This window comes from Sarcophilus harrisii, chromosome 3 (assembly GCF_902635505.1).
Source record: "Sarcophilus harrisii chromosome 3, mSarHar1.11, whole genome shotgun sequence".
NCBI lineage: Eukaryota > Metazoa > Chordata > Mammalia > Dasyuromorphia > Dasyuridae > Sarcophilus > Sarcophilus harrisii.
Window position 1 is genome coordinate 63,298,335 of NC_045428.1, and position 70,918 is coordinate 63,369,252.

Genomic DNA, 70,918 nt, shown 5'->3' on the forward strand with positions numbered 1-70,918 from the left:
TCCTGCCTGGAGAGAGCTAGGGGGTGCCCAGGGAGGGGCCCCCGGGAGGTGTGTATATGGGGGAGGGGGTGTTGCAAGCCCTGCAGCGAGGCTGTGATTACAGGGACCTGTCCCTCCCGCCCCCAGCTCCCACTCTCATTAAGTCATTTTTTCCCCTGTTGGAAAATCCCTGTGCCCAGAGCTCAGGGGCTGGGGCGACCGCAGGCAGCTGCCGGCAACCACATGAGAAAAGGGGTGAGGGGGGGACAGAGCTGGGGAGGCTGGGGGCGGGGGAGGGGGGTATCCTGGACCAGCTCCAGACATGAAAGGCTCTGGCCCCCCTTGGGGGCTCAGCTGTGGGGTGATTAAGTTGGGGGGGACAAAGAAAGGGGGGTGGTGACTCCTCCTTCTCCTTAATGGCAGTTGCCTCCCTTCTCCAGCCCTGGCATCCTACTGACTCTCTCTTCTCCTGACTCCTTCCCTAAACTTCATTCAAGATATTTCTCTGACCTCTGCCCTTCTGCTCCTGGCTCTACTTCATCTTCTCCTCCCAGGTCTAAGAGTGGTGTGGGAAGCTTTTTTCTTTTCCATTCCAGGTTCTCTGTCCCAGAGCCTTATCCCTCTTTTTTTTTTTTTTTTTTTTTTAATTCCAATTCCATGCCTCCACTTTAGCTTCAGTTTGATGTGTATCTCATCATATTTAGAGCTAGGAAGGACATTAGACATCATCTAATCCAATCAACCTCCTCAATTTACTGATGAGCAAACTGAGGGTCAGAGAGGTTAAATGTTTTTCCTAAAGTCAAAGAGATCTTCAGTCAATCCAAGATTCCACCACTAAGCCACACTGCCTCATCTGCCGCTTCTTAACTTGCCCTCTCATTTTCTTCTATTCTCCAGTTCATTCCATGATCTGACTGGACTTTCAAAGATCTTCCTGTGCATTCCTTGCTGCCTGGGAGGATGAGCATAGCTTCTCAGTCAGATGAGGGGTATGGAAACACAGGAAGCTAACAGATCCTGAGCAACAGTCTACCACTTCACCAGATTAATTTCCTTTTATTCCCCCTATCCCCACCACTTAATTCATAAATTTGTGCTGGCACCTAGTCTCTTCTCTCTCCTCTCCTGGATCACTTTTCTAATAACCTTCAGACCCTGTTCATTCAGTCTCTCATTAGCCTTCCTTCTTTAGGCTACATAAGCCTAACTTCTCCTAGTCTTGCCCCTCGCCATCACCATGAGACCCTTCTAGTTGCTTTCTACCTTTTCCATATCACTTTTTCCATTGTGGGATTTAGCCCAGGCCTCAGGACCCTGGCCAGTACCTGAATTCAGATTGAGGATGGGTGAGACACATCACTTACTTCCCTAACCCCATCACTGGAAAACTTCCTCTCTCCCCCTCATTTTTTCAAGTAAGGATTCCTAATTTACTTCAAGATAGTTGAACCAATAGCTTTGTAGCCCACTGTGACCTATTGTATCATGCTCAGCATAATAATACTGGTACTTTCCCATATTATATCTCTAACTATATCTGTCTCCACTCTCCTGTGAATCTCTGCCTTGACTTTTCCTTATTCCAGCTGCTCTGTACTAGCTCAATGTCCTCTTTGAGTCTGGGGTCAGGGCTTGGCCCATCGAGGAGATGGAGTGAGGCACAGAGGTAATGGACAGCTCTGGAGTATAATAATGTAAAATCCTGCTAAAATGGTAATAGCCTACCTAATCCTCACTCTATCCTTCCCATATCTTCTCTTCCCCCACCTCTTAAACCAATGAGGCAGAGGAGGGATTGGGAGTGGGGGGGGGGGGGGAGCCCAGCCCCATAGCTTCCTCCTAAATGAGCAAGAGGAATGGAATGAACCAGGTGTGTCTGACTGCTCCTACCCCCCTCCCCACCCACCTCCCCCTTTCCACCTCTCTTCCCAGGGGCCCCACAGTTTTCTGTCTTCCTGGACTTTCTCCTGGAGGATGAAATTTTGGAGATTTGTCCTTTTTAAGTCTTATCCAGCAGATCTGGAAAATTAAGTATTAATGAAGTCTAGATATGCTAAGTGAATCTACTCCTTAAAAGCTGCAAAAATTTAGGACTGAGAAAAATGTGTGGGCTTCTGAGTAGTCCAATGAGGGCTCCTCTCTTAGCTGGCTGGGCAAGGTTGGGTTTGAAAGGGTTAGCAGAGTTCGGACATAGTCAAAATGAACAAAAGTCATCCAAACTCTGCTTTCATTTTCACCCAAAGGAGGTGGCCTAAGTCAATGTGAGGACATGGATCACCCCATCCGAATTGGAGATTAATCTTTGGAGGTGGATCTAGAGGACCCCACTTTTTGTCCCAGATTTTGAGGGTGGAGAAGATAAAATGAAACTAGCAATAGGGTTGCCACTGTGGATAACCTGGGATTTAAAGTGGAATTGGCTAAGACTCCTGGATTCTGGCCCTATCAATCAATAGTTTCTTCCTCTGTTTTTTTCTACCTTATCCAGGTGTTAGTTTACTCCTGGGATCAGATAATCATAATTTAGCTCCCTTTAAGACTGGGAGAAAGTAATGGGGGGGAAGGTTAAGGAGAAGAAAACTTTTTGCTCAATTATCTAGGCATATATGTGGATGGATGGGTATAAACATCTGTACATACACACAAACATGCATGTACAAGGTTATGGAGAGGGAAGTACTGAGATGAGCTGGCTGAATAAGGAAAACCTGGGGAAGAATAAGAGAAATAATAGAGAACTGGGGGCCTTTGCTGAGCACTTCAGTCTCCTCCCTGGCTCTGCGATCTCTACCATACTCAGTTCTAGTCCTGGGAGTGGAGAATCTAGACAGTAACATTCCAGACAGTGAGTCTCCCTAGCCCTCCCCTTGGCCCCACCTCTTGGCCCCACCTGCTCCCTGGGGCTCTGGGCTTGGCTATGCCAAGCCGTGCCCAGGGATTACCAACGACCCGCCTTCTTGGGGCCATTCCTCACATGGGTGCCTCCTGACTGCTCTGTTAGGCTATTGGGTACCTCCCCCCACCCCAACCAAACACATACAAATAATTTCTGCCTTGGGGGTATAGAGAAGGGAACTGAGGCCCGAGTGCAATTCCTGGGGCTGAAATTGGTGTATGAACTCAAGTAGTCAGGTTCCCAGACTGGAGCCCTAAGATAACAATACCAGGAGAAGGGAGAGGAGGCAAGGAAGGAAGTGCTGCCCGCTTCATAGAATCTCTGTTGCCCAATTGTCTCTATGTCTTTTCTTTAATAAACCTCTTCATTCCACTCAACAGAATCAGTGTTTTCTAGGGAGGGGATTTTTTGAGGGAAAGAGAGTAGGGAGAACTGATTGATTTCTGCACATATCTCACACAGCTCCCGAGTCCCTTTTTTCGGAGCCCTTTATCAGACTGGCAGAGGGTAAGAGTCCAGGTGACAAGGCGGGGGTGTGGGGGTGTGGGAACAGCTGCCGCTGTCTTCCAAGAGGAGTCCCCAAAAGCACAGGCTGGAAGACACTTTAGAGATCGCGCTGTAGCCCAGGCTCTTCTTTTTGGGAAACTGAAGCACGAGGAAGTAAGTGACTCGGCTAAGACTGCACAGAGGATTGTGGCGGGGCCCCCAAGTGTCTCCATCGCCCCTCCGAGTCTGCCAGATGCCCCCGGAGCCCGGCCGTGGAGGTCACTTGCAGACACTGACCCACTCGGTGATTCGGCACTCTTCGCAGACCACAAAGCAGCACCAGTGGAAGCGACAGTGGCACCGCTCGCTGCGCGTCTGCCGCAGGATGTTGTGCCCTCTCCCGCAGCACAGGCTCCCGCAGCTGTCCGGCCCCGTGCTGCTTTTGTTGCACAGCCTCCCGGCCGTGCCCGCCGAGTCCAGCCGGGGCTCCCGCTCGCAGAAATCCGGGGACTTTTCGAAGTAGACCAGGTCTGTGGGACTGGCTCGCCGGCGGGCGGGGGGCGACCCCGGGGAGGGGAGGGGTCCCCCAGCTGCGCCCAGCTCCAGTTGGCCGCCGTTGCGGTTGTGGGGCCGGATCAGAGTGGCACGCTGGAAGCGGGCTCGGAGGAGGGAGCCCACCGCTCGGAACTCGGGGGTCACCTGCCAGCAAGTCTTCAGCTGACAGCTGCCCGATGTGCCGTGGCATTTACACTTCCGGCGCATATTCTCCATGACTGCCTAGGGAAAGGAGGGGAAGGAGACAGGAGTGGATGACTTGGGTACTAGACCCTCCTCTGCCTCCCAACAGCCTCCTGAAGCAAGTACCCCTACTCCTTTGCATCAGCCTGATCCAGCTCCGCTCCATCCCCCAGCCCTCAACAGGAAGTCCTCTTTGAATCCCCTGAAAAGGGTAGGAGCATCCTGAGCATCCAGGGTCTGTGGACCACACCCATACAGGAAACAAGCTTTGATGTCTCCCAAATCATCAGAAACAGAAGAGGATGGTATTACCCACCGTGGGACTCAGGCTCATTCTTGAGGCCCTTTTCTCTTCACTATATACACACATACTTTGCCTTTTCCAAACCCTCTAGTCCTGTAGTCTGCTGATCCCTAATTCTGTTCCCACAAGACCAGAACCCAGGGGAATCCCCGGCTTCCTGCCCCCTCCAGTTCCCCACTATCTCTAATGGAATGAGGAGCCCCTGCTCTCCTCCCCTTCCCACCACTGCTCCCCCCTCAACAGCAGCTGCAAGGGACCGTTGGGGCTGGGGGGGTCTTTCCCCCACACTTCAGCCTGCTTTTACTTCCTGAGGGGGGATCCCCAATCCCCAGGGAAATCCCCAAGCCTTCCTTTCCTAGGTGGGGGGCAAGAACTGGAGAAGTTGGGGGTGTGGGCCCCGCCATGTCCCAGCCCGTAGATCTGATGGCCTGGCCTAGCTCCAGGATGTGAATGAAGGCTGTGGTGAGATACAGAAAGTCCCACTGCTTTCTTGAGGCCTTAGAGTCCATTTGGGGGATACCATGAGGAGGAACAAAAGATATTTCCTCCTCTTGGAATGGCCAGGTGAATTTGACTTTATTAAACCTCCAGTGACATCTGCCACACTCTCATCCTCAGTTTACCCCTTTCTAAAGTGATGTTTGAATGAACCACCACCAGAAAAAAAAAAATTTCCTCCAACTCAAAAACCAAGGATACAGAAGGGAAATGAATCTGAACAGCCTAGTTCCTACTCCACTCCCCAACTCATTCCAAAATGGAAAGTGAAGTAAGATAGGAGGTGAGGGCACCAATTCGTCTCAACTCCAACTGAAACTGGGAGAATAAGACAAACAATGGGATAAACCAAAAATAACCACCAGCTGTGCAATCATAGCCCTTGAGTTCTGGTTCCCATCTCTGCTACTGACTACCTGTGAAATTCTGAGTCACTCAACATCTCAGAATGTAAGATGGAGGCTTTAGAGAAGATGTTCCTTCTATCTCTAAATTCAAATAGCCTCCCAGACAGCCCTGCAGTTAGCTTCAGCATCTTAGACCACTTAGTAGAATCACAGCATACTTTGCATCCCACTCTGGAATATTATCCCAGATCAGAATAGCCATGAACGATGGCAAGGGTATGAGGACAAAGTCCAACCCTCCCGTCTGGGTCGTCCACCTTTGCTGTATCTAAGGTGAACCTCATATCCCCAGGGTTAGGAAGGTGTTAACCCTAGTGGACCTCTTGAAATGTTTGTAGCTGAAGCAGGCAGCATTAGGGTTCTAGGGCTGGGCTATGCCCAGGAATTCCCTGTTTTGAGGCCACATTAGAACAGCTTTGATGCCTCCCAAGTCCAGCAATTCCAAAACTGCTTCCCACCAGCAGCAGCTATTAATTAACCAGTTTAACAAGAAGTTGAAGCCATTGGTTTGGGGGATGGGAGGGCAAAGGTGCTAAAGCTAGGAGGAAGATCTGCCTGGGTGGAGTAGGGCTGGGAGGAGTTTGAAACTTCGGGTGCAACCCCCCCCCCCCCGCTTCCCACTGTGCCTCAGTTAACTCTCTCAATGTCTGGAAAGGAGCTTCCAATGATCTGACTCGAATGGAAGTGACACTAAACAGGACAAGGGAAGACAACTAGATGAGAGGAAATCAGGGAAATGGAGGGGTCAGGGGTCGCCACAATGGTGAGAAGGAGGGGAGGAAAAAAGGAGATTGTGGGGAGAAGAGACTGAATTGGAAAATGAATTTGGACTTCCCCAAAAGTCAGTGATGTCTGGTGGCCTGCAGTATACCTTGTACCTTGAGGAGAAAAGGATGAAATAGAGCAATGGTACATAATGGAAAGTAAACTGGCTTTGGAACAAAAGACAGAAAGTCTCTGAGTCTTTACAGTCCTTCAGAGACAATCTCATCCAATTTAATCCAAGAATCATCCAAACACCAACCCATGTCACTCAGCTTTTACCAGGGAAGGCTACGCCGGTCCTTCTTAAGATAGTCCACTCCATTCTGCAATAGCTCCATTCGTTAAATTTTTTTTCTTTCCTTTATCAGCACTGAATTTGTCTCCTTGTCACATCCTCCTATGCTTCTAATTCTGTTTATACTTTGGAGCTAAGCAGAACAAGTCTAATCCAACTCCCATGTTTTAACCCTTGGGGTACTTGCAGCCAGATATCACAACTTCCTCCCAAGCCTTCTCTTTCCAGGATAATTACCCCCAGTTCATTAAGCAGAGATTTATATGGCATGATCTCAAGGCCCTTCACAGTCTCAATTTTCCTCTTCTCAATATACTTTAGCTTCTCAAAATCTACCTTAATTATGTGGTGGCCAGAACTAAACACAACCCTGTGAGCATTGGATCAAGGTGGAGTCCAGGAGAACAAAGATCTGGCTTTGAACACTGACTTTACCCTTCGGCACACAAGTCTCTAACTACACTTCTGTAGGACTCCATAAAGTAAGGGAGTTTGTACAAACTCGGCAACCAAAATTCCATGATCCTCAAAGGACTTTCTGACCCTGGTAACTTGATCTATTGGACTAGCATTATGGGAACCACTAAACCTGCTCAAGGATGGTAGGAGTCTTACATCCTTAAAGAGGAATGCAGTAAAAACCATATTGTGTGTTTTGGGAAGCGGAGTGGGAGATATCAGAGATCATCTAATCTAAGCTCCTCATTTTACAGACAAGAAAATAGAAGAGAGACAAATTGATTTGGCCCTTATCACACATTGACAAAGAAGGGATAAAAATCAAATCTCCTGACTTCCAGGCCAGTGTTGGAAGCTTTCCCACGTACTAGGTAGGGGAATCAAGATAACAGAGAAAAAGGGAACAGCAGGAAGAAGAGAGCAGGAAGAAGGGGAGAGCCAGTCTAGGAGTATAGTAAGGCTTGAGGGAATGAGATAGGGTTCCAAGGAGCAATAAGAATTTATCTAGGATGAGCTCCAGGATTTTGGAGCCGGGCTTCTCACCTGCCTCCCAACGCGGTTATTATGGAGCCGCATTCTGGCATGAATATCCCTGTGTGGTTCCCTGGAATCCAAGAAGTCCCTGGAAAATCTCTCTCCAAAGCTGACATCTGGGCTGCAGCCCCCCCATTCCCAGGCATCCTGAAGTCCAGAGGCAGCAGGGGGTAAAGCCGGATGCTCCGGGACCCCATGGCTCATGCCCTTGCCCCTCTGTAAAGCATCCAGCTGGAGTTGGTGCAGCTTCTGCCTGAAGGCCTCCTCATCCCCCCGACGAGCCTCATCGCAGCCACAGGCCCTCAGCTTCCCCAGGGCACAGGCATTGGACACGGCATGGACCACACCAGCTGCTGCAATGGCATAGGCAAAGGCACTCTCTCTGAAGCCTGCATACAGAATGGGAAGAAGGGCACTGTCATCACCACCCAGTCAGGGTCTTGGTAAAATGGGGAAAAAGAAGTTGGTTTTCATCACTGCAAAGAAATGTTCTCCATCATCCTCAGAATGAATTCAAAGATTCTTTATCTTTTTTGTGGTACGGATCATTTTGGCAATCTGGCAAAGCCTATGAATCGCTTCTCAGGATTATAAGTAAAATAAAATATTTAAGATTACAAAAAAACATTATATTGACATATAGTTATCAAAATGTTTTAAAAACAAATCCATAATCTTCTGAAATCTATCCCCAGACCCCATCCCAAGTTAAGAATGCCTTTATTCTCCAAACAACCATACCCTTCAGGTGGTCGTCCTTCTGTTTTAACTGCCATCCTTCTCTTCTGGCCTCCCTCTAAGATAGAGGTATTTAATCTGTGATCCACAGATTCCCATGGGAACCATAGTTAGATTTCAGGTGAACCATGAACTTGAATGGAAAAAAAATTCCCCAACTTTTAGCTGAAATTTAGCATTTCTTTCAATCATGAATGTAGACATTAAACATTATTATGCAAAGGGGTCCATCATATTTATATATAGAGAGAGATTAAGATCTCTGGTCTAGGATATCCTTATTCCCTTGACTTCTCCTCACAGATAAAAAACAAAAGACCTTTTCTACCTTTAACACAGCTGAGATAGAATAAGGTTAAAAGAACACTAAAACATAACCTGCAAAGGAAGATATAAGGCTTATGAACAATCACCATTTGCAAATGCATAAAATTGTTTGATTTCATGAAAATCAGAGGCATTGTGGTACAAGGGAATGCTCTCTGGCTCTGAAGTCAGAATTTAGGTTCAAATTTCCACTGTCATTTTTTGCCCTTGTGATATGAGGTGAGTTACTTGACCTCCTGTCCATTAGTTTCCTCACCAATAAAATAAATGTCAAGTCACTAACATGCTCTAAATATGGGATCATGCTTGATAAGTCTAGATTTCAGCTGTGAATCTATCCTTCTTATCAAAAATCCTTTCCCTACTGATCAGTGTATCCAAAGGAACCAGTAGCAAAAATGACTGGATTCCTGGAAAGTGACCAAGAGAAAAGACCTGATGGATGAAAAAGGGGGAATAACCATTAAGAGCAACCAGGCTGCCCACAAAGACCACAGGATGAGCAAAACCTAGATGGTCCAGGTGTACTAGGACAGAAGTGTGCATATTGAAAACTGCATGGTACAATAGACAAGGAGGATCAGAGAAAGTTAAACACAAGAATAGCTTTCTATGAATTGTAAACTTGACCAATAGAACTTTGTCTCTTCTTTTTGTTTTTGATGTGTTTTTTTCCTAGCAACATTTTGTGATCTTTCTTTAAATTCTACCAAGTCTCAGTGGGATTAAGTAAGGAAAGGCAAGATTATTTTTATTTTTGTTTTTATTCATTTCCTATCGCTGGAGAGCTGGGAGGAATCTGAGTATCCAGAGGATCAAGGGAGGTTCTAGTGGCACTGGAATTTGGAGAGGTTACCCCCACAGATCTAGGATCAGCTTATTAGAGAGTAAGGAAAACACATAGAGAAAATTAGGGGTAAGTTTATATGTTCTACACCTTATCTAGCTCATTTTTTGTTAGCAAAGAAGGTTTGCATGTCTGTACATTTTAAATACTATGTAGGGAGTCCAGCCAGACTGAACTGATTTGATGTGACTTTGTCCTTGACTTCCTATGATACCCACCCCGATGAGATTTTGTTCAGAATGTCCTCTCCTTAACAAAGTGTGAAATTCCTATCACAAGGTAAGCTCCTTTGTGAATTGTCCATTCCTTACCTTGTCTTGAGTTAACCAATTAATAACACATCAGGGTGATTAGTTAATTCACAACCTATTCATACATCTGGGCTCCAAGAAAGAGTGGCAAGTATTCCTCAAAGAACTTTCCCCCCAAGAAAAGGGGGGAGAAGAAAAAGGACTTTCTAATACAGGAGTATTTATAGCCACTCTTTCTGTGATGATAAAAAATTGGAAACTCTGGGGGTGTCCAGTAACTGTATTTTGAAATGGCTAAACAAACTATAGCACATGAATGTGATAGAATCCTATTGTGCCATAAGAAATGATAAATGAGGGTTTTTCAGAGAAACCTGAGAAAATTTGTATGAATAACACAGAGTGAAGTGAGCAAACCTCACTTTTATATTTTATTTGTATAATAAATTTATATTTATATATAACAATTTATATATTGTTTTTTATATAAAAACGCTGGCTTTTTATATATAAGAGAACAATTTATATAATAACAGCAATTAGTAAAAACAAACATTTTTGAGAGACATAAGAACTCATCCTAGCACAATGACTAACCAAGATTTCAGAAGGAATGACGAAATATACTGAAAGAGAAACGATAGAACCAAGATGCAGAATGGGACAAATATTTTTGGACACTACCAATGCAGAGACACATCTTGCTTATTTGTTCAAAAGATTTTCTCTCCTCTCCAAAAAAAAGAAAAATATGGGGAGAGAAAAAGAGAAAGGAAGAAGAAACAGATTTGTGTTAGTTCACAGTTAATAATTTTTAAGGGAGTGTAAGAAGCAAAAGAGAAGAGAGAAGCTAGACAGATATAAACTTATTTCCATAGAGAAAAACATGGGAAAAGAGGGCCACTTCATGAAACTCTACATTCTGAGAAACCATACTAGCAGTGTTCTTCAACTAGAGTGCCTGGACCGAATGGGATTTGGGGCTTAAGATCAACAAGGAAGAGCTCCATAATGTGAAGGAATAAACCCAACCCTTGCCTTCAATTTGAATTATGAAGACTATGCAGTTCAACTCTTTAGTGACCCCAAATTCTTTCCTTTTGTGGAGGAGCTTCAAGCAAAGGGTGGAGCAGCTGTGTAGGTCTCTGGGAGAGGTAAAGCTCATCAGAGGGGGAAGCTTGTTGAAGTCTCGAAACTCCCTTTGGGAGGGGAGTGTTCAACCCCAGAAGAGTACTACAAGTCAAAAAAACTATATAGCCCTTTGGGGAATATGAAAATTACTCACGAACTGCAAGAGAGATGTCTTGACTGTTTATAGGCATGGGTGTAAGCAGTGGGCTTGTGTGTGTGTGTGTATGTGTGTGTGTCAAATGAAATAAAGTTTATGTTGTAGCCAACATTTCCTTAGCCTGAGTGCTGGTATGAGCATTAAGGGGTCTTTACTTTTTATTATGGGTATCCCTAGGAGAAATCCTCAATGGGGCATAAGCCAAAGAGAAAATCAAGGTGGAATCACCAAGACTGAACCAGTCTATGTAGATGCAGAGTTTTAGTTCCTCTACATTGCATCAACAAATATTAAGCAACTATTGTATACAAGCCATACTTGATAGTTACTGAGGGAGGAATAAATTTTAAATATGTCCCCCTGACCCCAAGGATCTTCATGCAATGGGAAGATATGACATAAGTACAGGTAGCTATAAAACATAATATCACACAATAGGTATATTAGCAAGGCACCACATACTATATAGGCCTCCTCTTCCTCCATTTTCTCTCTTTTCAATACCCCAAAATCTAATGCTCATAGTAGGTTCTGCGATAGGTGGTGAACAACTGAAGAAGTCCCGCATCTTAAGATTAAGAAAGGACTAACTCCACCTAGGGTAATAGGATAATACATTTAAAAGTGTGTGAGTGATCCTTTCTTTGAAAGTCTGGGGTACTGCAGACGTGGGATATTATATACATCATAAGATTCAGGATATGTGCTTTTTAGTTTGGAACTTTTTTATTTTTAAAAATTCTTTTAAAAAAAATTCTTTATTATAATGGATAACCAGGTAGCTCTAGATCTGGAATCAGGAAAATCTGAGTTCAAATTCAGTCTCAGACACTAGCCATGTGATGCTGGATAAGTTACTTAACCTCTGTTTACCTATCCTTCCTTATCTCTAAAATGCAGATAATAATAGCAACTACCTCCCAAGGTTGTTGTGAGAATCAAATGAGATAATATTTGTGAGATTCTTTGCAAATCTTAAAGTGTTATGTATAAATACTAGTTATTCTAGCAATAATTTTTAAATTAAAGAAAAAAATAAATGAGTGAAGCAAAGAGAAGGCAGTGATTAACCTAAAGAATAAATAACTAATGGTGGAATTTTAGGCATCTATAAAAAAAGAGATTTTTGAGCAGAGAGGCCTTCTTGAATTTCCTGCAGAATGATTTATCATGACCCCACTTCTAAGGCTGACCCTTTCCTAATTAATTTTATACATCCTTCTTGTCAATTTTTCACCCACCCACCAAAATATCTCTTTGAAGGTCAGTCTTAAGAGAGCAAAGAGAGAGGGACTACAAAGTTCTCTTTGCTTTTATTACTAAGCTTGCAGAGAAAAATATTCCCCTCATTTTCTGTAACTACCTAAATCCCTACCCTACATTCAGACTGGCAACATGAAAAGGGCACATTAAAGAGAAACTGGTTGTAGTCCCCAAAAGTGATCCTACTCCTAAGTATTTATACACTGTTTTTTCAAACTACCTTGAATTTTTTATTTTGTATTTTATATATATATATATATAATGTATGTCTATATATTGCCTCCCTTAATAGACTATTAATTCCTTAGGAGTAGAAATTGTTTGGTATTCTTTTTGTAGGATTTCTTCTGCATTGATGTCCCCACTGAAAACCTCTTGAGTTTTTTTTACTTCGATTTATCCAGCTCTAGGAAGAGAGTGGAGAGAGATTGTTCCTTGCTCATCAATCTGATACTTTGGGATCAGGTAAATCTGGAAGCCTAGAAGGGAGAGAGGCAGAGTGGAAAGGGGGGAAGCAAATCCCAAATCCAAGTTTAAAAAAAATTGAGTTCATTATAGGCTCTGAAGCTTCACCAATTGACCAATATTTCTAGAACCACTGGGATCAAGTTAGTTCAAAATGGAAAAAACAATATATAAAGTAGGCTAGATGTTTGAGGGAAGGTACTGGAGAATGGGTCAGCTGAAATAGCCCAAAAGTTGGGGGAAACTGGAAGGATGCTAGTGAAAAGAGGAATGTGAAAGCACAAAAATTGACAGAAACACACTTCAGTTCATTCATTTTTCCATTCACTGAGTACAGACTATGACTATTCCCTTAGGACCGAAATGAGGCTCCCTGTCTTACATTCTCTCACAGTTCTGAGATAACATCGTGGAAACAAGAAAGTGATTCCCACAGAGACACCAAAGTTAGCTGGAAGTCAGAGAAGGCACAGGCCTAACCATACCCACACCTCCACTTTGGTCATAATCTGATCTCTATTGTTATTTCCTAGAATAATTTTTTTAACCCTGTCCTATGTTCAAATCTCCCAGATCATCACAGGATTTGAGCCCTAGAATTATAGACTATCTCCTAGGATGATGGGAGGGTCACCCCATTCATCCCCTGACCTCCAGACAGGATGGCCCCTCACAGCTGGAGACAATCCCAAAATGATTCCACATTGTACTTCTGTTACTTATTAGACCCCTAATACTTTACTGGGGATGTCCCTGATATCTGACCTCATTCTTTCCTGCTGCAGTTTTAACCTATTTAACTTATTTCCCTTCATTCCGGAGCAACTCTGTCTCCTCTGAACAGTAAATCCTGTATAATAATAAATATTTGGAGCCTTTATTCAGTTATTCCTTGCTCTTTTTTTCCCCCTTCAGACTAAAAAAAACTCAGCCCAGTTCCTTTTTCCTTTTCTTATGAGAAGGCAAGAACAACCAACAGGGGTGGGGAGGAAAGGATTGTCAGAGAGCCTTCATGCAGAGGCTACTTGGGAAACTGCCCCTAAGGTGCTGGGGCTGGAGGAGTCTAGCTCCCAGAGGAATACACCTAGTATTTTTCCCATGCTTTCATCTGTCAGTCTCAAAGAACCTTCCTGGATGCTGGCGGGCATTGTAAGCCTGCTTGACAGGCAGAGAATCACAGAACATAAACTTTGAGATCTGGATGGAACCTTAGAGCTAATCTCATCCACCCCTCCCTCGTTTTGCAGATGAGAGAAATAAGATCAGAGAGATAAAGTGTCTGTCCAAAATCAAACATCTACTTAGTGGCAAAAGCATATAGGGAGGGAACTCAGGTGTCCCCGGGATGTGGGAGTACTCAGTTTCCTCCATATGCTTTTTGCTGCATTTCTATTTTTCAGTGAGACTTCTGAAGCTAAGTGTCATTAAATAGACTAGGTTTCCGCTTTAGTGATAGTTCACACAATACCGAGGAGTATGGAAAGCCGGTAATTGGGAATCCCAGGCTGTGCCTTTGGATGTCACAGAGGTTCTTCTTAGAAGGAGGGCAGAAGACAGGGAACAGCCTTAGTTGAAGGGGGCTTGGGAATATGACACAGGGGAGAAGATCACTTTCAACCTTGTTTTATATGATCCTTAGGGTGAGACATGATGAAACTTGAAAAATATGGGAGGCGGTGGAATAAAAGCAGAGAGGGGGGAATTTCATCCGTAGGTGGCTGGAGACTGCCCTCTCCCACTCCCTGTAAGCTAAGCAGCCTGAGAATGAGAAAGAAATATGGGGACTGTCATAAAGAATGAGACACTGTGAGGTATAAACAGAGATAAAAGAGACAGAGAGAGGAAAAGAAAGATAGGGAGTAAGAAGTTTCCCCGAGACCAGAGAGGCCTCAAACTGCAGGGGGAGACTTCCTCGCCAAGATCCTTCCTCCCTAACGCATCCCTTCTGGCCTCGGGGATTTAACTCCGTCCCGAGGACTCTGTCTTGCTCACTCTATCATTTTGAGATGTGCTTAGTCTCACTTAGACTGTATTCAGGTGTCAATTTGTGTGAGGGAAGCATTGTCTGCGGATGAGTGTGTGAGGTCTCCGCTCCTGGTCTCTCACAGGAGAGTCTGATGTTGTAGCCTGGCTAGTCTGCCCTAGCTCCGGTCCCTGGGCCCCAGTCCTGGGCCCGGACTGTCTGGGGCAGATACAGGCAGAGGGCCAGCAGGCCAGCTGGTGGGGGAGAGGGGTGGGGCAGGGTGGCCAGCTGGGCTGCCTGGAGGGAGAGGGGGAGAGCTCGTTAAGACGCACAATTAGCTGTCCTGCCTTTGATCTGAGACAGGGACTGCCAGGGTCTAAGTAAAGTCAGCTGCAGCTTCTAGCCCCAGCCAATAGCCAGGAGGAAGGGGGGAGGAAGACAAGCCAGGAAGGAGAGATGAGGGGACCGGGAATGAACAGCTGGGGAGAGGGGGTCAGGGAAAAAGAGACCCTGAGCTCACTTTACTGCTCCAGACCCAGGTCAGAAGGAGCTGGAGATATCAGGTGGCCATTCCTTGGTAGGGACACTTGGCATGTGTGTACGTCCCTGTGTGTCTGTACGTCCAACACGTGGGGATACTTAGGCAGAGACTGTTCATGTAGGTGGATGCACGCACATATGTGTGCATGTATGAATGTGTGCGACCATGTGAGTCAATGGTGCCTTCAGATCTGATTCTTCTCTTGCATATCTTAACAGGTCTAATAATACTTGACATTTCTATAGCGCCTACTCTATGACTTGCTCTAGACTAAGCATTTTACAAAACTGAACACAATGCAAGGGACACCGCAATGTTCTTTTCTGTTGAGAAAAGGGAATAAGCATAATAAGCACTTGTATAGCATCTATAGTACGTCAGGCACTGCCCCCTAAGCATCCGATCCTCACAACAACAACCCTTCAAAGCTAAGTGTGTTACTTATTATTATTGTCATCTCTGTTTTACAGTTGAGGAAACAGAGGTTAGCTGAGTTGTTCATGGTCAAAGAGCTAGTCATGAGTGTCTAAAGTCAAGGCTGAACTCAGATTTTCCAGATCCAGCCCTCTGTACACTGTGGTGGCCCCTAGCTGCCTCTGTCACTCTGAGGCAGAGAGGACCGTGCAATGAGCGCTAAACATGGAGGGAGAAGACCCGAGTTCAGATTCCTACTCTGACACTTAATATTTGTTATGACATTGGGTATTTCACTTAAACTTCACTTTTCTCATCTTTAAAAAGAAAGGATGAGTTTAGATGGCTTTCAAGATCCCTTCCAGTTCTACATCTCTGATCTGTAAAATGAAGGGATTGGACTAGATAGTCTTTCAGTCCTTTGCCCTTTCCACCTATGATCCTCTATAGCCATCCCAACACCAGGATGCCTGGGACTGGTCCTTACTTCAAGTCCTGGATAATCCTCCCCGTACTTTAATCCCCCTTTCCAAGAAGGTCCCTTCAGCCTTTCCTAAGAGCAGGGAGATCCAACAGAGTTCTATTCTAAGAATAGATGCTACAAGAAAAAAGAATCAAGAGCTTTATGAAACCTAAGCTCCCTGTCTTTCCTGTCCTGAGATCAATGAGCTTCAGAATCTAACCTCTTGGAATAACGTGTCAGTTTTTTCACCTTCTCCTGCCTCTTCTTCCTTACAGCTCCTCCCTCTGCCCCATTTTCTCCAACCTGAAAGGCATTAGGATTTGGGAGAGGGTAATCCTTGTGCCAAAGAAAGACCTCACACATGGAGTGAACTAGATATATGATGCGGCCTTAAGCAGGAAATCTAATAGTAAATGGCTCCCTATAATAGTTTGGGACACTTTAATGTATATACAATGGAAGGATTGCTATCAGGAAGTATTTACTGCTAGGGAAGGGCTTTCAAAGGGGGAATAATAATCGCTCCTATTCCACTTCTATCCAGGGCCACAACCCATGTTAGGTAAATGACACAGGTAACTTGTGATTTCATTAGTGTAGTGAACCCCAAATGCGGGACTGCAATTGATAGTTTTAAAGAGTTGTCTGCCAAGTCACATAGCCAGGATGTGTCAGAGGTACCACTCGAACCCTTGTCTCCCTGATAGGAATAGCTAAGTATGATGGTTAGAACATTGTATCAGGGATAATCAAGGATACAATGTTCTAACCATCACACCAGGCTATGAAAGTAGAACAAATGAAATTTATATTTTATAGATGAGAAGATTTGGGTCCCATTTCTTTAAATGATTTGAAAAATTAAATAAGAGCTTTTTGGAATTTGAATTCCAACCACAGTATTCTTTCTGCTATAATACAAGCCTTCCTGAATAGTTATAGTTCTGACCTATGATTCCTGATGCTGTGAGTTTGTTTTCTCATAATCTTTTCTCCTTTGATTTTCATATCTTCTACCTTCCCTCCACCGCTCCTTCCTGTTGACACTGACCACAGCCTAATTCTGATTGATGTCTCTCTCCTCATAGCTTTCTCTCATTTCTCATTTCCTCCTGGTTCTACCTTCAGCTTCCAGGTAGCCTATATAGCTTAGCTTCTTAAACTGGTTCAATCCCCTATATAGAGTCTTATAACTGAATGTGGGGGGTTGAAAAATTATGATTTACTATCGCTAAAGATTTGGGTTTTATATCTATTTTATATACTCATATATCAGATGCCCAATCCTTGGTACAAACAGTTGGTATATATGTATGCCCCTGTGTGTCTGTATGAACAACACATGAGAATACTTATGAAACAGTTATATATAGGGGTCATGAGTGGAAAAAGTTTAAGAAGACTTGACCTACAAAAATCTTCAAGTTAAATAATCATCCCCATTCCCACTTCCTCATCCCACATCATGTTTTGCCCAAAACCTAGGACAGGTTACCATGAATGCCAAAGAACTGATGAGAGGTGAGTTTTAATGGTAACCTTGAACAAACAGTTACTTCTATTTTCTCATACGTAAAATTAAGCTTTACATATATTGAATTACTTGTAGTCTAGGGGAAGGGATAGGGAAAAGGGAGGGAAAAAATTTGGAACACAAGGTTGCAAGGATGAATGTTAAAAATTATTCATGTATATGTTTTGAAAAAAAAACTTTAATTAAAAAATTAAAATTTAATTAGGTATCTAAGTTCCTGTCATGGTCAAACTCCTAAGACTTCCAGGTCTCCTTTTCTTTGTTCTTCTAGATATTAACTTCCCCTTCCTCCCCCACCCCACCTCAAGTTGCTCTCTGGCTACCCTAAACCCTCATTTCAGTATCCTATCATATATAGATTGCCTTCCTCCAAGTGATCTGTGCACCAAAATTAATATCTCTCCTATTCTCCTATCAAGTGGAATTCAAGTCTTAGAATAATTCTTAATGAGGTGAGGGTGGCTGATAGCCCTTAAATTTTACATTAAAAAAGGAACTTGTGAATCTAAATGCATTTTGGGAAGAAGCTATGGGCCAGAAAAGCCAGAATCAGCTACTGACCATTCCATTTCCCTAAGGATGCTGACCCCATACCTTTAGTCAAAGAGCTCATGTGATATTCAATGACAGTAGGAAAAGAGAGAACATATTCAGACCAGGGAGACAGACAGTAAAAATGACCTTTTGGGTTCATTTTTCTGAGCCTCAAGTTTCAACTTCCCAAACACCTGGCCATGGATAACTTCCCCACAGGAAATGAGTTGTTCAGAAGCAGCAGAGACAACCCCTTGCTAGGCTTGATCACCAAAAATCAAGGAAGGCTTCAGTTAGGCTAGACCAAGAGGGGTCTTCAGGGGAGCTTGTGACCTAAACTAGGGAAAGGAACGCAAAAGGAGGAGGAACAAAGAACAAGGACCTCTTAGTTTTCTTGGAACCCCAAGAATCAGCTTTTCCAAAATTTTTCTAGTGTACCCTTAAGCTAAGATAGAGTCAAGAAGGATCTCAAATCGAGAGCAGGAGACAAGATATTTTTGGGTAGGACTGGTTCAGGGGGCTGAGGGCACCTGAGGGAGCCGTTTCCTGCTGGCTCCTCAGCTGGTTATCCAACCCCCTCCTCGATCCTGGGTGCGGCCCCCCTCTCTGGCCAGCCTCAGCACGTTTAGCACCCCCCCTTAACCTTCCCCACCACCACCACCCCAGCTTGCCTCCTGCTCATTAAACTGCAGGTGAACTCGGCAGCATCTGGCAAGAAGCCAACCCCCTCCGACTCCGCAGCTCTGGACTCGCCCCCAAGCTTCAAAGCCACTTCCCCCAGACCCCTGAGCTCCAGTTCTCAAGAGGCCATCTGGGCTAAGCCTACGTGAAGCAGGATGCCTGGGTGCCCCCCCCCTTCCTCCGCCCTCACTAGATTAAGAAAGGACTAGACAGTCACCCCTCTTCTAGGCTCCAGACACTATTCTGCTTCCTCTCTGTCCTCCCTTTCCCCCCATACACACGAGCGACCTGGACTCTTCAGCAGAGTGGATATTAAGGGACATACAGAAGAGCCAGGGGATTTGGAAAAGGTGGAGCTAGAGAGCCCCAGCCAGCCTGAGATAAATCGGTTTCTTGCCCCAGTTTCTCTACCAATATAATCCGCAGAGAGAGCTACAAGGTCCTGGAATTTGAGGATGAGAAGGAATATGTCAAAGGAGACAGACAATCAGACATAGAGGAGGCAAGAAGTCAGAAAGACTAGAAACAAGATCCAAACGGAGAAGGAGAAGGGAAGGAGGGACGGCCCACAGACAGAGACAAGAAAACTAGCAATGAGGCACAAGGAGGAAGGGCGGGGAGGGGGCGAAATACCGAGCCAGAGACCGGTGGAGAAGACAACCCAGAAAATCTGGGAGGGGAAGAAAGGCCTGGTGAGGTGAGTGGAGAGAGAGGAGCTGAGGCCGGAAAGCCGCAGAGATATGAAAGTCTGAAGAACCTGTCACTTCGTGTAGGGGAGCAGAGGCCACAAAGGGCGCGGAAGCAGGAGGGAGTCAGAGAGGTGGGGGCGGAGGGGCAGCGAGGAGGCTGGGCCCTAAAATGGGCCGTGCGGGAAGGGGAGGCCCAGACAGGGAGTAGTTGGTGGGGGGGAATTTGAGGGGCCACCGTGAGCCTCCTCTTCACTGGCCCTGTGGGCTTTGCTCCACGCGGGTTGGGTTCGGGTGGGGGGAAGGAATGGGGGGGGGGAGCCTTTGAAAGCAGCTTGTCTGGAGCGCGGGAGCCGTCTGGATCGGCCCCGGGGGGATTAGATCGCGGCTACATGCCGCCACACGCGTGTCGGGCTGGGCTCAGCCGGGCAGAAACACAGCCCCGGGCGGGCGGGGGAGGGAGGCGGGGCAGGAGGAGGGAGGCGGGCGGGGCCCGGGGCTGGGCTTGGGGGTGGCTAGGGCTGCTCCCCATCCTAGGGGTCGAAAAATGGGTATGAGAATGGCAAGAAGGAACTGGCTCATTAAGCTGGCCGTCCACGTCCAGGGTCCTTCTGACAACCAGGTGGAAGCCTAGAGTTTGTCCTCCCCGCCTCTGTCCAGTCCAGTCCACACCTCCAAGGGATAGTTTTTCACTCCAATTTTGGGGAGCACCCGCTTTTAAAACGAGTTTGGTTGGCAAAAGGCCTAATCTGTCCGAATATACCAGTATGCTGTTCCACGATAATACTGTCCACTCTTCCGCTGATAAGAGGGACCAGTTTAATTAACCAGGCCAATAAAACATGAACTTGAAAGGAATCGATGAAGTCTTAAACCACATCAGTCTGGGAAAGGCAAGTATGAAAAGTAAAACCAGGAAAATCCCCTTCCAGAGAAGTCAGTCAACTTGGAAGCAGAAAGCTGGATGGGAATCCTGACTAAACTTCCTGTGTGACTCTGGGCAAATGGGAATTTGACCTGGTGATCTCTCAGGTCCCTCCAGATTTCAATTCTGTTTCCAGCTTCCCCCATTGAAGTTCTATCCACTGTCAAAGAGGATCTTGCCATTCAGTAGAGAGATCTTTCAGTGCTGAGAAATTTATGAATTTGATGTGCAAGAGTACAGTCAAGACTCATCTCTCCCAACCCTTCTGAATCCAGAGAATTTCTTAAGAATAGGCGACTTAGAGCAAAGAGATTTGTGCATTAAGGTGGGAGAAATGCTAGATGAATAGATGCTTCATCCCACCTCTTATCAAACTCCAAGTCATGAATGGGAGATTATCACCAAATTCAGGCTTCTATGGTTCTATCCTGGCTCTAGCTAAAAGCTAAAGTAGGTTTCCAGGTGCCCCCTTTTACCTTCTGCATCCCCCCTTGCAAACAGCCCTCCCCTTTTCCTTCTTAATCTTAAAAGGTAAAGATAAACTACAGAGGCCTGAGATTTTTTGGCCAAGGGAATAGCAACCATATTTCCAGAGCCCTACCTCACTACATCCATTTTAAGTAACCCAAGTTGGCTTCATCTCCCCTAAAGAATTAGGATAGTTATTCGGGATACTTGGATCCCTAAACTCTGGACATTTTATACATTCAGTCCCTTCCATGTAATTTAGTTTGTTCCTTTGTCCTCCCAAATCAGAGCTGTCTGGAATCCGAGTAATATTTGAGTTGAGAAAAACAGGAGGGGAATAGGAACCACTAAGAGTCAGAAGCTTTGAAAGACAGAGAACTAGGAGAATATAAGGACCCAGGGACCAGAAAGCCTGACCCAGTAGGAATCAAGAGTAGGGAAGGGCTAGAAAGCAGAATGTATGTGGAGTATGAGAGGGTGTGGAAGTTCCAGAGGCTGATGTGGTGCTGAGGGAGAGGAAGGATGAATTTACCTCTGCTGAAGATGGGACTTTCATAAGGGATCTTGTTTCGGGTCTCCAGGCTGGAGCAGTTCCAGCGCTGGTCCCGAAACTGGTGTTGGCATTCATGTATGGCAATCTGAATGCCCTGGATGGCGGAGGCTGCCACATCCGGGTGGCGCACGCACACTTCCAGTTGGCGTCGGCTCAGCCCTGGCAATGTCAGGCACACCGTGTTGGCATTCAGCACAGGTTCTGGTGGCAGTCGAAGGCCCAGAATGTCATTTGGTTCTGACCTGCAGGTATGGGGGATACGGGAAAAGTAGGAATCATCAAGTAGGCCTTGAATTGAGCTAGGAAGTCAGGAGAGCAATGACACGGACTGTTTCTTAGACTTACTTATCTCATACATATAAACATATGCACATACACACCAAATCTAGACCTCTCCTCAGTTCCTTCCATTTCCCCCCCACACTTTCTACTTTGACTTCCCAAATGATAAGAACCTTCCATCTCATATCTCACATAAAACTTGGGTTCTCACTTTTCATGAAATATTGTTTATAGTTATCTATCCTGGTGCCATCTCTCCAAATTAAGGGAAGGATAGAGAGCATATCTTATTCCAAAATGGGTTTTCTCCCAGGAAAGCCCAGTGCTAACTCACATAGTAAGCTGCATTAAAGAATGAATGAAGACTTCAACAGAACCCCAAATATTCCCCACAACTCTCCTTCAGAATTTCCTCCCTAATTTCTTCCTTCTCCTAACCACTTTCTCAAATACAGCAGACAAATACAAGCCCAACTTTCACACTCACACAGATCACCTCCCATTGATTCATACAATTTACAGTAATCACACCTATAGAGTACAGATAACACACTATCTCTCACATACTTCTAGAGACAAGAAGATTTACATGGGGGAGGGGGGTACTGACATCCTTAATATCAGCACCTTGACTGGATTCTGAATTCATTATCTGAAATAAGTATCACACACACACATTTATAGACCATAAACAGAATAAACTCTCCCAAGGCATGAATAATATAATACTCACACATTTTCAGAAAAACTTTCAGAGACATCTATTTTCAGAAACATAAGGAGCCAAGCCACACTCAAAACGGGAGAACTCCCTTCTGTGCCCCCTTGCTGACCCCACCTGGGGCCGCCTCTTTTTCCCCCACCCTCATCTCCTAATCCCACCCATGGGGGAGATCTTCACAATGGAGAGGGCGGGATTGTTTCGGGGTGCCTTTCCCGAGAGTCCCCTTAATCGGAAGACATTAACTAGGCACGATTAGGAGATTGAATTTGGCGGCTGCCCCCAACACTGAAGGACACTGATAGACAGTGAAGGGTCTGTCTGCTTTGGAGCATCACCGGATGGGTCCTCTCTGAATGTTCCTCTCTCCCCAGGGAGGACAGCTCCTCCCCTCAGGCCCCCACCCCAGTCGGGGTCCAAGAAGATCGTCCCCTGGCCTGGGCACACCACTCACTCTCGAGCAACGCTAGCCGAGCCTCGGGGGTCTTCAAAACTCTTCGGGAATCTTTAGTGTCCCGGAAGGCGGGGCATGAGGGAGGCAGGGAAATAGAGAGAGAGGGGGCGGGGGTCTCACCTGGGCACGGCTGCGGCCAACAGGAGCAGGAGCAGCAGGAGCGCGCAGAGCGCCGGCCGAGACCGGGCCCGGGGTCGGGGCCGGAGCCGGGGGCGAGAGCGGGCGCTGCCCATGGCTGGGCCGGGGTGAAGGGCTTAGAGCCCGGCAGGGCTGGCGCGCTGCTCCGCGGGCGGGGGGCGGCAGCGCATGGTCCGCCGGGACGGGGGAGGCAGACCCGGCGAGCAGAGCTAGCGCCCGGGCGGCCGGCGGTGGCTCTGACCCTCTGGAGATTCCGGCTTGGGCTCGAGCTCTGGCTCCAGCTCGGGTCAGGGCTCCAGGGGCAGACGCCGCCCGCCTCCCCGCTCCATGGGGCAGCGCCCCGGGGCACCGCCCTCCGGGGGGGCGGGCGCGCGGGGCACCTCCTGGCAAGGGTGGACGAGGGGATTTCCCCCTTACCCCCTCCCCTTCCAGAGGCTCCTGGCGAAGCCTGAGGTGTGCGCTGGGGAGGGGGAGGGGGGGAGGAAGCCGCCAGGCACAGTTTAGGGTGGAGGAGTCAAGGGGCAAGGAGCCGGCAAAGAGCTGGAGGCTGGAAGCCGCGAGGCTGGACTTGCTAGGGGTTCTGAGCTCTCAGCACCAAGGGGCGTAGCGGTCTGTCCCTCCGTCCCTCTGTCCCGAATCCCAGTGTATAAGTGACTGTCCTGGCCCAGAGGAACTCAACCGCCTCAGCCTCCTCCTTCCCCCGCCACCCCATTCCCCCACACAGCTCACCCCACTCCGTCCACCCCTCCTCTCCCCCTCCACCCTCAGCATTTAGTACTCCGGCTCTACCTCCTAGTGACGTCACCGACCGGGATTGAGGGAGGGGGGCGGAGCAGGGGGGAGGAGAAGGGTGGGTGCGTGCGGGTGTCCGAGGGCCACAGAATCGGCTTCAGGCTTCGGGGGGAGGTTGGACAGCGTGCACGTGTAGAGAGACACGGTGGATGTTGGCGTTTCGGCGTTTGTTTGTGGGCCGAAAGGCCTCTGTTTGTATTTATGACTGTCACTGTGTGAGTTAGAGTTAGGTCGGGAGTTGTGTTTTTCTGTGGGTGTGTGATGTCAATGTGTGTTGTGTATGTGCCTGCGTGTGTCTTCCCTGCAAAGGCAACTGCCGAGGTCAGCCTCCCCCTGCCACCTGCAGCAAGGGCAGGAAGTCGGGGCTGGAGAAGTTGCTCGGAGTACAGTCCCTCCTCCAGCCAAGAGCCTGCTCAAGAAGGACCCTAGCGGTGTGTGGGCTGGAGGCTAAGCCCGAAGTGGGGAGGCTTGCGAGTGCCCTGGTCAGTTGACCAACCTCGTTTTCAGCTGGTTCCCTATTGGAAGAAGCGGCAGTCTGATAATGTTGGGGGGGGGGCGACCCCAGGGTGTATTCTGACCCATAAAGGAATGGTGAGCTCTCTGTTCCCATCCCCTGCTGTGGAGATCCTCCATATAGAGTATTATGGATATGTATATGTTGCCCAGAGGTCCCCGGCTAAGGAACCAATTTTGGAGAATCTGAGGGTGAGGGAAGGGGGGAGACCCGGCTTCTATTTCCATCTTGGTCCCAGTTTACTGGGGGGCCTGGGATGAGTGCCATTTTTCATAGTACTTCAATCTCCCCTCCTTAAATGGGGATGACCCATAATAGGCATGCCACATCCCTTCCTGACCCCTCCCAACATCACCATCTCCTTCTAAGAAGCCCCTCTTGGCTGAGGAAAGGGACTGCTTGAGTCTCTGGGCTCAGAGACAAAAGGGGCCCATTCCTGGAATCTCCCTTCCCTAGGGAATCAGTTGGAGGAAAGGGGGGGAGGGACAAACAGGGAGGGACCTTCCCAGTATCCAGATCATCAGGTGGTAGGGGCAACATGAGCGGGGAAGTTTCCTCCATCCTCCCCTTCCCCCGCCTCAATAGGCCCTCCAGCCACAGCAGCTGTCAGGAATTAAGGGCTTGAGGCTGCTGGGAGGGGTGGGGGCAGAGGGGGAGAATGGTGGAGGGCAGTGGTTAGGGAGAAGTCTGGCTGGACAGCAGGAAAACAGCTGGGGGCTGGAAGCAGTCTGCGTCAGCAAGCCTTGTCTGACCTTGACCCAGCTCTCTGCAGACCCCCCACTCACCTCTTCTCTCAGCAAGCAGGACAATGGCATCTTTGGCCTAAGAGACTGAAATGTCATCCAGAAAGAACAGAATAGAAGAAGACAGAGCAGTCTAGGACAGCATTCAAACAAAGTATATTTCCAAGGTAGGAGGGAGAAATGAGAGGGAGAAACTGTCCCAATGAAGCCTTTTTTGATCCAGGCACAAGCAATGTGCTTTCGTCCTGGAGACGGGATCGTGGTTCACTGATTAGCTGGGTGGCCTTAGAAAAGACATTTAAGTTATTTGGATCTTAGTTTCCTCGGCAGTAAAATGGATGGAGGGGGTGTTATAGCTACTTCATGGGACTGAGAAAAAGATCATTTGAAAATCTTAAAATGTAGTTAGATGGATGCAAGCTATTAATATAGAATCATAGACTTTTAGTGCTACGAGTGATCTCCAGATCTCTGGAGATCTGGCTTATTATATGGCTGAGAAAACTGAAATCCAGGAAGGGAAGTGTTTTGTTATTAGAAAACTCTTTGAGACTAGATCTCTCCTTGGTTAAGAGTGGTCACCTCCTTTGTTTCCCTTCTAGAGATAAGACTAATATCCTCTTGCTTCATTTCAACAGTCCTTGTAGGTCTGGAGTAAGGTGTGTGTGTGTGTGTGTGTGTGTGTGTGTGTGTGTGTGTGTAACTTCTTTGAGGTTCCACTCAGTACAGAAAATGATGTACAACCCCCAACATCCAACCTTGACTCCTCTTTGCTGGAAAACCGAAGTCTCTTAGGGATTCTTTTTTCTCCTTTCCTTTACCCTAACCCCAGGAATCGAAGAATTGACTCTAAATAGAGGCATTTGGGGTGCCCCAGAGCCATATAGACTCAGGTTCTGAAAGACAGGAAGGGAAGTTCAGAAAGGGCATTCCAAGACCCAGGACCCCTACTGTTATATAACCCATTTCATATCCCCATCATCTCCCCACTCTCTGTCCCTGCCCTGTGCTCTGGCCCCTATCCCAACTCCAGCCCCCAGAGCAGCAGCAACAGCCACCGCCTGAGACCACAATTACAGGGGCCACTGGGGGTGGGGGCAGGAGGGATGAAAAGCAGCAAGGAGAATAGTTCCAGCTGTGCTCAATGGGAGGGGGGTGCAGTATACAGGGGTAGTCTGGGGCAAAGCAGGGAAATTGGGGAAGTCTAAAAGGGAAGGGGAAACAGGTGGGGGGAAATAGGACCCTCTCCATAATCCCCCAGAATCAGGCCCATGCCAAAGCACAGATCATATCATCATGCTAGGGTCTGGGGGAGACAGTTCCATTTACCCTGTCCCTCTAGACTCTGAGTATAAATTCAAAGGCTGGGGAAAGAGGCAACTTCATTTTCATGCTGGGAGATAGTTGCTTTAGCTCCTAAACAGCTTCCTGGACAAGCTTCTCAAAAGACATAAGAAAAGAGGGAGTGGGGGTGTCCTTGAGCCCCAAATCTTCCTGCTTCCCTAAACTACCCCCTGGGCCCTGAGCCTCATTCATGTCCTTGGCCCTGCGCCTTGTCCTCCCCACCCCCGCCTGCTTGCATTCTCTGCTGTTCATGATGTGGTCAGACACATCTGGGGCTGCTCTGTTCTCTTCAACCCCCTTCACCTCCCTCATCCCCCCCCCCAGTCAGTGGGGACTGGGAATATACATCAGACTCTTTATGGGGGGAGGGAAGAGGGGAGAAATGGAGAGGTGGGACAGAAAGGCAGACCTGATAACTAATTCCTTCCTTTACTTAGCAGAAAGTTAGCTCAGAGTCCCTTACATCCTTGCATTTAAGAGATTAGAAAAAGGCCAGGACAAAAGTTTGGCTGGTGGTCTCAGAGTGAGGGGAAATAATAGCAAAACTCTTCCTCCTTCTTGTCCTCCAGCTCCTTTCATTTCCCGCTCCCTTCCTCTTAGCGGTGGAAATATTGTGTAAGAGCCAAGATTCTAACCTGAGACCCTGGGCTCCTTCTGTATTAAAGTAGCCCATAACTCTTGCCTTGCCCCAGTTATTTTTCTTACAATAGGGAAGATGGGATCTTGAGGAGGTTAGGACTCTCAAGGACAGACAGCAGACAAAGTCAGGAGGTTCCCTGGGTCCTAGTCCCAGACTGAGATGATCCAGAAGTTCCAGACAGTATGGAGACAGAAGAGGCTGAGAGGGACTGAATCAACTCCCCTCTCTTCTCCACAGCCTGTCTAGAATTAGGCCCCATCAGTAGGGAAACCTAGGTCAGGGCTCCCTCTGGTGACACTAAAGGGAAATGCAGGAGAAAGGTTAAGGAATTGGGTCATGGAGGGGGGGAGAAGGGGAGGGGGGAGACAGATTTGCTTGTTTCTCCTGTACAGCCTGATTGCTGGTGGCCTATTCCACCTAGGAATGGTTGCCGTCGTGGAGTGGAGGAAGCAGACGGCAGATCCCCTCAAGAGAGAGATCCAGGTTCCACCCCCTCTTTAGCCCTTCTCCTGACCTTTCCCCAAGGCCAAATGTTCCCTTGGGGAATTAGGGCTAATTCAGACTTAAACATCTGGAATGAGGAGGCAGAATCCTCCTTCCCTCGGTGGGGAACAGGAACCAATGTCCCCACAGAATTCTGGTTCAAGGCTCAGGTAAAAGCAGATGATTATCCCTTGTAAAAGGTCTTGGGTTAGTGGATCAATCCCAATAGCCAATCTAGAATCCAGACAGGATGGTTTCTGGGACCCACAATAAAGAATTTATTTGTCCTTTTCTCCTGACTTCAGCCGGATGATAGATCCCAAAACACGCTACCCCAACTCTTCTGATTTCTTCCCCCCTTTACACACACACACACACACGCGCGCGCACACACACGTCCTACTCCTTTGATTCTGGCTCACTAGGATTTTGCAGAGTACTGACTAGTATGGGGCTGATACCCAGAAAGGACTGACCCCCTCATTTGGTCTAATTAGAACAAGAAGACTCCAGGACTCTCACCTCTCCTATCTTAATGCAATTTAAAAACACATAACTCTAGGGCCTGCCATTACATTCATGGAATTCACTAAAATCCTTAGATCATAGGATCATGGAATCATAGATTTAAAACTGGAAGAAACCTTCAAAGTCATCAAGCCCTTCATTGTACAGATGAGGAAACTGGCTCAGAGTCACACAGTTAATAAGCATGTCAGGAAGAATCTGAACTCGGGTTTCCTGATTCCAAATCCAATACTTTTACCACTAGGCTGCTACTACTACTTTCTTCCACACAAACTAAATCTATGATCAAAGCTCAGGATCCTGCATGCTGTTCCCCATATGGCTAGGCTCTTCTCCATGTTTTTAATGTTTACTGCTAAGAGAGGTAGGGATATGCAAATAGCCATCATAATCTAGGGGTCTGGTCTCCAATATACCTTTCTCCCCACTGACTCCATATGGCCCTTTAGTAAATTCACTCCTAGGACTATTGAGGGGCCCAGAGAAAAGGAAGAATGTGGATGCAAAGAGTTAATCAGCCTTGTGATAAAATATCTTTTCCTTTCCCACTTGGTTGTGAATAAAAATGCTTTATTGTCAGTCGGTATTTGAAATATATTCAAGTGGCTCATAAAGAGACTTATAACAGTTTCTGAGTCGACAGAAATGCTGTAGTATTAATAAAGTCTTGGTGGGGGCAATTAACAGGGTACCTCAGATTCCATAAGAAGAAAGGAGGAGGTGGCTTATGAAAATTCTGTTGAATTGAATTAAATACAATTTAGGAATAATCAACAAGCAAGAAAAAGAATGAGAATGACTCCATCCTTACTTACTAGGTTTCCTCCTTGTGGCTTAGGTTTTATGGCTGATGGGAGGGAGGAACCATAAGAACATAGGAAATACCACAATGGGTAAGACCATGATCCACAAAGCCCAGTCTTCCATTTCTAACTAGAGTACAAGAGTGGTTGTGGGAAGTCCTTGCTGCCCTTTTTGCCATTGACATGGAAATAGCACCATATCTATATACCTTTCCTTTCCCCTTTATATTACATGTAACTTTCTAACATATTCATTTGTATATATTACTTCTTCCTCCCATATTGGATTGTTAACCTGAGGGCAGGAACTGTGCCATCTTTCACCTATGCATCTGCAGGGCCTACCTGTAGCAGGCATTTAAGAAATATTAAGTCAAATGTATTGAATGGTTTAAGACTCAAGAAGATCTGGGTCCACATCCTGGCAACTCTCTGAGACTTAACTGGATCCATTTCCTGGCAACTCACTGAGATAGTAAAATTACTGAGGTGTTGAATGTTATTTATGGAGGAAGTTCCTCGCTAAAGAATCCTTTGCAATGATAAAATCCTAAATTCAAATGACAACCTAAGACCAAAAAATTTACTGGGAAGAACTGGGAATTTAAGGTAACTCAGAAATTTAAGTCATTTCATCTTTCTAAGATTCAGTTCCTCGTCTGTAAAATGAAGAGGTTGGACTAGTCTGTCAAATGCTGGGTGGTTGTTGTTTTTTAAGCTGTAAGACACTGTATGTTCTCTTTTTCCATAAGCTAACATAATAAAATCAAGTTGTAGGTTGCCCCCCACTCCCTTTTACTTACTACACTGGATTAAAGGTAAAGTGGAAAGAGGATCCCTACCCTGCCAGAGAGAAGGCATAAAATTCTACTTTGAGAACCTCAGACCTTGGACTTCCAGAAAAGAGGCAAAAAAGGCAGCATGGATTTGAAGTCAAAAGATCCTGATTCAAAACCCAGCTGTGTCTCAGATTTGGGCAAATTATTTCACTTATCTGGGTCTCAAGCTGTCATCTGTAAAATGGGGAGTTGGTCCACAGATCTCTGGGAGGGTCCGTCCAGTTTACTAAGGAGAGAAGCCCCAGGAGCACAAAAGGTGGTAACCCTCAAGGGTTTCTCTCCAAATTTAACTCTCTCCTCCCTTCCTTTTCCAACCCTATACCATGATGCTAAGTGTCCCTTCTTCGAATATGGGCCTGGAGAAACTGACCACAGCTTCTCTCTCCAAATCCTCATCTGAGTCTACTTGCTTTAAATAACTTTATTAGTACCAAAAATCACCCCTTTGCTACCTCCTGGTGCCCTCCCCAACCCCTGTCATTAGGGGTCCCCATCCTCCAGTGTGTTCCCCTTGGCTTTTCTCCCATTTCCCAGACAGTGCTTTAAGATTACCCTGATCCCCATTCCAAATCTCCATCTTTATCGGAAGGTACTGAAGGATTTGTCGTTTAGAATTGAGCAGGGCAGGGAGCTCCCTCCACAGCATCGCCCGTTATACTGGCACCCAGGAGCACTAGTTGTTCGACAGTCCCTTTTCCTGCCTGCATCGGTTTCTGCTCCTGGAAGAATGGGCCCCTATGATTCGGGAAGCCAGACATCCTTTGCCCAAGTTCTCCGACAGAGGATAAATACTCCCCTGCTGAGACCAGCGCGAGGCCGTTCTCGGCCGGGGTCCGGCCGCCTCCGGCTGGCGACCCAAGACGCAGGCTCAGCCTCCTGAGGTTCGGGGGCGCGGGGCAAGGGCACGTCCGCTTCAGAGGCAGAGGCTGAGCTCCTTGCGCACGCGACAGCGGTGGCACTGCACCACGCAGCACCAGTGGAAGCGGCAGAAGCAGTTCTCCTCGAGCTGCACGCTTTCCTGCCGGTGTCCCCGGCCGCAGCACAGCAGGTCGCAGCCGCTCAGGTCCAGGGCGCTGCTGTTGCAGGCGCGGCCCCGCGTGCCCGGGGAGCCCGTCCGCCGGTTGGCCGAGCAGAAGTCGGGCGAGTCGGCCGCGTAGAGCAGGTCGGCGCGGTCCGGGGGCTTGAGGGTGTGGCCGGCCGGCAGTAAAGCTTTGCCATCGTTGGTCCCCATGACCCTGGAGGCGCCGTGGAAGCGCTCCAGCAGCCGGGCTCCCACCTCCCGGAACGGGGGCAGCTTCTGCCAGCAGGTGCGAAGGGCGCAGGAGCCCGACAGGCCGTGGCACTTACATTCCGTGCGCGTGTGACTCCGCACCGCCTGCGGGGAGACACAGCCGAGGGGCCCGTGGGAAACCAGGCAGGAGAGACAGGGTCGGGGCGTGAGGGAGGCCAGAAAGTCCGCAGGGAGCACGGGAGAGGGGCAGCCAGGAGGACGTGGGAAGAGAAGAGAGAGGGATGAAATGAGAGGCGAAGAGAGAGGGAAAGGGAGAGGAGTAGTCAAGGGGACCACGGGCAGGGAAAATACAGTATAGATATGTGGGAGACAGCCAGAGAAAGCCATGGGAAGTAGGGGAGCAGCCGGGATGATGAAGGGAGATTTCCAAGGGGGTTATAGGAGATGAGAAAGAATCAGGAAGAAGCATCCAGGAAACATGGAGGATAGGGGAGTCAGTGAGAGAAGACATTGGGAGATGGGGGAAGAGAAGAGAAAAAAAGAAGAAATATCAAGAAATACATACAGAAAGAGGAAAAAAAAATCAAAGGGTGGAATGAAATAAAAAGAAGATTGGGAACATGATGAGGAAGGAGAAATGAAATAAAAAGAAGATTGGGGGTGTGATGAAGACGGAGAAATGAAATAAAAAGGAGATTGGGGAAGTGATGAGGAAGGAGAAATGAAATAAAAAGAAGATTGGGGATGTGATGAAGAAGGAGAAATGAAATAAAAAGAAGATTGGGGAATGTGATGAAGACGGAGAAATGAAATAAAAAGGAGATTGGGGAAGTGATGAGGAAGGAGAAATGAAATAAAAAGAAGATTGGGGATGTGATGAAGAGGGAGAAATGAAATAAAAAGGAGATTGGGGAAGTGATGAGGAAGGAGAAATGAAATACAAAGAAGATTGGGGATGTGATGAAGAAGAAGAAATGAAATAAAAAGGAGATTGGGGAGTGATGAAGAAGGAGAAATGAAATAAAAAGAAGATTGGGGAATGTGATGAGGAAGGAGAAATGAAATAAAAAGAAGATTAGGGAATGTGATGAGGAAGGAGAAATGAAATAAAAAGGAGATTGGGGAGTGATGAGGAAGGAGAAATGAAATAAAAAGGAGATTGGGGAGTGATGAAGAAGGAGAAATGAAATAAAAAGGAGATTGGGGAGGTGATGAGGAAGGAGAAATGAAATAAAAAGAAGATTGGGGAATGTGATGAGGAAGGAGAAATGAAATAAAAAGAAGATTGGGGATGTGATGAGGAAGGAGAAATGAAATAAGAAGATTGGGGAATGTGATGAGGAAGGAGAAATGAAATAAAAAGGAGATTGGGGAGGTGATGAGGAAGGAGAAATGAAATAAAAAGAAGATTAGGGAATGTGATGAGGAAGGAGAAATGAAATAAAAAGGAGATTGGGGAGTGATGAGGAAGGAGAAATGAAATACAAAGAAGATTGGGGATGTGATGTAACAGTGAAGATAAAGGCAGCAAAACACAAAAAGTACAGGGAAATGCATTTTGAGACAAATTAGGACATAGAGATTGTGTGAAAAAGGGAAAAGTAAGATGGGAAAATATGAAAGGAGGAAAGACAGAAGAAAAGAAGATAGGAAAATAGGAGGAAGGGGAATTTAAGAAGAGGATTAGAAAAAATGAGAATAAATAAAGAGAGAAGAGGAAAGATGAGTGTAAAAATAGGATGAGGGAGAAGACATGGAAGGATGAAAGGACAGGAAAAGAGATGAGGTGGTAGGTAGATAAAGACAAACAAGAAAAAGGAAGGAGCAAAAAAAAAAAAAAATGCATGAACCAATGATGGAAAGAGACAGGAATGCAGAAGTTAAGTGTTAGGGAGGTGTGGGGCCATGAGATTTGGTGGGGTAAAGAGGAAAAAATAAGAGGGGTGAGAATGTATCTAAGAGATGCTAGACCTGGGAGTGGAAGGGGAGGTGATAAGATGTCAGTCACCCCCATCCCTTCCTCCCTTTTTTACTCTTTCATTCCAGCCCCTCGTGTCCTCAGGCAGGGACTGATCATAGACTCAAAGCTGGAGCAAGGCTGGCTGGGCAGCTCACCCTTCCAAACAAATATGTGGGCCTGTCCCAACATCACCCTCTAGTTTCTTCCCCTTCCCCTTCATCCCCTGTACAGGACCACAAGAGGCCCAGCTGTCATAAATGGGAATGTAAGATGAATGCGTAGGGAAAAGTTCCAGGGCATCCTGGAGGCATGGAGTAGGGGTGGGACCTACAGCTGAGGTGGGAACCCACGAGTTGTAATTTCCAGTCCTCCTAAGGTGGGAGTTTATATCAGAGACTTAAAGGTGGTGAGTTTGACTGGGGATGATGAGTGATGAGAGACTGTGGGACAGAAGGGTAACCACATGAAGTGAGACTGTAGATTAGCTAAGGTTAGATGATCCCAAAGGAATTTTAACAGACAATCCTGGGGCCTAGTACTCCTATTTTACAGTCTACTTTATCTTCCCTTCTTCCTCCTCCCTCCCATCCTAAGTTCCTCAGAAGGCAATAATATATCATTTCTCTCTGATTGAATGATAGTCCCTTGGGGTTCCCATTGTGGGAGATAAACAGGACAAATGGTGGGGAGAAGAGAGAGAAATGAGGAAGGACAAAGGTGAATTTCAGTATAATGTGAGAATGGAGGGCCAGGCCTGCGGGATGTAGGGATGTCGGGGGATGGTGGTTAGGTGTAGTTAACATTTGGCTGAACAAAACAATTCAGCGAGAAGAAACCTTTGAGATCAATAGCCCAGCTGCTTCATTCTACAGATGACAAAAATGGGCTCACACAGAGTGTAGGTGATTTACCTTAAGTCTCATGAATATTAAGTAGTTGATTCAATATTCAAAGTCATGCCCTCTGACTCCATAATGGATGCTGTTTTTACTATATCTGGCATCCTGACTTCCCTCAAGATTCAGCTCAAAGCCCACCTTCTGTGAGGGGCTTCTCCCTGAGCCTCCAGCTTCTATTCTGTTGGTATCTTATGTATAGTTAGTGGGTATTTAAATACATGTTATCTCCTTGACTGGAATTCAAGCTCATTGAAAACGGGGACTGTTCCAGGTTGGGAGCGGGGCAGGATGGGGAAGGAGCACCATACCTAGTACATAGTAGGTGTTTAATTAAAGGCTTGTTGACTGATTGACTAGTTGACTGCTTCAGTCAAGGTAGGCTTAGTTTGACTGGGATTAAACCCATTGCTCAACTTCACAGCCCTTTGTCACTCCCCAACTGGCTCAGCCCAGCCCTGAGGTCCTACCCATTATCCTTCATCCTTCCCTTCTCCTCCCAGGTCCCACCCCTAATCCCCAGCCCCCTTTTTAGGCGGATTCTTTCATCTTTTCCACACTCAGCCTGGCTTCTCCAAGCTCATTTCCCACACCCTGCTCCAGTCCCCACCCCTTGTTTCCTGGCATTCTAGAACCCCCCCCTCCCCTTGCCCCATCCCAGCCCCTCCTGGAGTGCTCACCAGCCGTCCAGCCTCATTGTTGTGTAGCTGCACCAGTGCCCGGATATCACCCCGTCCCCGCTTGTGCCGAGCATCCATGAAGAGCCGGGACTTCTCATCCCCGAAGTCCACATCGTCCCCACAGCCCCCCCACTCCCAGGCTGCGTTGCCATCCAAAGAACTCCCAGGGCCCGGAGGACCCGGAGTGCCAGAGAGGTGGGGGAGCCCAGGGGGCCGTGGGGGGGCCCGTCCACGGGGGGCTTGGCAGCCACACTGCAACAGCTCTCCCATGGAACAGGCCTGGGTCACCGCATGGCTGGCTCCAGCTGCCGTGATGGCAAAGACGAAGGCTGTCTCCCGGATATCTGAGGGAATAGCCAAAAAGGGTGGGAGTAGGGGAAAGGCAAGTTAGGAAGACAGTACTCTGGAGGCTGGGGTCAGGGCACTAAGGGATGATGGAGGGGGTAAGTAGTCTGGGCCTACTGTGTCAGGAGACTGAAATCCACTGTCATTGGGCTGGGAGTTGGGGTTCAAGTCAGGCCCTTTTCTCTCCTCCCCAGGCTGTAAACCCTCTAGTTTTGTCAATCTCAGAGCTCCCTCCTCTTCCTCCCACCCCCTACCCAGGCCCAGGACTCCCACTGACCCTGCTGCAGGATTCGCCCAAAGGCCTTGCTGTGGCTGGAACAGTTCCAGCGTCGGAATCGGAACTGGAACTGGCACTCCCTTACACCTAGCCGGGCACCCCGTGCCAGCTCCGCCACCAGCTCAGGCTCAGCCTGACACAGTTCTGCCTGCCGTCCTGCTAGCCGCCGAGCCTTCCGGCAGATGCTGGTAGGGTCCATGACCAGGGGGCTGCCCACAGCCCTGGAAGGGGCAGAGAAGTAGCCGGGTTGGGGAGGTGCAAGGACAGTTTTTGGACCCTGCCCCCCAAGGCGAACGCTTGTCTCGGGATCGTAGATTGTAGACAGAAGAGGGAAATTAGAGATTATTTAATCCAACCCTGTTACTTGACATATAAGAAACTGAGGCTCAGAGAAATAAGATGATTTATTCAAGGTGGAAATGGAAGTGGAAGAAGTAGATTCAAAGTCAGGAGCCTTTGATACTAATGCTAAAATGTTCACTCTCCGTCAGTCTCTGTTTTTGTATCTCTTTCTGTCTGTCAGTCTGTGTTTCTCTCTTCCTCTCTGCCTATCTCTAAAAGATGGATAGATAGATAGATAGATAGATAGATAGACAGATAGATAGAAAAGCTAATTCAGAGGACTAGAACTTGAAAAATGGGATATAACAACCAGGCTTCTTCAAGTGACAACACTGGCCAAAGGTTCTGCCTGTCTTCTCTAAAAAGCTGAGAAGGGACTAAAAGCAAAGAGGTTAATTAGTAGGTAACCTTAGGGGAGACTAAGGGAAGGGAAGGAATGACATACATTTTAACACTTGGATTTTATCCACATCTATAACATATTGGATTGTATCCAGTTAATCACTTTATATTTACTGCCTATATTATTATTCAGTGCATACACTAGATGTAATGACAAGAGATTTGGGTTTAACCCCAACTCAGCCTCTTATTAGCTAGTCTCTTCACTTCTCTGGAAAATATACTTATTTCTGAAGTTCTTTCCAGCTCTGCAGTGATACACAGCTGTGATTCATTGCATACCACAATCTCAAAAAAATCAAAAGCAACAGAATAACCAACCCGCAGGGCAAAAGATGTATGATGGACATAAATAGAATTGGGTGCTGTCCTTTCTAAATGTTCAGTGACTTCATCAACTCCCAATGAATTCAACTATCATCTCAGTGCATGACTCTTGATGTTATATAGCTATGATCTCTCCCCTAAGCTGTAATTCATCATCTCCAATTATCTGCTTAATGTCTCAAACTCAACATGTCCAAAAGAGAATTCAGTACTTTTTTCCTAAGCCCATTTCTCCTCTTAACTTTCCTACTTCAAGGACACCCATTTTTCCCACCACTCCCAATTTACCATCTTCAAATCATTCTCTACTATCTCACTAACCACTAATCAGAACCCTCATAAACCTTTCACCTTGACTCTTGGGTCTCTATCCATCCACTTTCTCTCCTTTCCCATCTGTCTTTCATGCAGCTGCAAACTAACACTAAAATTGTACTAAAAACTAAGAAGTACAGGTCTGACCATTCCTCAGCTCAAGAAATGTCCATGATTTCCTATTGTTTCTAAATTAAGCAATTCTTGTTTAGCATTTCAGACTTTTAAAGACTTCCTTACTCTACCTTCCTCTTCTCTTTTTAGGCTCCTTAGGTTCTTTCAGCCAAACGGGCCCATTTACTGTTCTCCAAATATGACGTTCCACCCATTTCTGGGCCTTTCAAAAATTGTCCCCCATACCTGGAATGTTCACTCCCGAGGAATCTCTGACCCCTTCTAGTCTCAGCCCAAGGTCACTTCTTCCAAGAGACAGAGACTTCCCAAGGCAACTAAATAGTACACTGGATAGAGCAGCAGGCTCGGTGTCAGGAAGATCCAACTTAATATTTACTCATACACTTACTAGTTGTATGATCCTGGACAAGTCATTTACTTTCTGTCTGCCTCGACTTCTTAAACTATAAAATGGGATTCATAATTGTTCCTACATGCTAGGGACGTTGTGAGCATCAAGTGACATATTTGTAAAGCACTTAGCAGTGTCTGACATATAACAGGCATGGAAGAAATGCTTCTTTCTTTCTCGATTTCCAGAACAGTTAGTGCCCTCCACTTAATTTTGCATTTATTTTGAATATATGTTGTATTTATTAATAGAATGTAAGCTCCTTGTGGGCAGGCAATGTCTCAACTTTTTGTATTCCCAGCATCTAACACAATACCCAGCATAGTATGCACTTAAATGCTTATAGGAGGTAAGTAAATGCTTATTAATTGAATGGATAGTCAGTATATTACCAGCAGGTTATCAATGATGACTTGCATATGAGAAGTAGTGTGAAAGATATGGTGGGAACATCAGGACTGAAAAAGGAGGTGAGTCATGTTGTGAGAATGAAGATTAACAGATGTCAATTCCCAACGCTACATCAGTATCTTGAAGATAAGATCTGCCTTAACTCATACAGCATATTGAATGGGTTCTCTATTTATTTATAGAAAGTCACGGAGGAACAGTGCAGAATTAATCTATTCCCATAATAACTACAATCACCCTAGCATTTTAAGACTTGCAAAATTCTTCTCTCATAATTCTGTGAGGTAAGTGATACAAAGAATATTATCACCCTTTTGTGGATAAGGAAATGTTACAGTTATATTTTAAAACCAAATCTGCTAACTCCAGTGCTCTTGCCACTATGTGTGTGTGTGTGTGTGTGTGTGTGTGTGTATGTGTGTACACATATATTTATGTATATGAATGGGAGAAGAACCCAATACTTTGGAATCAAGGAACCTTGATTTGAACCCTGGCTCTGCTACCAGCCTTGGCCAATCACTTCATCTCCCTGGGCCTCAGTTTCCCCTTCTGTAGAAGAATACATGTACACACTAGATTCATTCAGCTCACCTCCTCTCACATTTGGATATGAACTTGTTCAGACCAATGTGAAAAAAAAACCCTCAAGTTTGAGCCCACTCTCCCTAGAGACTGAGATGGTATAAGGAGAGAGTTTGTCCCGATTGTGTTGCAGGGAAATGTTTGTATTTCTATTCTTGCTATAGCTTTAAAATAAATATCCCTTTGTAAATACTAGTTTTAAAACAAAGAATTGGCTAGACTAGATTATCTCTAAGGTCCTTTTTTAGCTCTAAAATCTATAGTCCCTTAGTCACAAATCAATACAAATGGAAGAATCCTTGCTGGTTTCTTCACATATAAGTCTAGTCCTGCCAAACAGTACAGAAGGTACTTACATTTTTTGCCATCTTCACTGAATATAGCTCAGTGCTGGAGAGGCAATAGTACTCAATAAATGTTGCTTGAATAGCATAAGGGAGATCAGACTTTGAATTCATTAAAACCAGAATGAAGAAAAAAAAAAAGCCAGCATGAAGGAAAAGTGTGGGAGAAACTGACAAAGTTGTTAGGGACTCTGAGAGGCTGAAGAAAAGGTACTGTTCAATTAAAATATATATATCAGAGTCCCTGAGAGAATATACATATATATATATATATATATATATATGTGTGTGTGTGTGTGTGTGTGTATTATATATATATATATATATATATATATATATATATATATAATATTCAGTCCCTATTACTTTGAAGACAGTGCAAGCGACAGAGACTAAAATTTTGATAAAGAATCTGTGCCTTTATCTTCTGTTGAGTAATACCACATGCAAACAAATACAAGATAATCTGAGGAGGAAGAGACCACAAATATAAGATAATTTGAGGAGAAAGGGATCACTAATGAATCAGAATGATTGACAGGAGAAGTGGCAATGGAGCTGGAGCCTTGAAAAAAGCTATGGATTCAAAAAGTAGAATGCAAGATCCTTGAGGACAGGAAAACTTTTTACTTTGTAATCTCAATCTAACAGAGTGTTTCATACATTTTACATACTTGAATACATAGTAGACACCCAATAAATACTTGTCAACAGATTCAATAGGAAAAGAAGAGGAAAGGGAATAGGGATTTACATAGGGCCTACTATGTGCTGGATATTATACTAAGTACTTTTACAAATATTATTTCATTTGATCTTCACAACCATCTTGCAAAATGAGTGTCATGCTTCCCATTTTACAGTTGAGCACATTAAAGCAAACAAATTAATTGACTTCCTTAGCATCACAGAGCTAATAAGTGGGGCCAGATTTAAACTCAAATCTTCCTGACTATTCAATGTACCACCAAGTTGTTCCTCGAACTCTACATCAAATAACCGAGTTTGCTGAAGGTAAGTAGCATGAAATGTCTGAGAAAATAAAGCAGAGCCAGGATGTAAAAGGTTTTAAACACCATATTGAGTTTGTATTTTTATCTTAAAGGGAACCTCCTCCCCCCAAAATTTTGCAAAACAGGAGAATGATGTGGTCAAAGCTGTGTTTTAAGATTTGGCAGCTTTATGGAAAATGAAAAAAGTTAGAGCAGGGTAAAGGCCAGAAGCAAGGGAAACCAGTTTTAGGAGGTCATTATAATGGTTTGGGAAATGGGAACCTGGATGGAGATGTGGCCATGTGGATGGAGAGAAAGTGACTCATGGAAAAGAAATGTCAACACTTGGGAACTGATTGGATGAGGGAGAAGGGAGAAGGAAGACTTAATGATGATCCCAAAGTTTAAAACCCAGGTAACAGAAGTCATGCCCTCAGTATAAACAGGGATGTTTAGAAGTTAAAATTGAGTTCCCAATAGAATTATCTTCCAGAGGCATAAATATTCAACAGACAGCTAATAATTCAGGACTGAAATTAGGAGAATACATAGGACTGGAAATATAGATGATGATAAACTACTAGAGCCAATGAAATCAGAATGAGAGAAGATAGAGAGAGAAGAGAGTCCAGGAAAGAGCCATGGGTAACATCAAATAGTTTCTATTGTTTAATTACTTCAGCTCTTCTGACTTCATGATCCCATTTGATGTGTTCTTGGCAGAAACAATGGAGTGCTTTGCCATTTCCTTCTTCAACTCACTTTACAGATGAAGAAACTGAGACCTACAGCGTTAAGTGACTTGCCCAGAGTCACACAGCTTGTATGAGTCTGAGGCCATATTGGAACTCAGGAAAAAGTGTCTATTTGAATTCACTCAATCCACTGTGCTACCTAGCTGCTAACATCCACAATTAGGGAACAAAAAATGGATAATGATCTAGCAAAAGAGAAATGAGCAGATGGAAAAAGGAAAAAAAAGTGGGGTCCTAGAAGTCAGAGAAATAGTATATAGTGGTGGTTCTCAAAATGTTGTCTAGAGAATCCAGGGTTTTCTCTGAAACCCTACAAATTCAAAATTAATTTTTATTTCTAATACAGTGAATATTAATTATAACCCACATAAATAAAAACTCTCTGGACCGATGCTGAATAATTTTTAATATTATAAAGAGACTGAGAGCAAAAGTTTGACAACCTCTGTTATATAGAACAAAGGAGCAGCTGACAGTTTCAGAAGCTACAAAGAAGTCAGGAAGGATCAGGACAGGAGAAAAGGTCATCAGGAAAATAAGCTGAGATCACTGATAACTTGAATGGTGCAATTTCAGCTAAGTGGTAGTTCAGAGGGCTGACTGCAAGAGATTGAAGAAAGGAGTGGAAAGTAGATGGAGACAGATCACAGAGCTTCCATTGGAGGAATTTGGTTGTGAAAGAGAGAAGGCGGAAGATAACTTGCCAGGACAGCTGGAGCCAAGGAAAGGTTTTTTCAAGAATGGTAGAAATTTGAGATAGGATATAAGCAATAAAGAAGCAAGTAGATAACAAGTGGTTGAAGATGGTAGATTTTAGATGGAATGAATTACAGAAAGAGCCAGTGCCTGGAAGAGCCAGAAAGGGAGAAGATTGAGTACAAATAGACTGGTTGGCTCTAGAGGAGAAAGAACAACCTCTTCATCAGAGATAGAGACTGGGAGAACAAAGATTATTTGCAAGAATGGCATAGGAGGACCTGGGGCATAGGCAGAGCAAGACAAATAGAGCTTAACTATGGAGCATGGGACCTAACAACAGGAGGGTCTTGGGTTTATTTATAGCGATGGAGCCCTGAGGTCACCTCTGATGAGGTGAGCAGATGGGGATCAGTAGGGGAGAGGGTTTGTACCTTCCCTGCATCTAAAATTATCCCCCCTGGACCTCTCTTCTCCAACTCATCCTTCTCCCCTACTAATCCCCATGTCATTAAATGTGAAGGCCAGAGCTGTGTACCGGGACTAAAGGAAATGCTTGGAAAACAATGGTGATCTCAGTATTCTATAATATTATATTGTTATATATAAAGTGAAACAAGAGTCTTCAATATCTTGAGCCTTCATTTTCCCATCCTAAAATGAATATTAGACTCAATAGCCTCTGAGAGCCAATTCTAAATCTATGATCCTTTGATTCTTTTTACAAAGAACACCCTAGCTTTTTATCTAGAGACATCATCCTTGTTCCTTGTCCCAAGTACCCCAATTACTAGTGTCTCTCCCCTTCTTAGTGTTTCTAGAGCATCTTGTTCTCTCCCCTTCCTAAGTTATATCATATTCCTCTCTGCATACATGGACCCCCACCTCTGCCCCCCAGACTCCATGAGCATTTGTTGGACTGAAGCAAGTAGAAAAAGTTCTCTCACATGGTCTATGAATTTCACTACACTGAGTCACCAATTTCCTTATTTTAAAATGTAAATAGCAGAATGGGTGAATCTATCTCTCATTCACATCCTAATGTGAATTACTTTAGTCAGATAATCAGATTATCACCACTGACTAGTGGCTGAAAAGAGTTGTTCTGTGAGAATGGGAGTTTTGACAGGAAATGGGGGGAAAACTGGGAGCTAAGAGATAATGTGGAAGCTTAAGCCAGTAATAATAATCACCACATTCACAAGAGTTCATAAAGAAGGTAACATATATACATACACTTGAACACATATTTCTATATATGTTTACATACATACACACATATTTATGTGTATATATATGTGTGTGTGTGTGTGTGTGTATGTCTATGTCTATGTGATTAACAGAAAACTTTCCTCACAATAACCCTGTAAAGTAAATCTAGCATATATTATTATTCCCATGTTGGAAATGAGAAAATTGAGGATTAATTAGTTTAAGATTAGGCCTGTCCGCTGGAGGGGGGATTTGGGGCAATGAAGGCCAATGTGTGGTAAGGGGACTTCAGAAGGTCAGAGAGGGAAGGTACTTCTTTCCTTAGCAATTGTCTGCCTGCCCTAATGGCCACCAAACCATCATTTGCTTAAAAGCTGTGAGTTTTTCCACTGAAAACAGAAAGGAGGAATTAATGTTTTCTGTAGTAAGGAATACAAGTCTTTTTTTTTTTTTTTAACACTGTGAGTTGCTGTAACAAGTGGACATCCTGGAAAGCTTGCCGTAGAGCTTGCTGACCGTGTCCTCAAAGGGCAGGGCAGTCTGACCCTGGAAATGGGAGTGCTAGGTATGAAGAAGCTGCTCACTCCAAGCATCCAAGAGGATGCTTTCATCCTCTACTCTCTGATGCCTTGGTCTCTCTCCATTCATTTTCCCCTTTCTCATTTGGCCATAAAAAGCATAATTGGTCTCTCAGACCTTCTGTCTATGTCCTAGATGGTCCATTCACGTGTGTCTGGATCTGTCTCTCCTCACCTCTTCATCCGCCCCACTTGAACCCTCCTCCTCCTCCAGTTCCTCATTACTCCCTTGTTCCAACAACATCCCCCCCAACCACAAACTCCCTATTCTCCAAGGTTAAATAGTCTTATCTTTCCAAGGTCACTCTGCCCCAACTCTCCCCTCCTTTCCCCTCCCTTCCCCATGCTAAAATCAGGAGATAGGAGATGGAAGGAGGAGGGAGTCAGTCGTGGTTATGGCAGCTCTCGGAGGGTGAATGGGGAGACTGCCCTGGCAGGGGAAGGAAGAGGCCACGCTTAGTCCTTGTCCTGCCCCCTAAACTGGCTGGCTGCCTGGGAACATGGATTGTTTACCAGCTGTGGAACCCTGGGGATGCTGGGTGGTGGGGGTGGGGAGAGGAGCAGAGGGCTTGCACATGGGGACTGCTGCCCTGGGGAAAGAGGGCTGTAGTCGGTCTCTCCAAGACCCCCAGATGGACACAATCCCTGCCTTCCTGATCTTACTCTCCTCTCCCGTTCTACAATCACAGCAAGGGGAAAAAACTTTGTAAAACGAGAGGCAGAGTATTTTTTAATGAAAAGCAAAGATCTCCAAGGTCTGCTCCTGCCTCTGTCACCTATTAGCTAAATGGCCTTGGATGGGTCACTTAGCCCTTCTGAGGCCAGTAGCTGTGTCCAAGCCAAAAAAAGGGAGTTGAGTTGCTTCATCTTCCCTTCATCTACAAGATTCCATTCTATTCTAAGAAGGAATAACATCCTTTTTGTCTTTCCTGACCCTACTCCCTTTAACCTTTCACCTCCTCTGTGCCCTTCCTCATCCTCCAGGAAAAGGGAGTGAATTGTCCATCTCTGGTCCCACAGATACTAACCTGACAAGGCAGAGGGACTCTATCACAGATCTAAAGCTGGAGGGGAGCTCTAAGGCTTTAACAGATACGGAAACTGAGGTCTAAGAGGCTGTAACTTGCGAGAGAGCTTCTTTCTCTTTGTAAAATATTTTGTTCATAACTGCCTTGGGATGCAGGTAGTGAACACATTCTTAATCTGATTTTTCAGATGAGGGGAGGGGTTCAGAAGAATGAGATTGTTTTCCCAAGGTCACAGAGTGTAATAGGAGAGTCAGCATTCTAAGCTGTGTCACTTTGGGGGAGGTAAGGGTATGCAAGTCCAATGAGCCCAATTAACCAAATAACGAGGACCCAGAAGAAATTAGGTAAAGCCTAAAAGAAAAAGGCAGTCAAAACAGGATTAGAATAACTATGGCAGTTTGGATCACTCCCCCCTGGCATTGCCCTGCCCTATCTCTCTTGATCTTAGCCAGAAGATGCCAAAATTTGATGGTCTCTGTCTTCTCCCCAGGGGTATTAGCCAGTGTGAATTCCCAGATGAAGCAAGGAAGTTATATGTGGAATACACTGAAAGGACCATCGGATGGAGAGCCTGGAGACCTCACTGCATAGAATGCTGGCTCTCTTATTAAACTTTGTGACCTTGGGAAAATGATCTCATTTTTGTGAACCCCTCCCCTTATCTGAAAAATTAGATTAATAATGTGTACACTATCTGTATCATAAAGCAGCTATGAACAAAGAATTTTATAAAGAAAAATAAGCTATCACTGTATCTTTCTTAGCTTTATATAAGTATACAATACTTACACAAAAAGCACTAAAGTGTTTCCTGGGGGCATTGAGAGAGGTACTATGATTTGCCTAGGATCACATAAGCAATATTTATCAAAGACAGGACTGCCATACCTTCCTGACCCTATGGCCAGTTTTCTGATCACAAATTCATAATTATAGCCACAGTCATAATCTCCTCACCCCTCCCACTGTCTCTGTCTCTGTCTCTTTCTCCTTCTATTCCCTCCACTCCTTCTCTCTTTCCCCTCACTCTCTCCCTCTGTTTCTGTCTTTCTGTTTCTTTCTCTCTCCTCTTTCCTCTTTTCTCTCTTTTTGCCCCACTTTACCTCCTTTCTTTGTCTTTCTCTCTGTCTCTCTCCCCTTCTTTCCCCTTCTCTACTTTTCTTTCCCACATTCCTTCTTTCCCCCTACTTCTCACCTCTCTTTATGTCTGTCTCTCCCACCATCTCTCTCCATCCTTGTTTTACCTTTTTACCTTTTTCTTCCTCTCTTCTCCCCATGTCCCCTTCTCTTTCTCTCTCTCTGTCTCCTTTCCCTCTCTTCCTCCCCACTCTCTCTTCCCTCTGTCTCTGTCTCTGTCTTTCTCCCCCACTCTTTGCCCCTCTCTCCCTCTCTCTTTCCCTTTACTCTCTCTGTTCTCTGTGTCTCTCCCTCTCATATATATTTGGTATATATTACATAGATGGAATTATGTATATTCAAATACGTATATTTATATATGTATATTTACATGTGTACATATATAAGGAAACATATACATACATAGAGAGAAACACATAGATGCAAACATATTGTGTATGTATATGTATGTGTGTATGTGTGTGTGAAAAGACCTCACTGGCTTTCCACTGTTTATTAGAAAAAGTCCCAATTCCTTAGCTTTGATGTTGAAGGCCCTTTACAGATTCACCAATTTGCTTGTTCTTAAACTCAGAATTATAGAACATTTTTCAAAGTGAAAGAGGAAGGGCAGCTAGGTGGCACAGTAGTTAAAACCTTGATCCTGGAATCCCAAGTTCTAAATCCAGTCTCAGACATTTGACGCTTACCAGCTATGACACCTTAGTCCGGTCACTTAATCTGAACTGCCTCTCCCCCCCCCCAAAAAAAAGGGCAATGTTAGATGTCAGGATCCCCCTTTTAACTAGGATATTCTGTGATCAGACTTACCTAATGTCACAAAGGTAGTAGATGGTGGAGCTGAGCTATGAATCCAGATATTTGAATGGAACCATACAGTGCAGCAGAAAGATGCTGGATTTGACATCAAAATATTTGGGCTCAACTATTTACTATGCTTGTGATCTTAGGCAAATCATCTAAAGTCTCTGGGACACAGTTCCTTATTTCTAAAATGAAAGGCTTATGACAAGAAACTAGAAACTGCTGCCCATCAGTTGGGAAATGGCTGAATAAGTTCTGGTATATGAATATAATGGAATATTATAATATTCCATAAGTATAATCCTATTATAATAATATAATCATATTCTATAAGAAATAAGGAGAAGGAGGATTTCAGAAAATCCTGGAAGGACTTACATGAACTGATGCTGAGTGAAGTGAGCAAAATCAGGAAAACATTGTACACAGTAACAAGAAAATTATGCGATGATCAACTGTAATGAACTTGGCTCTTTTCAACAATGAGGCAACTCAGACCAATTCTAATAGACTTGTGATGGAAACTGCCAATCACATTCAGAGAGAGAACCATGGAGACTGAATGTGGATGAAAGCGTAGTATTTTGACCTATTTTTGTTATTGTTGTTTGTTTGCTTGGGTTTTTTTTTTCCCTTTCTCATTTTTTCCCTTTTTGATCTTGATTTTTCCTACACAGCATGATAACTATGGTTTAAAAGAATTGCACATGCTTAAGCTAAATCAGATTGCTTGCTGTCTTGGAGAGGAGGGAGAGAAAAATTTGGAACACAAGGTTTTGCAAAGGCGAATGTTAAATATAATATTTTCACCTTTGTTATTGTTGTTGCTAACTTGCTTGGTTTTTTTCTTTCTCATTTTTCCCCCTTTTGAGCTGATTTTTCTTGTGCAGCATGATAAATGTGGAAATATGTTTAGAAGAATTGCACATGTTTAACCTATATTGGATTATTTACTATTGAGGGGAGGAGGGAAGGAGAAAAATGGAACACAAGGGTGAATGTTGAAAACTCTCTTTGCATGTATTTGGAAAAGTAAAAAGTTATCTTTTTTTAAAAGGCGAATGTTGAAAACTATTTTTGCATGTATTTGGAAAAATAAAATACTATTAAAAAAATAAAATAAAATGAGAGGCTGGATAGCCTCTCAAGGGCCTTTCAGTTGTAAATATGCCATCTAGTCACAGAATATCCCATCTGGAAGCAGGCTCCAAGGCCAGCGACTCCAGCCTATTCCTAAATAATAATGCTAAGATCCAACTCCACCATTTACAAATGAGGAAATTGAGGGCCAGAGACAGGGAGCCATTGATAGGAAAGAGCTAGGGATATTAAAAGAAAAGAAAAAGTAAGATTTGAGTATCTTAAATTGTATGTCTAAAAGAACAGTTAAAAAGATTATGCTATCCCCTGCTATTCCTTAATGAGAATCAGTATTTTAGAACATATTGAACTTGGAGTCCGGAGTTGTTGTTGTTGAGTTATTTCAGGCCTGCCTGACTCTTTATGACCCCATTTGGGCTTTTCTTGGCAAAGATAGTGGAGCGGTTTGCCATTTCCTTCTCCAGCTCATTTTACAGATGAGGAAACTGAGGCATATAGGATTAACAGTTACACAGCTAGTGTCTGAGGATGGATTTGAACTTGTGAAGATGAGTGTTTCTGAACCAAGGCTCTGCGCACTATGGTGCCACCTAGCTAGGGGGCAATGGGGATGGAGTCTGGGGGCTTCAGTTAGAAAGACTTGCATGCAAATCTAGCCTCAGATACTTACCCAAAGTGTGACCCTGCCAGTGAACTTGTCTGCCTCAGTTTCCCCAGGTGTAAAATAGGTATAATAATAACAGCTACCTCCCAAAGTTGCTGTGAAAAATCAAGTGAGATAATAGCTGCAAAGCAACTGGCACAATACCTGGAAGATACTAAGTACTTAATAAACCAATCCTTCTTTGCAGAGCACTTAGCACAATACCAGTATATATTAGGTGCTTAATAAATAAATCCTTCCTTCCTTTGCCTATGACTAGCATATAGTAGGTGCTTCAAAAATAAATCATTCCTTTGCAAAGCACTTAGCACAATGCCAGGCATATAGCAAATGCTTAATAAATTTTTCCTCTTTCCTTTCTTTCCTCCCTCCCTTTCCTTCTTTCTTTCTTCCTTCCTCTCTTCTCTTTCCTTCCTTTCCTCCCTTTCCTCCCTCCCTTCCTTTTTTCCTTCTTCCTTTCCTCTCTTCTCTCCTTCCTTTCTTCTTCCTTCCTTCCTTCCTTTCACTGTTCCTCCCTCCCTTTTCCTCCTCCTTTTCCCCTCCCTTCCTTTCTCAAGGTTTCTGCTTATTCAAATTCTACTCATCCTTCAATGCCTAACTCAGTCCACACCTCTCTAAGAAATCTTCCCTGGAGAAGAACATGAACTGTTGAAGCCAGTAGAAGCCAAAGAGCAATATACATAAAACTTAGTCTATGTGGATGAAAAGATCACTAAAAGGAAGCAGAGGAAAAGCCAAGGATGGTCCTAGAAAATAACCAATGAAGCCCACCTCCCTCCTCAAAGCAGGAAGGTGGGAGACCACTACTGCATCTTATTTTGTTTGCCAGAAGAGAGAGCTCAATCTGGGGGGGGAGGACGTTTCCTCCCAGAAATGACTGTCATATAAAATCAAGAAGCATCAATAAAACATTTTTAAAATCTGCCCTGATTATACTTGCTCTCAGTCTTGTCTACTCCAGACACCTCTCCTTCTCACCTCCCAGTAGTTATTTTCTGTTACCATCATTTGCCATTAACATGTGCCAACAAAAATTGGGATTTGAAGTGTTGGTTTTTCCATGTCTTATTTCCCCCAAATGGACCAAAGATTTTTTTTCCCCTGAGGCAATTGGGGGTTAAATGACTTGCCCAGGGTCACGCAGCTGGGACGCGTTAAGCGTCTGAGACCATATTTGAACTCAGGTTCTCCTGACTTCAGGACTGGTGCTCTGTCCACTGCACCACGTAGCTGCCCCTGGACCAAAGATCCTTAAAGGCAGCATGGTAGAATAGAAAGCCGAACTCGAAGTCACAGGAATTCTGAGTTCCAATTTCAGCTCTTCCACTTACAACCTCTGTGTGACCCTTGGCAAATCACCTACTGGATTTCCGTTTCCTTATCTGTAAAATAAAAAGGTTGAACAAGATGACCTCTAAGATCTCTTCTAGTTCTAGAGGCTCGATTTATCCTATCACACACACACACTATCAGGGTATCTTACACCCAGAAGACTGTTCAGTGATACTTGCTGAGGATGCTAATATACAAATGGATACTTAAACTATTCCCTTTGACTTCCTGTTTCCCTGCTCAGATCTTGTCATCTCTCTTTTCCCACTTATCCAACCAAGTATTCCATGTCCACAGCCTGCAAGGGCGGGAGCTCATCAGGTGGCAGCAGTAAGCCGATGTCAGCTCGTAGAGGTTTAAAACAGCCCATTGTAAAGCTTTCAGAATAAGCATTTCCACCTTGGAAATCAGCAAATGCTACAAATCTGGGCTTGATTTACTATTTTGTGAACTGCCCAGAATTAAGAAAACGATGGAGAAAATGTTAGTAATGCAGGTTAAAAGCAAAAGTGTGCTGTATCTTTCGGAGAGCTAGTTGTCCAACATTTACCAGCACATCACTGGAGAGGGAGAGTCCTCTAAAGATTGTAATGCTGAAGCTGAAAGAACATAGAGAATCACAGAATGACATATTCTTGGAGTGGGTCAGGATCTTCGAAACCATTCAATCCAAGCCAACATCCCTAAGGAAGAGTTCCCCTCCCTTCAATAGGGATATAACCCTCCCCCCTCCCCCGCCAACAAACCATAAGATTTTTAAAGACAGGGCAATACAAAGACAACTGATCTTTGAGTCACTGGAGTCCTGAGTTCAAATCCAGCTTTTGCTTAAAAGGAATCAGCCACCTCTAGAGGGAGCTTATTCTACTTCTGGGAAGAAAAACGACTCCAGCTTCAATTTGCTTCAACAAAAATTCTACTCATTTTTTCCTAGTGCTACTACCATCTCTGGCCAAGCAAATTAAGTCTAATAAGCCCTTTTACATGGGACAGCTCTTCCCATTTCAAACACCTACTGTGTACCTCCCCATCTTTTCTTCCCCAATCTGAATACCCCTATTTAATTAATTTATTGTCCCCGATTCTCAGAGTCCTTCCTGCCAATCCTGGCTGCCTTCCTCCAGACTCTGTGGACAGTTTTAACCTGACACTGTCCTGAACACAGTCTCCAGGTGTGACCAGGTCAAGGGCAGTGGGCTATTTGGGACATCCTCTTCCAACCAGCCCCTTCATTTTATAAAAGAATAAACTGAATCCCCTTGAGATGAACTAATTTTTTCAAGGTCACACCATCCCAACAGGCTTCTGATTTTCAAGTTCTGATTTCTTTTCCTTCCCATTCACAACTCAGAAACAGCTATTGGTTCAGTGGACAGAGCACATGACTAGAGTTCGAAAGACCTGAGTTCAAATTCGGCCTCAGATACTTCCTACCTATTTGTGTGATTCTGGGGAAGCCATTTAACGGCTTTCTGCCTCAGTTTCCTCAACTATAAAATGCACCCACCTCAAAGTATTGTTGTGAGGACAAAATAAAATAAAGTCCTGTGTGTTGAAAAAACAACAAACATTTAGCACAGTGCCTGGCACATAGTAGGTTTCTCCCCTTTCCTTCCAAGATAGAAGGGTGAGGATGTAGGTGACAGACACCTATCCTCTTCTTCCAAATACCGGTGACCAAGGGGATTGACTCAGTTTAACCAAAATCCCCTTTCCCTTCCTGAGCCTCCCTTTACTTGACTATAAAACAAGAGGGTTGGACTAGACAATCTCTCAATCTAGTCTTCCCAGGCACTCAGCTGCCCACCTCCTCCCCTTCCCCCCCATCTCCTCCCAGGGTCCCCCACTTGACTCCCACCATCTGGGAGCCAGCAGAGGGAGCCCTGAGCCCTGGGGCTGTGGGTGGGGGCTGGGTGTGGGTGGGGGAAGTGGGGGGCGGAGAAGGGGCAGAAAAATGTTGCCTGACTGCTGTGGCGGCAGCGAGAGCAGCAGCGGCGGCAGGGGAAGGCTGGGCCCGGGCCTGTGCCCACCCGCCCATCCTGTCCTGCTCAGTAACTCAGTAATTACTGCTCCCTAGTGCCCCCTCCCCCACGCCCCTCAACCTTCCCCCCCACTCCCACCTCCACTACCACTTTCAAGCTAGGAATGCCCCATCCTCTATTAACCCCTGCTTGCCCACCTGCCTGGCAACAGCTCCCCTCATCCCCCCCCCCAAAGCTAACCCACTGGCCCATGATGCCCCGGTTCTGTCACTCTTTGCCTTCAGAATTATCACTACTCTGCTGTCCTTCTCTCTTCCCTTCTAGTCCCACTGACTTGAGTAGAGACTTCATACCCTGGAAGAGGGGGCCCTGCTGATTTAGCTGCCTGGGGGGTGGGGGGGATAAGGAGGAAGGAAGCGGGGAAAGAGATCCATCATCTTCCAGCTACAGAACTTGGAGTCCCAGGTCCTAAAACATCCTCTGTCAGGGCTTCTTAACCTGAGTCCACAGATTCTGTTGGATTTCAGGATGCCTGTGAACGGGTAGGAAAAAAATTACCTCTTTATCTTCATTAACTTCTGAAATTTAATATTTCTTTTGATTACAAATGGAAGCAATATATATTCTGAGAAGGGATTGCTATGGTTTTCCAAAAAACCAAGGGGTCTATGAACAGAAAAGGCTTAAGACCCCCTACTCTAGTCCAGTCCCCTCATCTTACAAGTGAAGGTTATTCTCTTGTCCCTGAGGCAGGGGAGGGAAAGAAAGATTGCTAGAGAGCTCAGAACTGGTTAAACTCGGTGCACTTGGGGACTGACGTAAAGTCCTTCATAAGGTATGGTAAGTGGTACAGTAAGAACATGTTCTCTCTCCGGCTGAGACAGGAATCCCAAGCCCCTTCTGAACCCTAACATCACTTCCTCTTCTCTGAAAAAAGAGGGCCCAGCCCTGAATAAGTTAAATAGAAGGGAGGGGTTCCTGTATATCTAGGGCCCAAAAGAAGCCAGTGGGAGAAGGACAAGTGAGAGAAAGCAGAAACAGAAGAGCAAGTCCTCGGTGTTGTGTCTTTCTATCTCTCTGTCTCCTTTTGGCTCTCAATCTCTCTCTCTCTCTCTCTCTCTCTCTCTCTCTCTCTCTCTCTCTCTCTCTCTCTCTGTCTCCCTCTCTCTGTCTGTCTCTCTCTGTCTCTCTCCCTCTCTGTCTCCCTTTCTCTTTGTCTCTGTTTCTCTCGGTGTGTCTTTCTCTCTGTGTTTCTGATTCTGTGTGTGTCTTTTGGTGTGTATGTCTCTCTCACTTTCTGTCTTTGCCTCTCTTTGTATGTCTTTCTCTCTGTCCCTGTAGGTCTGTCTTTCTGCATTTCTCGCTTTGTCTCTGTGTATGTCTCTTTCTGACTCTGTCTCTCTGTGTGTCTCTCTCTGTTTCTCTGTCTTTCTCTATGTGTCTTTCTCTGGCTCTGTTTTTCTTTTGAGTGTCTCTCTGTCTCTGTGTGTCTCGCTCCATCTCTCTGTTTCTGACTCTGAGTGTATGTCTCTCTGTCTTTGGCTCTCTGTGTCTTTGTCTCTCTCTGTCCCTCTTTCTCTGTCTCTCTATATTTCTCTCTTTGTCTCTGTCTCTCTCACTCTGTTTTTGCTTCTCTCTCTGTCTCTGTCTCTTTGTGTCTCTCTCTCTGTCTCTCTCACTATCTTTGCTTCTCTGTCTCTCTCTGACTCCGTCTCTCTGTGTGTCTCTGCTCTGTCTCTCTCTGTTTCTGTCTGTCTGCTTCTCTGTCACTGTTTCTTTCTCCCTCTCCTTTCTTTCCTTTCCTCACCTGTCTCTTGTCCAGGTGATCCTTGGTTAGAATAGAAGGTTTACTGACAAGGGCGCCTCCCTGCCCCAACTCCTCCAAATGTCTGGGGCAAATGAGACCCAAACTTTTGTCCATAAACACACATGTTCTCAGAGGATGCAAAAAAATAATAATAACAACTGCCCTCTTCTGCCATGTGTGCCCACTCATTAAGCCCTGGGCCCTCCAGTCAGCCTGGCCATGTCCCCCGAGTGCCCCCTTAGACCCAGAGCAGTTCTCAGTTAATATTCATACTCTGGAATCCCCCTGAGTGGGCCCTGGTGTTTCCTTCACCCCAGGGCCTTCTCCTGATCTGCCCCTCCTTCCCCCCCAGCAGCCACCTCCACAGCTTCCTCAGATAAGGGTTGGGGAAGCATGAGAGGGGCCCAGTCCATTCCCTCTAGCAATGTCACAGTGCCAGGACTCTAGTGGGCATAGGGCGAGCTCTGGCCAGGCTCTGGCTGCCCCCTCCCGACCCTGCCCTTTCCTGCTCACAGCCCCATTGTCTCCCGCCTTGAGAAGCTGCCAAGATGATGCAGGGAAGGGGGAAGGACGGCCACCTCCCCCACCACCCCCACCATCACCACCCAGGCTGGGTGGGGCTAATACTAGCACTACCCATGCCGTGCCAGGGGCCCCAAGCTAGGACAGGATATGAAAGGGATGACCAGCCTGGTCAAGCGGGGGTAAAACTAAGAGCATGGCCAAAGGAGGGGGAGGAGACACAAACAAGGATGGTTGCGTTCTATCCATGTGCCTGTGGAAGTCCAGAGATGAGATCTGTCCTCGTCTGTATTTCTGATTCAGAATTTTTTCTTCCAAGAGAACTAACTGGGGAGGAAGAGGGTGGGGGAAGGGAACCGGGCTGCATTTTTTCTAGTGGCAAAGGAAGAGGGCCAGTTCACATCAGAGAAATGGGAAGGAAACAAAGAGGGAGGAAGGGAAGAAATCAGGAAGAAAGGGGGGGAAAGCAAGTTTGGTCATTCTGTGAGGATAGGCTACTTTCTTTTTCCACCAGAAGGTAACGTCATTCTCGTTCAAGGAAACAACACAAACGGTTAAACTGAGACTTTTGAAAACACTTAGCAAAGATGGCAGAGCGGAAGACTTTGGAGGATGCGATCGAAGTGCAAGGCGCCCGGCTCTTTAGGATACGTCTCCCAGCTGGGGCAGGGAGGTGTCTGTGGGGGCCGGCTGCCTCGAGGACGCGAGGCCGGACAAAATAACCACTGGATGGCCTGGCCCGCCTCAGAACCTGGGATCCTCAGATTCAGAGAGACAGGGTCAGAGAGGAGAAAGGCAGGCTGTCCTCGAGGCCGAATCACACCACTGGGCGCCCGTGGAAAGGGCTGCAAGTGGGGGCTGAGAATCTGCCCCAAGACCTCTCACGAGAGGCCGTCGACCCAAGGCTTGAACATATTTGCTTTGACTGCTTCTTCCCACCTAACCTCAGACAAGTGAGGCTCTAGTCAGCAAGGCCATCTCATCCTAGACTTTTAGGGGAACTTTCGCTTTCTTTCTCCTCGGATGTGGCCAGAACTCAAAGGAAACCATGAAGCAACCACCCAGATCAGGGGGCTCTTCTGCTAAGTCGAGCTGATAAATGCATGGCTGGAAGGGAGGGAACAGAGAGAGGTGGGATCCCCGGGGGAGCAGATCAAGGATAACGGACCATTAAGTACCCCTGAGGTTGCCTTTCAGCCTAGGAATGATCTTGTAGGGAATGTGCAGAATGCTTGAGTGGGACAGTTAACAGAAAGGGCGGCTCCCCCAAAGGAATAAAAAGAAAGAGTTAAAAGGGAGACAGAGAGACAGGTGGACAGATAGAGAATGAGAGAGACACACATAGAGAACAGAGACAGACAGGGAGCGAAAGAGAGAGGGGGAGGGAAAGAAGGAGAGAGAAAAAGAGAATGGAGAGAGAAAAGAAGGGGAGGGAGGAAGAGAGGGAGAGGACACAGAGAGAGCTGCTATACAAGGCAGGGGGCGGGGGAGAGGGGGGAGAAGAGGGGAGGTGAGTTCTCTCAGATCTCTCTTCCTGAGGAGTTCCCTGGCCCAGTCCCCCTTATCACCACAGCCCCTCTGTCCTCGCCATTCTCTCCCTGCAGCTGCAGCTGTGAACGTTTCTCTGTTCTCCCCACACCTGCCTCCTTGTCCTACCTCATCCCTCCCTCCCCCACATCCCTTTCTCCCATCCATCTCCCACTCCCCCATTCCTTCAGCTTTCCAGGCATTCAGGGATAAGACTACCTAGGCTCCGTTCCACTTCCCTTATCAGGAGACCTAACCAGGATCTGCTGCCCAGATAACCAAATTTCCTTCCTTCCATAGCTTAGTTGCCACTTCAATATTCTTTCTACTAAATGGGGAACCATATCCTCTCAAGAGGTAAAGGGAGAGGTCCCTTTGCAAAATTTGTCTTGGGATCCTAGATTTTAAATTTTATTACCATACCCTGCCTAGCTTCTGGGGATTCTAAACAGATCAGCTTGGGGGAAACTGAGGCACCATCCGTGATCAAGCTAAAAATAAAAAGATAAAGTACTGTGCTGTGAATGTGCTGTGAAATGTGCTGAAAGGTCAGAAAACTCAAGTTTTAGTTCTCCAGTCTGACACTAAGCCAGCTGTGATCCTGATCAAGCAGTTTTGCTTGGTTTTCCACATCCACAAAACCCAGATGATAATATTTTCACTACCTACTTCACAAAGTAAATGACTTTGTGGCCACTTAAGGCACACTACAAATAGGAACTGTGTTTCTTGTTCCTTTCTCTGGGCCCTGAGTTTTTCATAATTTGTCCCCAAATGACCCCCAAAAAATACGGCTCTCTGTGGTGTCACAGAGGGTCACAGGCCTGAGAATTCTCCCTTTGGCCATTGCAGCCTCCCCTCACAAAGAAAGATCATCTTCTTTCTTCACCCCAAACCATCAAGGTGGAGGGTGGGAGGGTCACAGAGAATCACATTTCAACCAATGACATGATGGTCTGTAAATGAATAAGTTTCTGGTCCATGGACTGGGGAACCACATCTTTCTGTAGATGCCCCTCCCACCATTCACTGAATTGTACTCAGGTTCTTCCCTTTCCGCTGAAGAAAAAAAAAAATAAAAAAGAAAATCTTGAACATTAGAGAAGTCCTTGTTCTAATTCCTACCTGATCCAGGAACCCTAATTCCTCAGCTTTTCTACAGAATGCCATTGACTAACCCCAAGCTATGGAGATAAAAGCTTCCCTCTGTTTGTCTGAGCTTTTCCAAGAATCAGCCAGCAATAAAATGGGAAATACAATCTAAATCTGGATTTAGCCTTAGAATATCAGAGCTGGCAAAGGCCTCAGAATTTAGAAAATAAAAGCAAAACACATAGGCCGTTAAAAACTGGAAGAAGCACTTAAAAGACAAAAGATCGACTATCAGAACACAGAATGTTGTAGCTATGTGAAACAGAACAGAACATGGAATACTCTTTCTGAAAGGAACCCTAGAGACTCTCTCTCTATTGAGTGGAACCCCATATGAGGTCTCCTAACTGAATGTGGGGCTCACAAAATTATGATTTATTATCAGAAAATGTTTCATTTCCATACCTATTTTTTATATATACTCAGTGTTACATAAAAATTTCTCAGGAGAAAAAGGGTCATGTGTGGAAAAAGTTGAAGAAACGCTAATCTATTCAAGCTATTTATTATCTAGTCTAACTTCAATAGCACTCCTGAATCCCAGCAAGTCTGGAATTGATCATTTGGCACAATGCTCCCTCGTTTGATGGCCCTGGCTCTTAAGCTTTCTTTGCCTTTTGACCTCAAACTGGAGGTGGTAATAGGCTGTAAGCTAAGGAAGGAAATCCAGAAGGGCAGGATCACTGAAGTTAAAAGTAGCATAGATTCTAGTTTATCTAGTGACCAAATTTCCCTCATATTAAATATAAGACAACAATACGAGATTGCTTGCCATCTTGGGGAGGGGAGGAGAAAAAAAACTAATCTTATTAAAAAATGTTAAAAAAAACTAAATAAAATGAAATAAATATAAGGTAACCGAGGGCCGGAGAGGCTAAGGTTTGTCCGAGGTCACATAGATAAGTATCAAAGTCAGGGTTTTAATTTTCTGATTCTAAATCATATGCCCTTTGCTCTAGGACATGGTCTGAGTTCTTTCCTAGGCTACAAAGGAAGTAAAAAGAGCCAGAAGAAATCCTTGATCATAGAGTGTGTGTGTGTGTGTGTGTGTGTGTGTGTGTGTGTAGACTCAAGCTCATACAGGAAATAACCATCACAAGCAATATTTTAACCCAGGACTCCTCCTCCCCTCCCCCTTTTAAAAACCAAACCTATGATTCCATTATGTAAGATGCTCCTAGTAAGGAACTCCTTTTATCACTGCAGATCAGCATCTGCTCTTAGAGAGTTGTTAGAGAGAATTAAGGCCCTGGCGTGAGAAGGACTTGAATTCAAATTTAGTCTCAGACACTTATCACTAATTAACTCTGGGCAAGTCAGTTAATCCTAATTTCCAGGAAAGAGATGGAGACAGATAGACAGACAGAGTCAGACAGAAACAGGCAGAAACAGACAGACAGAGAACACTAAGGATAAACCACTTGTCCAAGGTTACACAACCAATATGTATCCATAGTAGAAATCAAATCTAGGTCTTCTGACCCCAAAACATATCCACTGAACCACGCTGCCACCTTCTTGGTGAACTTTCCATTGTATTATGATATGTTCCCAGTTGTCTCTTTCTGATTTATCCTTCCCTGATTCAAGGATTAAAACTATTTTTGTCTCACAACAAGAATTTAAGTTCTGTTTTAATTATTCAGAATAATTTATACAGCATTGTTATTGATTGCTTTTTAAACATTTGATGGAATTTAACTACAAATCCATCTAGACCAGAGTTCCCCCTTTCCTTTATCAATGCCTTTATGACATTTAAGTTCACATTCTGGGATTTTTTTTTTAACATTGGAAATTGGCCACAACATTGAATTTTGAGTCTGGGGACTTGAGGTTCAAGTTCTGACTCTGTAATAAGTGTCTGACCCTGGAATAATCATTAAACCTTTCTGGACATCAATTTTGTGATCTCTGAAATGAGAGGTTTAAACTAGATGGCCTATGAGATCTTTCAAAGCTCCAAATTTCTTATCCTATGTTTCTTCAGTCCCTCTCCTTTCCTATCAGTGTGCAGTCTTTTGTAGTCTCAGGGAAACAGATTAAATAAGACCATTCTTTCCCCTCCCAGAGTGGAACATCAAAGACACTACATTAGAGGACTCTTCTATTTGACCTCAAATGTGGTTTTTGGTTTTAAACCTCAGTGCAAACTTGGCAACAGGTATACTGTTATCTCTGTTTATGTCTCATCTCCCTACTTGACTCCAAAAGGTCAGTCTTACATAAGCTTTGCATGTCCCTCAACACCTAGCATAGTGCTCTGCACACTTAATAACAGTAATAAATGTTTGTTGAATGAATGGATGAATGAGTCTTGCTTTCTGCTTCCTCGGCTTCCTTTCATGCCCCACCTTCTCCCTCCTTTTCCAAGTTCCTCCCCTTCACCCCTTTCCAAAAAAAAAAAAAAAAAAATGTTCCTCCTCCAGCCCTCTCCGGGCTCCTTTAGTTCTACGGTCCTGGAATCATTCCATTACCACCTTACCCTTTTTCTCTGATGGCTTCCTCACTATCATTTATCGAACCCCAACTGTGCTAGAGCTTTGGACTAAGTATTGGAGGGAGCAGGATACGAAGGTAATAATGTGAGGGAGAAGCAGGAGAAGATGGGGAGGGAATATGAAAGAAGTGGAACTTGGTCTCTGCCCTGGAGGAACTTCCAGTTTAGTAGAGCATATAAAACGTACATGAAACGACATGACAACTACATAGCAGCTCATTCACAATTACTTCAGAATGAACTTAGTTCTCGTTCCCATCTCTCTTTTCCCCTCATTCCTCTGCCCCTGCTGCTTCCTCCTCCCTCGCCAGCAGTTCATCCCTCTCTCTATGTCTCTGCTGAGACATGGAGCCTGGATGACTTGGGGCAGGCACTAGAAAGCTAGGAAGATGAGGAAGGATTCGGCAAAGGACTGGGCAAAGGAGTAGCGAGTTCCAAACCTTCTCCTTCTCCCCCAACCAGAAACGATTCCCCACCCCCACCCTAGCCCTCTCCTTCAGCGTTTCCCCACTCCTTGTGCCTCTCCCCCAGAGCCCCCCCGTCCCAGCCTCTCTCCCTCCAGGCCCCCTCTGTGCATCTACCCTGGCTTTCCAATCCCCCTGCCTCCGACCCTGGCGCTCCACGAGATCCTCTCAGGTCTCCTAAAGAGCTCCAGCTCCAGCCCTCTCAGCACTCACCACCAGAGCCCGCCGACGTGGGCGGGACAGAGCAAAAGCAGGACAAGTCCCAGTCGAGTCGGAGCTGGCCGTAGCATCTCGACGGCTGGGCTCCGGCTTTTGGGGAAGGGCGGGAGGGATAGAAACCCGAGGGCGAGCTTATGAAGCTGGGGCGAGGGGATCGCGGGCTTTCAAGGGGAGCAGTGGGGCAGCCTGGCGGCAGCGGCTACAACTCCCAACCCCATCCCGGGAGAGAAGGGAGAGGCAGAGGCGGAGGGACGGGGAGAGCCAGAGCTTCTGCCTTCTCCAGAACTCCGGAGACGAAATCAGAGCCGGGGGCGGGGGTGGGAGGGGAGGGGGGCCGGGGTGGGGGCGGGAGAGAGGGGCAGGGGAAGAGTGGGGGGGTGGCAGTTGCGACAGCTCGGCGGCGGAGATCTCCAGAGCCTTGCGCCCCGGGGCTTCGAGTGCAGAGGGGCGGGGAGCCGGGGTCTCTGGGCGGGGCCGGGGTGAATTCCCAGTCCAGTGGGGCAGGTCCCTCCTCCGCCACCCCAAGGGCTGGCTATCTCCTAGGTCCGTGAGCTGCCCTGTCTGCCCCCAGTTTAGAGCTTGGAAGAAAACTGTGTGGGAAGGGGGGCGGGGAAGAGCTAAGAAGAGGAGGGAAGGGGAGAGGAGAGATGGGGAGGGGGGAGGAGAAGTTTGACAGGTTTGTTGACTGTAAAGAGAGAAAACTTCCCAGGAATGAGGGAGTGGGGGGGGGGGGGACCGAGAGTTAGAGGAACATGCAGCCCCAGGGGCCAAGACAGGGAGACGAGGTGGGGGCTTAGGATAGGGGTGCCTAACTTAGAGTCGCAGACCTCCTGAGGCTAGCTCTTCTTTAGAGAGGTTACAGGCTCCCTCCTTCTGGCTCCAGAATTTTTGATCTTGGCTAGCCAAAACTCTCAGAAGTCTCTCTCTGAACAGAAGCATCCCCGGAGAAGATTCATAGGCTTTAGGGTTAAAAGAGGAGAGAGAATCTAGCTCCCACACCTTCTCATTTTACAGATAAAGAAACTGAGACCCACGGTCACATATCAGCAAGTAACAGAATCGGGACTGGAACTCAATTCCCGTAAATCCAAATCTGGGGATCTATGCGCGGCTTCCTCTGGGCAACCTTTCCTCACCGTCAAGGAAGCTCCTCTGACTTCTCTACCTCTTGAGAATTGAGATCCTGTCCTCTGGGCCCAAATGCCCTCCCTCCCGTCTTCACTGGAGAGGGGGCAGGGCCGTGGGTCGTCCTGAGGCCGAAGAGCTTCAGAGATGGAAGGAAACTGAAGCTCTTTCTCCCCCCCGCCCAGTTCTGTACCCCAGTACCGGGGTGAGCACCAGCTCAACCCCAGCGGGTCCCTAGTTTCCTGAGCCTGCCCCTCCACCTCCTTTCCACCCGGCGTCCGCCCCTGGCAGCCGCTGGGCGGTGTTGTGGGGGTGGGGGAGCCCAGCTGCAGGTGAGACGGCGTTTATCTGATTCTCTAATGCCACAAAAATGCCTTTGATGCCCCCGGCCCCCTCCCCACTGGGAAAGATCAAAAGGCCCTGTGGGGAGGGGGCCAGCAACTGGCGAGAGGGGGGACAGCACCATTCATCACACCTAGGTTCAGGGGAGGGCACTGAAGGGCTCACCTCCTCCCCCTGCAGGCAGGGGTCCCTCAAAGTGCCCCGCGACGGGTGCCGAGAGACGGATGGATGTCAGGATTCCAGAAGGGAACAGCAGTCCCCGGCCGCCCTGGCCCCAACTTTAAGGTGCCTCGGGGTGTAGGGGTGGGGGCGGGGTGAAAGCCAGGAAAGTGTTGTTTGAGACAAGCCCTTAAAGGAGAGACCGTAGCCAACACGGGTGGGAGGAAGATCCAGGGAATCTTGCTCATTTCAAATTTTCAGGAGGTGGGGGGAGCGTTTGGGGGGAGGGGAGGAATAAGGAGCCTTCTTCGGCTTACTTTGGGGGGGGGAGGAAAGGAACAGAGATTGAGGAGGATGAACAGAGGCACCCACACTGACTTAGGGACAATGAGACAAAAGAACTCCGGAGCAAAAGGGAAGTCTAATGAAGAAGGAAAAGCAATCCAGAAGAGGAGGGATGAGTGGGAAAGTCTGCTAGGAAGGAAAGAAAGCTGGAGAATAAGGGCAGGCACCAGGAAGACTAGTAAGGGGAGTTCAGATAGAGCAACAAGGACAGAAGCAAAGATCCAGCCTTTCTGAATTCACTATGGACTGGGAAAGAGCCAAAAAACAGTAGACACAAAGGATGGGAGGGGGGAAGTGCAAGAAGATGAGGGGGGATCTAGGAGCTTGAGGACATTGTAGAATGAGGAACAAAGGCTGTTAGACATGAAGGAAGAAGAGCAAGATATTAAGCCTGGAAGATGATGAAGGGAAAAGGTCAGGGGTCAGTTGGCCTTGAAAAGGAGGAGGAGAAATTGGGGGATATGGGAGGAACAGGCCCTTTATGAACTGACATCTGGGGAGACACTGGAAGCAGAAGGATGAGTGCTCCAGGTTGATCTCTGAGGTGAAATGGGGGAGCAAGATAAGAAAAAGAATAGCAAACAGTGGAGAAGAGACACAGAGATTGGAGGACTATTGAGAAAGGGGGATACTGATGAGGAGAGAATCTGGGACGGAGTCTCTGTCAGACTAGAATGAGGGACAGAGAGAGTGTGGTGAACATTAGGGGAAAGAAGAAAAGACTGGGAAGAACACAGGGAACAAGAGCAAGGGTTCTAGAGACAATAAAGGAGAGAGTCATTATCTTGGGAAGATGCTGAAGGGAGAAGAGCTGAGAGAACATTGGCACAAGAATACAAGAATAGGGACTGATGGGTGTAGGAGAAGGTTTAGAGCTGGAAAGGACCTTAGAAGTTACCCAATCCAGCCCGTTGATAAGGCTCAAGGACAAAGGTAGAATCATAGATATAAAGTTGAAAGGTTCCTCAAAAACCATCTAGCCCTAACCCCCTCATTTTACAAATTAGGAAATTAAAGCCTAAGGAAGTTAAATAATTTGCCCAAGATCATAACAGTATTAAGTGTTAGAGATAGAATTTGAACCAGGGTCCTCTGACTCCAAGAATAAATTCTCCCTCCATTATACAAAATCAAATGAGATATTTGTAAAGCACTTAGCATAATACCTGGCATTTAATCATTCCTTAACAAGTGCTTAATCTCTTCCCCGTCCCAAAAGAGGGAGCTGAGTGGGAGTTTAGGGGACCCGAAGGAAGGGACATAATAGGAGTAAAGACACACTAAAGGGACAGGGGCTTACCAGCATCAGGTACAGTGGGCAAGAGCTGTGGGTGCCCTGAAGGGAGAGGAGCAGGAGCTGGGAGAACAAAAGAGAAATAAGAGCAAGCCCTGAGAAGGCATTAGGAAGAATAAAGTTGAAATAGAGGCAAGAGGGGTAAAAGCTTGGGCAGATTTGGAAAGGTTGGAGGTTAGTGAATACTCAGAGAAAACACAGGAATGGGGCGAGGTATTGGGAGAGAAGCAGGATAGGACAGGCAGATAGGGATGTAGTTTAACATTTAATGAATAGAATTCAAATGAAATGCAAAATAAGCCACATGAATTATTTTTAACAAATGTTTTGCTATGGTAGGGCAGTATCCACAGAGGGAGAAAACCTAATACATGCACAAGAGCACACAGAGAGATAAACAATCAGACATAAACAAACTAAGGAACATGCAGACCTAGACAGAAGCACAGGTGGATGGGAGGGCTTGGGGATCCGTTCCCACTGACACCAGCACCCCTAAGGGAAGGCTCCAGGTGGCCTGAGGAGAAGCCCACAATTAGGCCCACTCCCTCTGTCCAGAGCCCTCCTTGCCTGCCCCCTGCCCCCTCCTACCACTGTTATTAGAGATTATGAAACATTCTCCCCATCCTGCATTCTTCTCCTCAGCAAGAATTTTAATATATTTGTCTTTGCTGTCAGGGGACCAGGGCTCGGGGACTGCCCTGCCCCATCTGAGCAGGGGGTACCTCAAATCTGCCCGGGGAAGAACTAAATTCCAATTGGACACAATCCCCTGTTCTCTAACAACCCTCAGCTCCTTTGCACCACGTTCTCTCCCCCACCACGTTCCCCCCACTATTCCCCACCATCAAGTCCCTGCTCCTTCCCTCTTTGGCTCTCAGAACTCTCTGTGGGGGGGACAGAAATGATGTTATTGAAACAACAAAGATGGGGGAGGGTGGCAGGGAGAGGGGATCAGCTCAGGAAACTGGGGCTCCTGCCAACAAGCCTTCTCCCCTGCAGGGGGCCTTTCTGTTGCCCCTTTCTCCCCCACCCCTTCCTTTAAAGTACACATTGCTACACTCCACCAGCCCAGCAACACATTGGGCCAGACTTTAGAGCAGAAGAACTGGAAGCTTAGTCAGAGGGGGGCAGGGGTATCCAGCTGCATTCCAGAAGTTAGACCTGAGCCCCCAGGTCCCTCAAGTTTTTGGTCTTCATTCTCCTATCCAGGATCCCAATAGTAGCATAGATTGACTTCCCTGACTAGAAATCCTTGGCTGGAGGGTGAACAAGAATCCTTGATATCCAGACCACCAATGAATGAATGAATGAATGAATTAACAACATTCATACCAAGCACTGTGCTAGGTACTGGGGACATAAACAGAGAAGCAAGCCAGTCTCTGATCGGAAGGAGATCACTTTCCACCCTTCATCCACCACGGTGAGCTTCTTGGCCATCCTAAATTGGTCAGAGCTATAATCCCTGCTCTCATCCCCACCCCCTTTCTGGGGATTTAAGTTCAAATGTTCTCTGGAGGTCAGATCGAGGACCAGTCAACCAGTCATATTATGAAAGAGAAGTGAGGGGGTTAGTGGGAGACCATAAAGATTTTTGATCCTAGTAAAAAAAAGAAAGAAAAAACTACCATAGAATGTAAACAATTACCAATGAAATGAATTTAGCATACATTCACCCCAAGAATCAACTGTATATACCAACCCACATATAAGCACACATCTCAGCATTCTCCTGCTCTTGTGAAGTTGTACACACCATCCTCTGTGACTGAAAGCACAGCAATACCTGGGTTCAAATCCCCAATTCTGCTCGTGGCTATTTGTGTGATCCTGAACAAGCTATTTAACCTGAGGAGTTCCTCAACTGCCAAATGATGGGGCTGAATTCAGTAGCCCCTAACTCTTTTCTAACTACTATATCTGTGATCATGTGATTTCCCTCACCTCCAACAATCCTTTCCTGTTGACATTCTTTCTTATAAGACCAATCTCAGGTACCACTTTCTCCTTTTTATCTTCTCTGATTTCTTCATCTAGAAGTAAACCTTCCCTTCTCAAATCGCTTCCATACTTCTAACTTCTGAAATCGTCCTGGGGAAAGGACTTTGTCAGCCTCGAAGCATTATATAAATATGGGTTATCTCAGGCCATATTAATAATATATTAAGGCTTAATGGGAACTATTCATATAATGCAAAAGCACTTTACATATATTATCTTATTTGATGTCAATCTATTACTCATGTATATGTCCAATTTCCCTAATAGGATGAAAGCTTTTTGAGGACAGAGACTCATTTTTTTTAATCTCTGTATCCCCAGTATTTAGTCCAGTGACTAGCATCTGCATTAGTGGATTCTTGGAGAAAGAGACAGGGATTCGAGGTGGATAATGGGAGAGGGGTAGGATGGGACAAGCAGAGAAGGATGCATTTTAACATCTAATAAATACCATGATTCAGGCCAGTTCTAATAGACTTGTGATGGAGAGTCAACTGCATCCAGAAAGAGGACTATGGGGACTGGATGTGGATCACAACATAATATTTTCACCTTTTTTATTTTTGTTGTTTGCTTGCATGTTTTTTCCTTGCTCATTTTTTTCCCCTTTTTGATTTGATTTTTCTTGTGCAGCATGATAAATATGGAAATATGGTTGGAAGAATTGCACATGTTTAATCTATATTGGATTACTTACTGTCTAGGAGAGAAAAGAGGTGGGAAGGGAGAGAAAAAATTTTGAAACACAAGGTTTAGCAAGGGTGAATGTTAAAAACTATCTGTGGATGTATTTTGAAAAATAAAAACTTATTATAAAATTAATAAATAACATTAGATACTTAGTGTTTTTCTGTTATAGGTCCTTAGAGTAATCCATTTTATATTTTAAGAAATAAAATAAATTTTAATCTTAAAATCCTTTTTATAAATAAAATAAAATGCATACGATTACACAGAAAGCCAACTATATTGAAATGTAGTTACCAAAGTATATTTTTAAAAACCAAGTTCATATTTTCAAAACATATGTATAAATGGTTTTCAGCATTTACCCTTGCAAAACCTTGTGTTGCAATTTTTTTTCCCTCTCTCTCTTCCCCCCATCCCCTCCCCTGGACGGCAAGGAATCCAATATATCACATTAAGAATTTTAAATGCATAAAATAAAGTATATAGAATTACAAAGGAAAATAAAATAAAATGAAAACCAAGTTCATAGACCCTGGGTTAAGAACTCCTATTTAAAGAATTTTTTTAAAAAATTTCTTCAGTGTGGGTACTCCCTTCACTGACTCAGATTGAAACCCCTCCAAACCTCAGTGGATGGTTTCATGTGTTGCAGAAGCCAAAAAATTTCATCACCTCCCGGTGATGTACCCCTCCAAGCAGAGAGAGTCGGATCTTTGAGTGACAGTCTGTCACCAGATCCATCTGTGAAGTTTCTAAGCTTGGCAGGACCTAGAGGAGCTTGTTCTGGGCTAGCATCACCTTCAGGGACCCGGGGCCACCTCCACTCCAACTCGGGACATCTGAGGAGCCTTAAGGAATGCCTTGTATAGAATATGAATTTAATCAATGTTTGTCAAATAGAGTTAAATATGCATGGACAGACACTCAGATCCTCAGATGGGAGTGGGTCACGCAGAGATAAACACTCACACCCTTGACCACATGGGCAGATTCTCAGCAGCTGGAGTAAGGGAAGGTCCAGAGTAAGTATGGAACAGAATGGCCTAGAAGACCAGCCCAGGTCTCCTTTTTGCACCCCACTGCCTTGCTCCGGGACCCCATAGACCCTTTTCCTCAGGTGTCCAGTCTTTGGACTCTTTGTCTCCAGCCCTGGGAACCTGTTCGTTTTTCCTTGGAAGGTGGGTGGATAGGCAAGGGCAATGGGAAGGACAGGAGGATATTCCGAAGGGCAGGAGAGGAGGGGCAGTTCAGGGAAAGCTGCCAAGAGGCAGGGGTGAGATAACATCAGGATTGCTCCAGGCTGAAAGCAAAACCCTCAGGCTCACTCTCTAGAGAGCTCTCTTCTCTGTTTTTCTTCTTTTCCCTTTCTCCATTCCTTTTCTTGCTCCTCTGCCTCTGTCTCCTCATCTCCATAATTCTTCAGTTTTTCTGTTCCTGTTTCTGCTTGTGTCTCTCTCTTTCCCAGAATGCCCAGGTCAGCCAGAGCCTGGGAATTTGGACCTGTGACCCTTCTCCTCCCCATATTCCCCCTCTGTTCCTCCCTCCCTTTCTTCCCATCCTGTGACTGGCCCTAACTCTCTTTACTGTGGGACAATGCTTGGGAATTCTGAAGGGATCCCAAGGGAATGAAGAAGGGAGGGACCTAACCCCCAGAGAGACAGGGAGAAAGAGTTCATTCACTTCTTTGCCCTTCTCTATCACCACCAACATCTCTTCCAGGTTACTGTCTATGCCCATCTTAGGTTGGGCCCACCGAAGTCCCCAGAATGTGACCCCGCCAACCAAGAATGGGAGCCCCGACACCCAGTGCCTACACCTGGCCATAACTTTATCCCTGATTAATAAATCTGGATCTACCAAAGGAGCTGGAAAATTCAAGAAGGTTGGAATGATAATACTTTTGGATTTGCTCTTAAAATACTTCCAGGACACATAATCTGGGCCACATAACAATGTCCTCATCTATAAAATGGGGGTAGCATATCCCAGGGTTATTGTGAGACTCAAATGAAATAAATATGTGTAAAAGACTTTTTTAAGCCTTAAAGTGCTACGTAAGTGTTTGTTATTATCATTCTTCCGACTGAAGCCAATCATCTCTGGGCTACCTTAGCCAAAGCTCAATCTCCCTTTAGGAAACACACAGTCCACAACCTCTTCATCCCTTTTTCATCATCTTTACCTAGCTAGAAACTCAGGGAGGAGGAACTGAAAAAGAAGAGAGGGAAATCCTCCCTTCCCTGCTAATCCTTTTCCTCAGCCCCTGGCCCACTTTCCCTTTTCCCTCATTTCCCTCTCTCCTTTTTCAGGGAAAAGGGAAAGTGGGGCAGGGGCTGAGGAAAAGGATTAGCAGGGAAGGGAGGGAGGGGCCACCCACCAGGGCTGGGTTGGGTTGAGAGCCAGGGAACATTTGTTTCCGCTTAACTCACTTTCCAGCAAGCTTGGAATGGGAGCGGTTGAACTCAAGGAGCATCTCTAGAGATTTCCCCCTTGGGACTAGCTCCTGGGGTCACAGAAGATGAGGTGGACAGACACATGACATGATCTCAGGTGTTCTGAGAATGGAAAGAAGCATGTCTGGGGAAACTGAGGCACTGAGATTCCTGCCCTGGAAAAATAGGAGTAAAGTGCTTGGCAAAACGTAAGAAACTCGGCCCCCCAAGAGTATGAAAAAGATGATATGGTGAGATTGTGATGGGTTCCCACCACTTAGGAAGCCTTCCATGAGTTCAGTTGGTAACTAGGGCAATTGAGGGTGGTCAAGATCCCCCACCACAACCCATCCCCTTCCTCCTTCTACCCTTCTCTAGGAAATTAAGCACAGAGTCACAGCGCAACCTTGCGGTAAAACTAGAGAACTCTCCAAAATTTAGCTAGCCTAAGGGCATCTATATAGCTACAGGCATCTTTCTCACTTTCCTCACTAGTCTCTCCCCTTCCCTCCATTCCCCCTTTCTCTTCCCTTTCTCCCTTCCCTCTTTTCTTCCTTCCCTGTTAGATTAATTTTTATTTTTTAAAACTTACACAAATCTGCTTCCTTCTCCCCATATGGAGAAGGGGAAAGAGGAAAACAAAATCCTTGTAACAAATATGTATACCATGACTCAGGTCAATTCTAGTAGATGTGATGGAGAGAGCCAACCGCATCTAGAAAGAGGACTATGGGGACTGAGAAATTTTCTCATTTGCTAGGTCCAAAAAATATGTTTCATTCCATATGATGAGTCCATCATCTTTCATCTGGGCTTCCTCCCTTTTTCCTCTCCTGTTTTTCCTATAATTTCTCCCCTTCTTTTCTCTTTATCAGATTAAAACAACTTCACTTGGCATTGGAGACCTAGAGGAAATGAGAAGGAAAATGAAATAAGGGGAAATAGTTTTGCTGAAGGCAATTTCCCCTCACAATTTATCCAGTGGTTAGTATCCCTGTGTTCACTCAATATTATTGGCAGATGGGTGGAGCAGTGGTTATGTCGAGAAGACCTGACTTCAAATCTAGCTCCAGATACTTGCTAGCTAGGTGGCTTTGGTCAAATCCCTTAATTGTAAACTATAAAACAGAGGAAATTAGAGAACCTGCCTCTCTGGGTTGTTGTGAGGATCAAATGAAATAATATTTGTAAAATGTAAAATGTTGTAAAATGTAAAATATATGTAAAATGTAAAATGCCTAATAGCAGGCACTATATAAATATAAACTATGTAAAAATGATTATTTAACAAACAGTAAGTACTTCTGGTATACAGACCCATTGTGAAAAGAAATCTGGTTTCATAGTCAAGAAGACCTGGATTCAAGTTTTACCTCTGTCTTATATTTGTTGTGTGGTCCTAAGCAAAGCACCTGACTTCTATACATCCCCAGCAGTTCTTCAAGACAACAGATTTCAAAGTAGTTACAGTTTAGCACTAGTAAGGGAGCCCTCACTAGAAAAATCTTTGTGTATTGAGAATGTTTTAGAGATATCCAACATTTAGAGAAGATAAGACTATCTTGGCTGTTGTACAACTTATGGTCTTGTAAGAGAATTTTACACAATTTAACACAAACACAGATCACGGTAATAGAGAGCAAGTACACCGCCTTCCTCTGAAATCTGACAGGAATTAAGGTTTAAAACATCTGTGTACAGTGGTTCATCAGGATGGATGAGTAGATGTTCATGAACATGACCTAACTTGCTGGTTTTATAGATGTCATCAGCCTTGAGAAGACAGGAGAAGATTTCCATCTGTTATATGATAATGTGGGCCCCTTTGCTATTCATTACATCACTTCAGAGGAGGTAACATATAAATCATGAAAACTGAGAAAGATTTTTTTGTGGGTGTCTTCCATCTTATAACCCACAACACCCATAATATGCACCATCCAGATCAAAATGAATGACACCATTCGGGGAATGACTGGATTACTAACTTCATCAAATTAGGTGCTAATAACCTATATATGGTAATTGGTGGAGTTGTCTTGGGTTGAACTGTGTGATCATTTAGGAGACACATTTTGGCTCCTTTGATGGTATCTACATGAATGATGTCAATGACAGTACCGTTGCCACTGGACTTTATATCATTTTTATTAGTGACAAGATAATAAGGTTTGGGTTTCTCTGGTCCAAGGAAGTGGCACCTCTCTTATCATTGCCAAAGAATGAGATGGGTTGGCAGTCAAACAGAACAGTGAATAAATAAATTCAGATTACAACAAGATTGCTCCACTCAAATAAAAATGTTACAACATATTTGTGAAAATAATCATTAACTATGTTCCAGACACTATTTTAGGTGTTGAGGAGGGATACAAAGACAAAAATTAAGTTGTCCTTGACCTCAAGGAAATTATATTCTGCCAGGATGGGACAATGTGCACAGAAACTAGTAGCTGGGGGGAAACAGGAAAGATTGCACATAGAAGGAGCACCTGAGGAACAAGCAGTCAAAGAAGCTGCAATATGCCGTGGAAAGATCACTGGTTTTGGAGTCAGAGGACCTGCTTTTAAATCCTGCCTCTTCTGTGTGACTATGGATATTCCACGTAGCCATTCTGAACACTTTCCATTAGGCCCAAGGGGCTTCTTCAGCCTGCAAGATTACATTAGTCCTGGAAGTTATATCTTATCAGTAGCTTCAGCCACGGAGGCAGAGAAGATAGTTCCTTCTAGAGCCTCCATTTAAGGAAAAGTGCCATTTCTTCATTTCTCATCTGGCTGTACTCCTATGGATTTTTCCATCATTCTCATGGATTGGGCGTCCTTCCTTCCCATTCCCCTTTTCAACTTCCCTTTCTGTTTCCACTAAATTAAGTTCCCCGAGGACAGGGACAATCTTTCTCTTATTTGTATCACCTTGTATGACACAGTGCCCTGGCACATAATAGGTGCGTAATAGATGCGCGCTGATTGATTAGCTAATTAATAACAGAAATCCTCAAAAGGAGTGAAAAACACTGGCAGAGATGTCATTAGTGGTCAGAGAAGGATGCAGAATCTCTTCCCACAGTCTTCAAGAGTATAAAGCAGATCCAATCTAGGAGGAACTGGCTCAGAGATGGACTTTCCTTTGATTCCCAGAACACTACACAATTTTTCTGTGTAGAACTGTAAACAGAACCCAGAATTCCTGGTGCCAAGAAAGAAAACAATGTTTTGGGGAGAGGATTTTCCAATCCAGTCTATCTACTCGCTATATGATCTTTAGCAAAACATTTACTTCTGACATTTTTTTAAAATTTATAAAATGAAGGGATCACATTAAATTATCTCTAAAGTCCCTTCCAGCTTTTAAATTCTGCATCCTCTATTTGGTCAATCCTCAGTGACTTGGCAAGGAAGGCAGTAGATTACAGGGAAACAGTAGCAGTAGAATATTTGAAGGATAAAACCCTATCCCCCTTTTTGCTTATTATTCTACTCATCTTGCTGTGCTTGATGTCTCCTTGTTCTGATCTGAGCTTCAAGTTCCGTTTCTGAGTGAATGAGGGATCCCTTTAAATCTTTCATGGCTTCAGAAACCTGCCACATGGTTCATCAGTAGTCAAAGAGATGTAGGGCAGAACTGGAAAGTGCCAAAGAATTGCTGTGAGTCCCTCAGCTTCAGCCCAATTCTGAGGTTATCTCCAGGAGAAACTAAGGTCTAAGGAATTTACATTTGGAAAGAAGCTTTTGCCATTCCTAGTACCTGAAATATCTTCCCCTGCTTCCTCTCTGTTAGTCAATGTTTCTTAGTTCCTTTAAGACCCCTCTTTTATAGGAGGAACA

General features: G+C 45.4%; 2 protein-coding genes and 1 long non-coding RNA gene across 4 annotated transcripts; 1 reads left to right on the plus strand and 2 right to left on the minus strand.

Moving 5' to 3' along the window:
- Nucleotides 1-2,661: 2,661 nt before the first annotated feature.
- On the minus strand, nucleotides 2,662-23,670 carry WNT10A (Wnt family member 10A). Its single transcript, XM_031958037.1, has 4 exons — nucleotides 22,883-23,670; nucleotides 21,285-21,547; nucleotides 7,374-7,753; nucleotides 2,662-4,141 (listed from the first exon to the last, which is right to left on the minus strand). The coding sequence occupies exons 1-4, from the start codon at nucleotides 22,993-22,995 to the stop codon at nucleotides 3,644-3,646; spliced, it is 1,254 nt and encodes a 417-aa protein (XP_031813897.1). The 5' UTR covers nucleotides 22,996-23,670; the 3' UTR covers nucleotides 2,662-3,643.
- Nucleotides 23,671-29,989: 6,319 nt separating this feature from the next.
- On the minus strand, nucleotides 29,990-59,296 carry WNT6 (Wnt family member 6). Its single transcript, XM_003765902.2, has 4 exons — nucleotides 58,694-59,296; nucleotides 34,976-35,196; nucleotides 34,354-34,697; nucleotides 29,990-30,961 (listed from the first exon to the last, which is right to left on the minus strand). The coding sequence occupies exons 1-4, from the start codon at nucleotides 58,768-58,770 to the stop codon at nucleotides 30,500-30,502; spliced, it is 1,104 nt and encodes a 367-aa protein (XP_003765950.1). The 5' UTR covers nucleotides 58,771-59,296; the 3' UTR covers nucleotides 29,990-30,499.
- On the plus strand, nucleotides 30,807-44,484 carry LOC116422225. 2 transcript variants are annotated; one of them, XR_004232788.1, is made up of 3 exons: nucleotides 30,807-30,893; nucleotides 37,481-37,582; nucleotides 43,979-44,484. It is a non-coding gene; the product is annotated as an uncharacterized LOC116422225 (long non-coding RNA). The 2 variants fall into 2 exon arrangements; XR_004232789.1 differs by lacking the exon at nucleotides 30,807-30,893 and adding an exon at nucleotides 35,083-35,163.
- Nucleotides 59,297-70,918: the final 11,622 nt, after the last annotated feature.

Coding starts and splice junctions, on each gene's coding strand:
- WNT10A (XM_031958037.1), bottom strand. CDS start 22,995: ATGGGCAGCGCCCGCTCTCGCCCCCGGCTCCGGCCCCGACCCCGGGCC. Junction 21,548..22,882: donor TTGGCCGCAGCCGTGCCCAG/GTGAGACCCCCG, acceptor CCATACCTGCAG/GTCAGAACCAAATGACATTC. Junction 4,142..7,373: donor ATAACCGCGTTGGGAGGCAG/GTGAGAAGCCCG, acceptor TCCTTTCCCTAG/GCAGTCATGGAGAATATGCG.
- WNT6 (XM_003765902.2), bottom strand. CDS start 58,770: ATGCTACGGCCAGCTCCGACTCGACTGGGACTTGTCCTGCTTTTGCTC. Junction 35,197..58,693: donor CACGTCGGCGGGCTCTGGTG/GTGAGTGCTGAG, acceptor TGCCCCTTCCAG/GGCTGTGGGCAGCCCCCTGG. Junction 30,962..34,353: donor ACAATGAGGCTGGACGGCTG/GTGAGCACTCCA, acceptor GTCTCCCCGCAG/GCGGTGCGGAGTCACACGCG.